The sequence below is a fragment of the Dioscorea cayenensis genome, chromosome 15 (assembly GCF_009730915.1).
Source record: "Dioscorea cayenensis subsp. rotundata cultivar TDr96_F1 chromosome 15, TDr96_F1_v2_PseudoChromosome.rev07_lg8_w22 25.fasta, whole genome shotgun sequence".
NCBI lineage: Eukaryota > Viridiplantae > Streptophyta > Magnoliopsida > Dioscoreales > Dioscoreaceae > Dioscorea > Dioscorea cayenensis.
The window spans coordinates 14,217,480-14,289,568 of record NC_052485.1 but is presented as its reverse complement, the minus strand read 5'-3'; the positions used below and the strand labels follow the sequence as shown (position 1 = coordinate 14,289,568).

The following is a 72,089-nucleotide window of genomic DNA, read 5'->3' as shown; positions in this document are numbered from 1 at the left end:
CTGGATTGGCTCGTTTAGAAGATACCCCATTTTCATATATATTAGCAGCATGTGGCAAAGGTCAATCTAATTTAGACTATTGCAATTTAACATTCAATTGGATTACCAATGATATATGCTCTGATAAGAAGATTATGTGATAATTGCAAACAGCCTAACTAGCCATAGCAAGAGGTATACTAATAAGTTTTATGATTATCATTGATTTACAAAAATGTTTCACTACCTTTTGAAACTCTAAATATCATCACTATTGATGGTATTTTCAGAGTTTAGTTTGATTTGGTCATCATTTATTCACTTAGAAATTAGAGAAGATAAACCTTATTTGTTCAAAATTGAAGCCATAGAAAAATATTTGATATTAATAATAGTTTATTTGATGTAATGTAGTTATATTTCTCAATAAGTTGGTCTTTGTTTTTTATTTTATTTTATTTTTTGACGAAAAAGATGTGATTATTAAAATTGGAAACTCTCGATGAAAATTAAATATTGACTCATCTAAATCCTTATATAGTTTGTAAAAATTTAATTATATTTAATTTGCAAATACATGAAGTTAATAGGATATGGATAAAATTAAAAAAAAATGAATATTGAATGTTAAGAAAAGTGGGAGAATAAGTCCAAACACCCTTTTTTTAAAAAAAAGAAAAATCTAAAAGCAAGCATAAGTAAGATGGTTGAAGTCTTATGGGCTAATGTACATCAAGGAAAGTGTAACAAAAACTCATAATCTTATCAATAATTACGATGTTGCTAATAATTGTGTTTTGTAGACTTGGATTGTGACCTTTCGTCTTCTTTTGATTCTCATAATGGTTGTGTAAGTTCTTCAGAAGTTTAATGCTCTTTTTAGGGCTAATTTTGTTATTTGGTAGATATTACTTCACGTGATCCTTGAATCCACACTTTATGCTTTTTGGGAGAAAAGTATTGTTCATATGGTTATAGGGCTTTTCAGTCAAGAGAATTCCTTCCCACTCATGATGTTATCCCCAACAGTTTGATGTGCCCACTAATGCATCTATTTCTTCTAGTCGTTCTTGGTTAAGTGATGATATAATAAATACCACTAATAATTCTTTTGTCTATGCATCTTTTATTTAGCTTCATATTCGGTCCATTTTGTGGAGCTTGTGCTCTTTTAAAATTTGGTCTGTAACTTATTGTTATTGTTATTTATTTATTTATTTTTTGGCTTCTTTGACCTTACCTAGTTGAGGATTTGTCTTTTTTTCATTTTTGGAGTTCCTTATGGTTTGGCAATTTTGATAAGTTTTATTTGTTACATGGATTTATTGTTTTTCACTTTTTGTGAATTTTATTTATAATTTCCTTGAGGCTATTTTTCATGATTTATCTTAGATTCTATGCCTATTTTGGATTAAGATTTTTTCGTTCAAAGATTTATTTGTAATTGTAGTGGCAATTAAAGTTGGCTAATTTTTATGAAACTTAATTGGTTGGGATTTAAGGGATTTTTTTAATATTGTTATGGTTGCAAAATTTTTTTATTTAAGTTGATCAAATTTTGATTTAATGAGATATTTTAAAGCAATAAGAATATGATGTATTATTTAAAAGAACATCATTAAATGAGATAATTATTAAAGCCTAGCCTTCTTTGGCTAATAATAAATAATATATCTTTTTAACTCATTTATGACATCACGGTTCTATGTACAATAAATGTAGTCTCTTAGGTTTTTTCTGTATTGTTTAGTTATAAACAATATATCTTTCTAACTTATTTGTGACCTCATCATAGTTTATTGGATAATAACTCATAGCTTTCTTTGGCTCTTTTTGTGTAATATAGGTTAGTCCATGTGACCTTTCTTTGTCTTGCTTTGTTTTTTTGGTTGCTTTTAAAGATTTTTTTTTTTCATTTTAACAAGTCAATAATTTTTGTTATATTACACCAAGCCCGAGTGTCTCTTTTAGAATGGTTGTGCTATGGATTAATCCTTGACTAATCTTACTTTCATGGTCAAATAAATATTTGTAGACCCGATGTTGTTCATTGCCCATCTCATAATGTGTATCAAGTATTGGCTAGCTTAAGGACTCATGACATTGAAGAATATTCGGTTATTTTAATTGACAACAAAGTACACCTTCTACGGGATTGACTCGATTAGAAGATACTCCATTTTCATCTGTGTTAGCAGCAAGTGGCAAAGGTCAAACTAATTTAGATTTTAGACTATCACAATTTAGAATTCAATTGATACATAATTGCAAACTATCAAAATAGTTATTGATTTTGATCAATTGGATAACCAATGATGCATGCTCTGAAATGAAGATCATGTGAACCCAAGATTACCTGTTATCATGATAAGACAGATAGATGTAAACAAAGTCAAAACAAATGTGATAGTTGCAAACAACCTAGCTAGCCATAACAAGAGCCATACTGATAAGTTTTATGATTATCATTGATTGAAGAAGATGTTTCACTAACTTCTAAAACTCTAAATACCATCACTATTGGTCATGTTTTGAGAGTTGGTTTGATTGGGTCATTATTTTTTTCACTTAGAAATTAGAGAATATTAAACTTAGTTGTTCAAAATTTAAGGCATATAAAAATTATTTTATGTTGATAACAGTTTACTCAATGTAATGAAGTTATATGCTCAATAAGTTGGTCTTTGTTTTTGTTTTATTTTACTTTTGTGGGAAAAAAGATGTGATGTTCAAAACTAGAAACTCTTAATGAAAATTAAACATTAACTCATATAAATCCTAATATAGTTTGTTAAAAAGAACTCTGTGTTATCAGGGTTACTATGTCTTAATATCCTTGCCTTTGAGAAAGGAGGTGATAGATCCATGTGGAGCTCTCACTGTATGATGGTATGATGAAGGGCATACTTTTATCCCCAGGATGTCTTGTTCAAGTAAAGATCTCAAAATCATGGGTTGCCGTTGTCGAGAGGCAACGGGTGTAAAAATAACTTTATGAGGGTATCCTTGGGTGTCTTGTGCATGGCAAAATCATTGCGAACTCTGACCCAAGTGCTATTAGAGAGTCATTGTCTTTGATAGTGAAACATTATTAAGGATGAACTTTATAGAAGAATGCCCCTAACTTTGTTTTGATCTATTTTTGATAAGTAAGATTGAAATTATCGATTTTTTGAAATTGTCTTTTACGTCGGGACTTTTGGCGTCTCTTACCTGTGGAAATCTTTATCTTTCAATGACAGCTCTGTGTACTTAGTGCTCGGTTTTCCTAAGATGGATTTCCTGTGGCCACACACAAAATGCTTTCATCTATTATGTTTGATTCTTTTTTTCTTTTATATGATATAGATATTTGTTTGTGTTTGTGGAGAATTTGCTAGTTGATGTTATTGTTTTTATTGGATTTCCTTTTTGAAAGTAGTATGGCCATTCAATTTACTTGCGAAATTGGAACTTCAGATATTTCTAGAGTTTCAAAGATGATATTTGATTAAAAATCTTTTAATGCAGTGTAAGTAACTGATGGAACTTGTTAGGTGTTGCACTGCATTGGGAAACATGCATCAGGTATCATGGATTCTATATGCTTTCAGTTGGTGTCCATCATTGAGAGTCTAATTTCCAATTTGATTTTTTTGTAACATGGATTCTAGATACTTTTAGTTGGTGTCCATTCTTTGAGAGTAATTTCTAAGATTGGAGCACTTCATATTTGAGGTAGATTTGATTCGTGTTTGATATATTAGCTTATTTGGACATGTCTGCATGGTAATTGGGTTTTATTAGGTTTTGTTTGATAAATTAACAACTCATTACATCATGGGAAATTGGAAATTCATCATATGCTTGGTGCTTGGTATTTGCAAAAGGGGATTTCTTGTCTATAAAATTAAAAAAATAACGGCATTGCTTGTTGTTTTTGTATGTTATATTTTGTTGTTTTTTTAAATCAGTTTGTATAATTTTTATTATTTTCAGAACTTTGGGCTTTTTCTCTGGTACTTAGTATCTTTATTAATATCTGTCAGAGGGTTTTTTCATTTTAGCAAATAAACTGTGATTTCTCTTCAATCTAATGTTGTTCTATGTCTGGATCTTAGAATTTCCTAGCTCTTAGCATTGATGAGAATTTTTTATCACCAATTCGAACTTGACCTGTAAGCTGTTTTGGCTGTTATGTGTTTGCCATTTGCTTTTTCCAACTTCAAGTTTGTAGTTACTGGGTTGTTTAGCATGTGGTGTTTAAAAATTTTGTTTCAAAAAGTATTTTTGACCTTGTTTAGCTGTATTTCTAAAGTTATTCTAGGTGTGGAAGTTGGTTTTTGTTTTTATTTTGGTTTTTTCCACCTATAAATAAGCATCTCATAGCATGCTATTAGATTTGATAATTCTTATGTGTTCAACTCTCTGTTGTTATCAACAAGGAAGATGGGTGTTTGTGTACTCTAACTGAGTTTTGAATTTCTTTATCTCCTACGTATGATTTGAGGCCATTAATTAAAAAATAATTTGACTGCAAGTATGTTTAGCTATATATTTATCAGTGCTAACTATTTACCATAATTATATAGTCCATTGAGCCAGAGGTTGCTTTGTAGAATTTGTGCTTATGTCACTTTCCTCGAAAATGGGTTTTGGTTATCTAAATAAATAGAACATTGTTTCATCTCAGATGGCTTTTTTTTCCTGTGTGGATGTATGTGTTGGCTTTTATTTGAGATGTCCAAGAACATTGGTTTGTGTTGTGGTTGGATTGATTTTTTTTAATTTTTTTTTTTATTATAATCAATTAGCTTTTATTACGGTTTACCTTCTTAATACCTTAGCTTATCTATCCCTAGTGCACCTTACTCTAAGGAACAAACCAGATTGGTGATTAACTATCGAGCTTAGTAGGATACTTGGCTTTGGCAATTGCCAAAGTGCAATATGTACGAGCTAATGGGTACAAGAAGACTGCCACACGCTATTTGTTGGGTGGTAGTTAGTTTGCTCAAATATAAGATTAGAGAAACTAATGTAAGTGTAAGGTGATGCACCAAAGGAAATCAGAGCGTATAACTTATTAGGTATAGTTGGAGATGCAATAATCTATAGAGGCAACTGAATTCCCAAAGCCTATAAGAAAATCACTAGGTTTAATTGCGGTTTTATTTACATTTTTCCACTAAAACCTAAAAAAAAAAACCTCCAAATGGTATCATGGCTACTATGTCTTAATTGCTTCACCTTTTAAAAAAAGAGGTTATAGATCTATGGAGAGTTCTCATTGACAGAATGACAAACTCTTATCCCCAAGATGTCCTGTCTGGGTAAGGTCCAGAAATCATGGGTTGTTGTTGTCGACAGGCAATGATTGTAAAAAGTAGCTTTTTAGGTATCTTTTAGCAACATGCGCATGGCAAAACTGTTGCGTACTCTGACTTAAGTGCTACCAGAGGGCCATCGTCTTTCAACTAGTGAATCTCTTAAATACTAATAATTTTTTGTTTGTTTGAACCTCAGGTTGGTTGTTACCAATAAAATAGGAAGCAAGTGGAACTTTAGCAGAAATTCTCATGAATATGCATCTCAAGATTTTCTCCTCTGTTACTTATTTTTTACTTTTTGGCTTCATTGACGTAACCTAGCCTAGGATTTTTTTTTATTGGGTTTGTCTCTTTTTGAAGTTTGTGGTTTGAGGTTTGACAATTTTGGGAAATCTATCTTATGGATTTAATGATGCCATTATGGATTTTATTTCCTTGACTCTTGACATGATTCTTTTACACTGTTTCCACTATGGCTTAGGTTTTTTTTTCTAAGGGTCGTCATTGTAGTGGCATTCAATATGTTGGTTGTCCTATTTTTATGAAGCCCAGTAATAATTGAGGTTTTCTTTATTAAACTTGCAGTTTATTATTGCTTCTTTGATTTCTAAAATCATTTTTGAATGGCTAATATGATCAACCATCACTCTTGCAATTGTTCTTTACAATTTTTCCTCTATGGCTTAGGGTTCTTTTTATTTTTAATGTTGTCATTGTAGTTGGCATTCGATATGTTGGTTTGCCTAATTATATGAAGCCCAGTAATAATGTTGGTTTTCTTTGTAAAACTATCAGTTTGTTAATGCTTTTTTAATTTCTAAAAACAATTTTGAGTGGTTAATATCCTGTTTTAGGTCAAGAGTATGCATTTAAAATATGGTGCTCTTAGAGGACCAATAACTTCGGTGATTCCTTTTGGACCTTTTGTCCATGAACAATGCAACGGGATTCTTATACCCACTTAATTTTTCAAACACGTGGCACCTTGGTGCTTTGAGATTCTCATTTGTTTATTAACCAACTTATATTAATGCAAACTTTTGCATTGATGTCTGTCGCTTGAGTAATCTATTCCTTGATGACTTGTGTTATTTGACTTTGATTCAAGAGTTGTTTACTCTTAAGTCTTGGTCTAGATATTCTCTGCAAACTTTATCAATTGTTGCTATGATCCTAATAATTGGGTTGGGAAACCTGTTATGATCTTGGGGGTAGAAACCTTCCCTCTGCTTTGATTCTCATTGTGTGCTATAATAATGTCTCGCCTTGGAATCGCTTTGCAAGTTCTTTGGAAGGTTAAGCTCTTTCTTGGACTTTTTTAATTGTATATATTTTGCAGGTGTTATCCTATTATTTTTAATATGCTTCCTCTTTATGCTATTTAGTTCTAGAATTCCCATGTCACATTTTTTGGAACTTCAGTACAGCTCAAGCTGTTGGGAAAGGTGTTTAATTTTAGTCATATTGTTTTAATATTAGTAGTTAAATAAAGGTCTTAATCCTGCCGGAGAATTTCCTCCCAACAACATTTTGATACTAACACCAACAACATTGATGTATAAATTGATGCATCAATCATATGTGATCAGTGTTAACTCAATGTGGCATATCTAGAGAAAATTTACATATCCATATAGGAATATGCATTTTTTTCTTTAAATATGGTGTATTACATAGTGGACATGTTTGAATCATTTGTTCCTCATGGGATGCTATTTCACATTTTTTTAATTTGTGTTAGAGTTATGTTATAGTTTATATTTGGTTAATGGGCCATACTGGGCTCATACCACAAAACCCTAGTATTTCTCTATATATATCCTTGTACTTATTTACTAATGAAATATACAAATTATTTCTCCTATTCTCACATGGTATCAGAGCTTCAGGGAAAAAAAAAATGATGATCCTGATAAAAAAAAAAAACAGTTATAGTGGAACCTAGTAAAAAGACGGTTCTAGAAGGAACACAAGTCAAGTTAAAATAGGACCTCTGAGACACAAGTAGTGTACAAGTCCATGTGTGTAGGACCTCTGAGACACAAAGTAGTGTACAAGTCCTGGTAAACAGACCTCTGGTGTACAAGTCTGAGCAAGTTCGACCGAGTTGAACTTGAGAGAGGGTGTTGGAAATATAGTACCACATCGGTTGTGTGATAGAAGTGTAATGGGTTTATATATAGGTATAGGGGTTGAGCCACTAAGTCTTGAGACTTTTTGGTGTAAGACCCCTAAGCCCATATAAAGCCCATATAGGGCCCACTAGTATCAAAAATATAAAATCTAACATGGTATCAAAGCCAGGTTAAACCCTAGCCGTCACCCAAAACCCTCGCCGCCGCCACCGCCACTCCAAACCCTAGTCTTCCACCCACCGCCGCCACCTCTACCACCAGCCGCTGTTCATCTCTTGCCGTTCTCGTTGGTCTATGGGCACCTGGTGTTGTTCCTCAGCCCTCACCAGTGATGCCCTTGTCTTGTTGCTGAAGGATTTGTCTTGTCGTCGTCATGTCTTCGTTTCATGATTCTTTAGTTAAGAATCTCCATTGTACCTCGCAAAAGTTGGATGGAAGGAACTATGTTTTTTGGGCGCAGAGTTTTGAGCAGTTCCTTATGGCTCATAAGAAATCATCGTACCTCACGGCAGATCCGCCGGACTCGAAAGATGCCAAGTATGCTGATTGGCTTGCTGAGGATGCTGCAGTGCGCTCATGGTTGACCGGTAGTATGGAGCCGGATATTGCCCGAAGTGTGGTGATGTTGACTACTGCAAAGGCAATTTGGGAGATGTGCAGATTGACATATGGAAATGAAAATAATATCTCTCGTGTTTTTGAGTTGTATGAGCAACTGTTTACAGCCCGTCAAGGCGATCGTACCGCCCCTCAGTTCTTCACTCACATCCGTAGCCTGTTGGATGAGCTGGATATTTACCAGCCATTAGTTCTTGATCTGGCCACCCTTCGTCGTTACCGGAATGAAGTTGCAGTCATCGCATATCTTTCCGGGCTCCCCGTTGAGATGCAAAACCAGGTGAAGGGCTCTATTCTGAGTTCTGAGAGAATGCCTGATCTTGCTGTTGTCTATGCTCGCGTGCTTCGCCTGTCTTCTACATCCACATCTCCGTCGCCCGTTGTGTCCTCTGATCAGTCCGCTTTGCTAGCTTCTCGTGGGCGTGGTGGTAAAGGCTCCTCTCGTGGTGGTCGAGGAGCTGGCCGTGGTGATTCTCGGAATAGGTTTGTGTGTACCTTCTGTCGACGGCCAGGCCACACTGAGGATCGTTGTTGGGATAAGCATGGTCGCCCGGCAATGGCCAATGCTAGTACCGAGGTGGTCGATCCGTCACCCACTTCTAGTGCTGAACAGTTTGTCACTATCTCTCAGGCTGACTTTGCACGGTTCCAGCAGCTACAGGGCACAGCGTCTCACACCACAGTCTCTTCTTCTGTTTCCTCAGGTAATGCCTTTCTTGCTTCCAGGGACAGTTCCTGGATTATTGACTCTGGGGCCTCTTCTCACATGACAGGTACAAAATCTTTTTTCCAAAATCTTTCTCCATCTATTTTTCATTCTGTGGCAATTGCCGATGGACGATCGTGCTTAGTGTCCGGAGAGGGAGTTGTGCAGGCTTCCTCTCAGCTTAGACTAAATGATGTTCTTTATGTACCTGAATTTCCTGTCAACTTGCTATCCGTTTCTGCGATCACCAAACATTTGAATTGTAGTGTAACATTTTTCCCTTTTCACTGTATTTTTCAGGATCTGCAGACAGGGAAGAGGATTGGTTTGGGGCGTAATCGTGGTGACGGCGTATATGCGTTGGTGCGTGATGATATTCCTCGTGGTTTAGCAAAGATCTGCTTTTCGACTCCGAGTCATCACTCATATGGCATCGTAGATTGGGTCACCCTTCTCTTAGTCGCTCTTCGAAAGAAACTTTGCCTTGGATTCGGGCTCTAGTCGTTTCAATGTGAGTCGTGTCAGTTGGGTAAACATCATCGTGCTACCTTTAAACGTTCTACTTTAGTGTCTAGTCGGTCATTATTTGATTTAGTTCATTGTGATGTTTGGGGACCTTCTAAGGTCGCGTCTATTTCTGGTCATCGTTACTATGTTGTGTTTGTTGATGATTTTTCCCGAGTGTCTTGGGTATATTTGTTAAAAGACCGTCGGTCTATTGCTGATGTCCTTCAAAAATTCATTTTGGAAATAAAAAATCAATTTTCCATTGTTCTCAAATGTCTTCGCACCGATAATGCTTTAGAATTTGTCTCTTCTGCTGTAAATTCTTTATGTGCGTCCTTTGGGATTATTCATCAAACCACCTGTCCACACACTTCTCAACAAAATGGAGTAGCTGAAAGAAAGCATCGTCACATCTTGGATGTTGCACGCACTCTCTTGGTAGAGCGTAATGTTCCTATGTATTTGTGGTCTGATGCTATCTTGACTGCAGTCTATCTTATTAATCGTATGCCTTCTGCACCCTTAGGGGGAGAGGTTCCTTTACGTCGTCTTCTACCTAATACCGAGTTGTTTCACTTATCCCCTCGTGTTTTCGGTTGTGTTGGTTTTGTTCAGGATTTAACTCCTAGTTTGGACAAGTTGCGCCCGCGTGCGCTTAAATGTGTTTTTGTTGGTTATTCCCGCACCCAACGTGGATACCGGTTGTTTCATCCGACTAGTCGGAAGTATTTTGTGTCTATGGATGTCACGTTTTTTGAGTCTCAATCATTTTTCTCTGATTCAGTTTCTCACGATATGTTAACTACGTCATCTGATATTGTTCTCCCCATCCCTGTCTCGGTCCCTCCGCCTGTGCCTATGCCTAGTATGACGCCTCCTCCATTGGATACAGATGTTGGTCATTTTGGACAGGTTTATCATCTACGCCAACGTGTACCAGCGCCAGCTCCGCCCCCTCCGATCCTCTCCCCGGACCATGCAGATCCGTCTCTTGATCTTCCCATTGCCTTTCGCAAAGGTATTCGTTCTTGTACTAAACATCCCATCTCCCTTTTTGTTTCTTATGATAATCTTCACCCGTCCTTCCGCACATTTGCTCTTTCCTTGTCTGCTGAGTCAATTCCCAGGAACTACCAGGATGCGCGTTTGCTTCCACAATGGCAAACGGCAATGGATGAGGAAATGGAAGCCTTGAGATCTCGTGGTACATGGGCGCTTGTGCCTCGCCCTGCTGATGCCAGCATCGTCACTTGCCGATGGGTCTTCTCTGTCAAGCACAAAGCGGATGGTACAGTTGATCGCTACAAAGCCCGGTTAGTGGCCCGTGGTTTTACTCAAACTTATGGTGTTGATTATGCTGAGACTTTTTCACCAGTTGCTCGTCTGAATTCCATTCGCATTCTACTGTCGGTAGCTATGAATCGATCATGGACACTCTGTCAACTTGATGTGAAGAATGCCTTTCTCTATGGAGACTTAGTTGAGACAGTGTTTATGGAGCAACCTCCGGGGTATGTTGCTCAGGGGGAGAATCTAGTCTGCCAGCTCAAGAAAGCGATCTATGGTCTGAAACAAAGTCCTCGTGCATGGTTTGACAAATTTAGTGTAATTGCAGTTGCAGATGGTTTTCGCAGGTGTAATGTGGATCATTCTGTGTTCTATAAGAACACTTCATCTGGTTGTGTTGTACTTGCGGTATATGTCGATGACATCTTGTTGACGGGTAGTGATCGCCAGGGAATTCAGAGAACTAAGGAGCATTTAATGAAGCATTTCGTTACACGAGACATGGGACGACCCAGATACTTCCTTGGTATTGAGTTTGCATATGCCAAAGGAAAGATGACGCTCTCACAGCGGAAGTATGTGTTGGACTTACTTGAGGAGACTGGTTTATTGGGTTGTAAACCAGAGAATACACCTATTGAGCAGTCACCACCCTTTTGGGAGACATCTTCCCCATTTCTCAAAGATCCTGGTCAATACAGATGTTTGATTGGCAAGCTCATTTATCTAACTGTTACTCGTCCTGATATATGTTACGCAGTTGGACTCCTGAGTCAGTTTATGCATGAGCCACGAGAAGTTCACTGGCAGGGTGCTCTGAGGGTTCTTGCATATGTTAAAGGAGCTCCCGGCAAAGGTCTTCTCTACAAAAATCATGGTCACCTAGACGTTGCAGCATATTCTGACTCGGGTTATGCTGGTGATAGAGGAGATAGAAAGTCTACGTCGGGCTTCTGTACGTATGTCGGTGGAAACTTGGTTACTTGGCGAATCAAGAAACAGAATGTGGTTTCGATATCAAGTGCAGAAGCAGAGTACAGATCGATGGCACAGACAGCTTGTGGATGGTTTGGGTGCAGTCTTTTCTATCTGAGTTGGGATTCCCTATCACAATACCTATGCAGATGTTGTGTGATAACCAGGCCGCCATCTTCATTGCAAATAATCCAACATTCCATGAGCGTACCAAGCATGTGGAGGTTGATTGTCACTATGTTCGTGATATGGTACTGAAGGGAGTCATCTCTACGCCGTATACCCAGTCGTCTGAGCAACTGGCGGATATCTTCACCAAAGGTTTAAATGTTAAAGTCTTTAGAAATCTATGTAACAAGCTGGGCATGCTTGATATATATGCTCCAGCTTGAGGGGGAGTGTTAGAGTTATGTTATAGTTTATATTTGGTTAATGGGCCATACTGGGCCCATACCACAAAGCCCAAGTATTTCTCTATATATATCCTTGTACTTATTTACTAATGAAATATACAAATTATTTCTCCTATTCTCACAATTTGAAAATGGGAGTTTTGTGTTGGCTTCATCTCTTTTTCATTTCATTCTCCATCATATATATTTTCTTTCTTTTTAATTTACAGTCTAAATCTTCTATATTTTTTTTGGATTGTCTTTATCTTTTTAAATTGCATGTGTTTTTAATATATGTTTTCTATTTCTTATAATATTTTTTAGATTGAAATAGCGATTTCATGATTTTATAAGTTCTATTTTACTATAATTTAAGTTCTAATATGATTTAAATCGAAGTTATATAAAACCAACATGATTCATAGTAATATAGTATTTATATACACATCTGAAAAGTGCATGTTTTATTAAAATATTTCCCATCTTTTGAAAATGCATGTAAATCATGTGATTCATTAGTCTATATTTACATACACGGATCTGATCTTTCATTAAATTGAAATGTCGAATTTCGCTGATAACACTCAATGAAATAGTTGATTTATAATCTTTAGATTAAGTTTGGACAGGCCAAGATTAACTGCAGCTTTTGATTGTTCGTTGGTTATATTTTGCATAATCTAGGTAGTTTGTTTGTTTCATGAAGGAACGTTTTGTTGATATTATGTCTTAATCAGATTTTCTATTCAAGGTTATTTGGTGGCTCAGTATATCTGGTTGAAGAAATTAGACATTGACGGAGGCCAATTGCTGGCCATTGGATGAGATTGGAGATCAGTTCTTCTGTTAATACTTTCTTCAATTATTTATTTTTTCTTCCCGATGGGTTTAGTTTGATAGCATTTACTTTATTTGATTTGATAAGTTGTCTTTTGATCTATGTGCTTAAGTAATTAATAGTATTTAGGAAACTTATACACGGTATAACTTGGATTCTAAGGTTGTGGTGGTTTGGTTTTTCATGATAAATTGAGTGGTGTCGATTTGGTTTTTTAGGGTAAATTGTCAACTAGTTTGATAATGTAAAATTGAAAATTATAACGCTCGGTACTTGGTTTGCTCAAAGGCAATCATGTCAGTATTCACTACAATCTGTCTGTGTTTGGGTCTATCATGTTAATATTTTTTAACCTTAAGTTTGTTTAGGTAATAATAATAGTTGACAGGTGATCTATCAAGCGTGTTGATGATTTGCATAATTGGACAGTTAATAGAGAATTGACGATAAATCATTGTTACTGATGTTTACTATATAATTCAGTGTTACTAATAAGAAATGGTTGTAGCTTTGAGGAGCGTTTAATGACTTTGTGATCATGCCCTGTTGGTTTGATTTAACAATGAGGATTACATGGGCAGTAACTCTTGAAGGATGTTTCCGTTGATGGTATTTCTCTTATTTGGTTTGATCAATGCTCATTTTTGACCAAGTGTGCTTAGCTGATTAATTGTTGTTAGGTAAGGTACATTTGGTTGCTTTGACTTTAGTGACTTTTGGACAAGGAGCATTTTGATGACTTTGGGATCATGCCCTGTTGGTTTGATTTAACAATGAGGAATACATTGGCGGTAACCATTGAAGTATGCTTACTTTGATAGTATCTTGTATTTGGTTTGATCAATGCTCATATTTGACCAAGTGTGCTGAACTGATTAGTTGTCTTTAGGCAAGGTACATCAGGTAGCTTGGATTCTAGTGAATTCCATTTGGTGCCTGGAAGATCTGATTGAGGACTTGATCTTTTCAAAAGTGGGTTTCTGAATCACTTCATATTTGAAAGCATTCTGATTGTTGTTTGATATATTGCTTTTGTTGATGTATGTGTGTGTTGTGCTTCAGTTTTGTAGGATAAAATTATCAACTGGTTGGATCAGGAAACTGGTATATTCATTATATGTCTGGCGCTTAGATTTTTCTTATATAAAGGTTTTCATGTCACCGGGCAGGGTGAGATTGAGCTTGGACTTCTGAGAGTAAGTGTTCATTTTCTGTGGTTTTGAACTGAATTCATTCATATTATTTGTCAAGAATGAAATTTTTGTCACACCTTAACCAAATATGTTGTTTGTACATTGCTTTTGTTATATATTTTGGTCAATCTCATGTGATTCTAGTAATGCAGCATTCTGACCGTTTCTCTATGAACAATTGTTTTTGGTAAAAATCAATTTTTTTTCCATGCTCAAGAGAATGTTAATATGTTGTTTATTCATAGTTTTTGTTTTATAGTTTGTTCAATCTCTTGTGATTTCAGTAATACAGCAGCCTGGCCATTTCTAGTTGAATAAGTTCTGTTTCCTGAGTTCTTTAATTTGGGAAAAACTTGTCATTTTCTTGATGCTCATAATAATGTACTCTCACAAATAGGTATTTTCTTCTAATAAGAGGATATCCAGAACCATTATTTGTTTTGAGAAATTAGTTATTAGTTCTTTCATAACATAATCTTGTGACGAGGCTATGAAAATAGCATTATTTAATTGATGCATCATTTTCTTGTGATGATGGTTTGTGGCTATCAGATTTTAATGCATCCATTTATTTCTGGTGAACAGGTTGTGTGTTCTGCTGCCAGAGTATATCTATACCTCTCCATCAATTGGATGATTAGTTTGCAAGGAAATCAAATTTAATGGATGTTAATCAGGTCCTGTGATTTTGTGAGAGCTTTGTTCACCAACCAGACTACAGAGACATCAACTGGAAACTTAATGCGACCATGTGGTAATCTGTTGGGTGGTAGAATGATATCGAACTTGAAGGATAGCAACTGTCAGACCAATTGAAGACACAAAGGATGCAAAAGGGACCAGCTGTATGGTTATCTAATTACCAATTATTTTACTAATTTGAGATATTTGTTACGTGGTTGAGATTGTCGTCAAGCTGTTTTCTGGCTGGTATACCGTTTAAGTTCATAATAAGATGATGATACTTCTTCTGATAAATCTATAGATGGATTGGATTGCATTGCATTGCATCGCATCAAGAGGTTGTGAGCTCTTTTGAACTGTTTATGAACACCAAGCCAAGGAAAGACAGGCAGTTCTTGAATTACTGGGAAACCAAGCAATGGCATCAGATTATTTTGTCTCTTCTCTGTATTTTCTATTATTTAGCTCCATATTGGTTCTGGTTTGTGGAGTTTATGCTATTTCAGAATTTAGCTACTGTTTGAAATAAGTAACTGTTGATTGGATTTCTTATTCTGATAACCTAGTATAATATTGGAACCAATTGTTTTTATTAATTTTAAGTACATGGTTTTCTTTTTTTCTATGAAATGAGAATTGTTTAGCTATGGTAGTTGCTTATATAATTAATTTGCTAATTGCAATCTTACTATACTTTAAATCTTTGTTCTTAGTCATTTGGATTCTAATGATCATCATTTGATATGTTCAATGTATTTTGTATTTTTAAAGTTCGAGCAGGTTGTCAGAAATAGAGAGTTATTTTATTAATACTATTGCAAAGGAGGTTTCTACAACAGTAAATAAAACATGTACTTCAGGTTGCTCTTGTATATTATGCAAAAGAGGTTCTTCATTAAATATGTTTAATATTTTTGTATTTTTTTAAAAATATTTTTTATACTATGTATACTAACTTGTGAAAAACTTGAAAAAAATAATTATAATTATTAAAAAATATTTTTATTTTGTGGGATAAAGTATATCAATAGTTTTTGTATTATTTGGAGTATAGTTATTAAAACTAGTTTAACATCAAACCCTCTCAAGCTCATTTAGATAAATGTTGGGTTAATCAAAAAATAAATATTATTTTAAAATTAAAGATTATTTTTTTAATCCACAAATGTAATAATAATTATTTATTAAAAAAATTTATTTCAAAAAATAAAATTTGATTCACCAGAGTCATAATTAAAAAAACTTGGATGTTCACCAACGTTGCCAATTTAAGAGGGGTTACACCGAGTTGATTGTATAAGTGATCCAATCAAAGATCTTGATTGGTTTAGATGCTGGGTTACCATGAAGGGCAGCCCGGGTTTAATAAATACATGGAGTTATTAAATAAATCATCTTTTGATATTTTAGGAACTAAATGATTTTCTAAACAAGGTCTATTAGAAAAATTAAAAGGATGAAACATATTATATTTATATTAATTAATGTAAAATAAAACTCATGTTATTAAGGTCTAAATACATTTATTTTTTAAATTATTTATAAAATGATTGTAGAATATGTATCTTATGCATAGTGTAAACACAATATTTATTTTATTAGTAAAATAGTACTGGTTGGAAAATAAGATTATCATGTTTCCTCAACATATAATCTTATATTATCAAATTTTTTTTTCTAAAATACCCTAACCAAATATATGCCAAATATATAAAAAATTCATACTATTTTGATGTAAATATTGAAATTATTTTGATATTATTTTTTAAAAAAAGTACATTTCAAATTTTAAAATATATGTTTTTTATTAATATTAATAATTCAAACTTAAATATTTAAATAAATATAAATTTTACTAAACTTATTATTTGGAAAAAAAAAATAATACATAATGTTTTTTTATTTCCAACCAAATATTTCAATGGAGAGAATTTTATATTTTATATTTTTTAAAATTTTTTATTTTGTGATTTTATTGCATTTAAAAGGTTTAATGGGAAAATATTAAAATATTTTCGTTTTAATTTAAAAAAAATTAATTTTTAAAATATTTGTCATGTTATTATATTTTAATTTTATCTTTCAAATATGCTGAGGTGGCACCGGGAGGATGGTATATATATATATATATATATATTCAAAACAATTTTTTAAATGTTTAAAAATATATTTTAAATTTTTTAAATATATATTATTAGATGCCCAATAGGCTCTTGATATGTCAACTTTCAAACATAATTTTTTTTAAAAATCGTGAAAGTTTTTTAAATAATTAAATATATATTATAAATTTTTAAAAATATATCACTAGATGGAAGATTTGCTTTTGATATGGCATCTTTTGAATTCAAATATTTTTTTGAAAAATAAAAATTTGAGAAAAAAAACGCGCAATTGGAAGATTGGCTTTCGAGTTTTGATATGGCATCTTTTAATTTCTATTTGGTTTTAAAATATAAGAATATGACCGTACTAAATATTATGTTTTATATTTTTGTATTTTTAAAAAATATTTTATATACTATGTATACTAACTTATGAAAAACTTGAAAAACCTAACTAATTATAATTATTAAAAAATATTTTTTATTTTGTGGGATAAGATATATCAATAGTTTGTGTATTGTTTGGAGTATAGTTATTAAAACTAGTTTAACATCAAACACTCCCAAGCTCATTTAGGTAAATGTTGGGTTAATAAAAAAATAAATATTATTTTAAAATTAAAGATTATTATTTAAATCCACAAATTGTTAGTCATGTAATGGTAATTATTTATTAACATTATTTCAAAAAATAAAATTCGACTCACCTAAGTCATAATTAAAAAAACCTGGATGTTCACCAGGTTTGTCAATTTAAGTTGGGTTACACCGAATTGATTGTATAAGTGATCCAATCAAAGATCTGGATTGGTTTATATGCTGGGTTACCAGGTAGGGGAGTCCGGGTTTAATAAATACATGGAGTTATTAAATAAATCATCTTTTGGAATTTTAGAAACTAAATGATTTTCTAAACAAGGTCTATTTGAAAAATTAAAAAATAAAACATAATATTATTTTATATTTATAATAACTAATGTAAAATAAAACTCATGTTATTGGGGTCTAAATACATTTATGTTTTTTAAAAAAATTATTTATAAAATGATTGTCGAATATGTATCTTAAATATAATTGCTTTAAGCATAGTGTAAATACAATTTTTATTTGATTGGCTATGTGGTTGGAAAATAAGATTATCATGTTTCCTTAGCAGATAATCTTTTATTATCATTTTTTTTTACTAAAATACCCTAACTAAATAGATGGAAAATATATAAAAAAAATCAAATGATTTTGATGTAAATATTAAAATTATTTAAAAAAAATATTCGCTATTATTTTAAAAAAATATACATTTTTAATTTTGAAATATTTGTTTTTTATTAATATTAATAATTCAAACTTAAATATTTAGATAAATATAAATTTTGTCTCCAAGTTAATATTTTTTTTAAAAATAATATATATATATATATTATTTCCAACCAAATATTTCAATGGATTTTTTTATTTTTAAATTTTTTAAAATTTGATATTTTGTGATTTTATTGGATTTAAAAGGTATAATGAGAAAAATATAATAAGGAAAATATTAAAATATTTTCGTTTTAATTTAAAAAAAAATTAATTTTTAATTTTTAAAATATTTGTCATGTTATTATATTTTAATTTTATCTTGAACACAGATATGAAGAGTTTAGAGGAGCAAAGCGGTTTTCATTGTTTCTCAAGTCTTTTGTAGAACATGTTGAAACTGATATTACGGTTTTCATTGCTGGTTGCATACAAGTGAGTTGTCTGTTTAGTGCATTGATCTGGTAACAGAATGGTTGGAAACAACAGTAAAACATATCTATTGACATTTTTATTGCTGAAAATTTGGTTTGCTTCATAAATTTGTTTGCCTCAATTAGTAAAAGTGGCAATCAATGGGAAATCATAACTCACAGATGGTGCTTGAGAGCTGTGAACTTATAGTCATTCAAAAATATGAATATTCATAACCTTATTTCATCCAATTCCAAGCCTCCATCCATTTAGAGCATTGAAAGTAGTTTGATGTTTGTATATTCCAACATCGGATATGTGTGTACTCTATACAAATTTTTTTTATGATCCAAGAATATGAAGTTTGATATTTGTAAAAAAAAAAAAAATTAATCTCCAACCAAATATTTCAATGGAAATAATTTCTTATTTTTAAAATTTTTAAAAGTTTGATGTTTTGTGATTTTATCGGATTTAATGGGAAAAAATTAAAAGAAATTATTTTAACTTTAAAAATTAATTTTTAATTTTTATTAATATTAATAATTTTTAGAAATATTTGTCATGTCGTATATATATATATATATATATATATATCAAAACAACAGTTTTTAAAATGTTTAAAAATATTTTTAAAATTTTCAAAAATATATCGTTATATGGTAGCTTGGTTTTTGATATGGCAACTTTTAAATATAACTTTCGAAAAAAAATCATGAAAATTAAAAAGTAACTTGAAAAAAAAAATCACGCCATGAGGGCATACATAATTTTTTTCTCTCAAAATAACAATTTTGTAAATGTCTAAATATATTTTTAAAATTTTTAAATTTATATCTCGAATTGGATAAATTAATCCAGATATATTCTTACAACGCAAGCAATTTTCCCTACAAAATTGTAATTTTGTTGGGAAAATTAAATATTTAAAAAAATATTATAAAAGATCATCAATCCCTCTTCTTCTTCACTTTCTTCTTTTGCTCAAGAACCATGAATCAAGAACTGGTACATTCTAATTTTAACTTTCGTCTTCCCCCTTTTTGCTTTTAACTTCTAATTTCTTATTCTAATCATGATGTAATAATATTATTAATGTTGTTGATTAAAATGGTTATACTAACCCTTTATTTGCAAAAGTTTTTTTCTTCTTTTTCTGAAATTATAGACAAGTTATGAGTTCGATTTTTTATTTAAAAAAAATGAAATACCATAAACATTATTATAGGTGTGATTAGTTAATTTTTAATTTCAGATTGATTCGGGACTATAATAACCTAGAGTCAAAATAACATGGATAAGACACTTGATTAAAGACAACAATGAATGATGATACATTGAAAGCTAGGAGCAATATTGTTTTACTTGGTGAAGAAAATAAATTGAAAAATAATGTTTGTGTTCCAATTAGACAATAGTATTAAACCTATTGATGAAAACCACCTTATTTGGGTTTCTTGTAATTTTAAGTTCCTAGTAGCTTGTTCTAAGGTTTAACAATGAATTTATTATACCTCTTTTGAGACCTTATGAACCTCAATTCAACTGCATATGACTATTTTGTTTACCGCATGGACATTTTGTGAAAATTATATGCACCGATCTTTATTGTTTAGATGTTAATACAATATGAACTTGCATGATTTAGAAATATTCTGAACCGCTTATTTAGAAAGTCACCAAAGTTTGGTACGCACAATTTTGTTATATTTATATTAATTAATGTAAAATAAAACTCATGATATTGATTAAGTTCTACATTTATTTTAAAAAAAACATTTATAAAATGATTGTAAAATATGTATGGTAAGTATGGATTGTTTATGGATAGTAAACAATCTTATATTATCAACTATTTTTACTAAAATACCTAACCAAATATATACCAAATGTTTCAAAAATTCATAAGATTTTGATGTAAATATTAAAATTATTTAATAATAAATATTTGTTATTATTTTTTTAAAAAAAGTACATTCTTAGTTTTAAAATGATTAATTTTTATTAATATTAATAATTCAAACTTAAATATTTAAATAAATATAAGTTTTGTGTCCAACTTAATATTTGAAAATAAAATTAATATAAAATATTTTTTGCTTACAACCAAATATTTAGGGTAAATTTTTTAGTAGGTAACTAAACTTTTGGCTCATTTTCATTTTGATCACCGAACTTTAATTTGCATCAATTTGATCACTCAATTTTAATTTGATTTCACTTAGTAATAAATCAAAGGGATTTCGGCCCTCTAAATGAATGATGTGGTTTTTTTTCAATGACATGGACATCTCCAATAGGCTTAATAGTGTGTTATGGGGAGGACTAATTCGGATTTTTAGATAGCCATATAATTAATTATGGGTTGAAATCCTTGAATTTTTGCCTGGTGAAATCAAATTAAAGTTGAATGACCAAATTGATACAAATCGAAGTTCGGTGATTAAAGTGAAAATAAACCAAAGTTTAATGACCTAGTAAAAAATTTACCCAAATATTTCAATGGAAAGATTTTTTTGTTATTTTAAAATTTTTTAAAATTTGATGTTTTGTGATTTTATTGGATTTAGTGGTAATTGCCAAAAACCCCTTGACAATTTTCTTTATGGACAATTACCCCTCCTAACTTTTAGTATCCTCAAAAAACCCCTCTTTTTTCCTCAACTGACTTTTCAACCCATTATGCATCTAACGGATAGAAACAGAATCAATTAAAATTTTCATGGACAATATTACCCTTGCATGGGAAGTTGTGGACAACCACTATATAGTGCGAAATGACCATCATGCTCATTATGTAACCACTTTGGCACTTGAAAAGATAAAACCAGAAGATAAACAGTATTCATCTTATTGGCGAAACTTTTTTCCTCTCTTTGGCCTTTCATCCACTTGCAAGAGAGGACCCGCACTTCTTTCCCTTGTTCTCCAAGCGTTTATCCCCAAAGATACTGTGTTATGGAGAAAATAGTTACTAGAAGCCAGCTTCCTTAGGACCTATGTTGTCATTCCTCGAACGCAATGAGGTGAACTTTGCTCTCCGCTCATTTCTCTTCTCCTTCTTACTGAGTCTTGGATGTATTCTTTGGCTTTCAATACTGACCTTGGACCTCCGCTGTCAACTTAACTTCCTTCTCATGTTGGTAAGCTTCTTTCTTTTTCTAGTTTCTGATCTTCCTTCTTGCTTTAGAAACTATGGATTCCTATTCAAGTCCAGGCTCCAACAATGCGAATGGAAGAAGGACCACCTTCGATGGATTCTGATTTCAAGTCCTTGTTCAATGTTGATGGGTCACTGGGCTTACAATAAGTCATTAAGAATTTGTGTTATAGTTTTACCTTATATGTTAATGCGTATCTGATTAAGTTTAGTAGTTTCTGTTTAATAGTTTTGGGTTTCTGTTTACGAATACGCTTTTTACGTTTAACAATAGTTGTTTTGTTTAAGTTATCTTGTTTCCGTTTATCAATCCTGGTTTATGTTTAAGTTAACACGTTTAATAGTCTTGGTTTCTGTTTAACGATAGTTGTTTTTTTGTTTAAATTACCTTGTTTCCATTTACCAATCCAGGTTTGTGTTTAAGCTAACGTGCTCATCCATTGCAACATAGATCACATAAAAACGATCACATGGGAAGCAACAACAACCATTCAAATCGATTCTAGCCAAAATTAAACAACCAAAATTATTAAAAAATCAATAAAATGATCCAATAAAGATTCGATCTTCAAAGTCAAATACCAAAGCCATCACCAAATCAATTAAACAAAATAGAAAAAAACAAGAACAAGAACTTTAGGGAATTTGAACGTAAAAGAGTTACCTTTTCATAGATATATGGATCAATCTCTCTGGCTTCGAGTTGAATGAGGCGGCTGAGAGAAATGATGCAGCTTTTCGCCTCCGAGCTCTGCAAAATGAAGGATTAAATGCTCATTTGCATATTACCCCCTCAAATCCTCTCTAATTTTTAATTAATTCTTGTTCACAACCTCTCTCTCTCTCTCTTCGTTTCTTTAGTATTAAATGATCATCTAATTTATCGGATTATTTGCATATTACCCCCTCAAATCCTCTCTAATTCTTAATTAATTCTTGTTCTATAAACTTTAGACTATTTTACCGTAATCCTTTAAATCATACAAATTTCTATCAATATTTCCCTTTGAATTTAAAAATTATTATCCCCTCAAATCCTCTCTAATTCTTAATTAATCCTTGTTCGGGTTTCAAAATTATCTTTATTTAAAATATGATTTAATGAAATGTGAATTTGAATATGAGTTGTTAGAAGTTGAAGAAGTAAATTAAATATAAAGATAAATTTTAACGTTTTACGTTTAACAATAGTTGTATTTTGTTTAAGTTATCTTGTTTCCGTTTATCAATCACGGTTTCCGTTTAATTTAACACGTTTCCGTGTAACAATCTCGGTTACTGTTTAAGTTTACTCGTTTATATTTATCTAATTACGTTAAAGCACATTGTCAAATGTTTTACTTTTAATTTATTGGGTTTCAATAGTTTTACAATATATGTTAATGCGTATCTGATTAAGTTTGCTAGTTTGTGTTTAATAGTTTTGGTTTCTATTTATGAATACATTTTTTACATTTAACAATAGGTTTTTTTGTTTAAGTTATTTTGTTTCCGTTTATCAATTTGGGTTTCTGTTTAAGTTAACACGTTTCCGTTTAATAATTTTGGTTTTTGTTTAATAGTAATTATTTTTGTTTAAATTACCTTGTTTCCGTTTAATTATCTGGCTTTGTGTTTAAGCTAATGTGCTCCCAACAATCAGCCCCATGGTAAACATTCCAACAATTTCAAATTTATCCATACAAAAAATGGACATAAATCGGATGAATAGGAATTAAAAAAAAGACACACACATGTACCAGTTCAAAATCTCCAAGGGGATCGACATAAACCCTAAATCGGTCCTCCATCTCAAGCCTCTTCTGTCCTCTCTTACAAAACACCTCATACCTTTCACCCTCCTCATCCTCCTTCCGCCCCCTCCTTCTGTCCCATCAAATTTCTTCGGTTCTCCAAAGCACAGCACATCACCCATTGGTATATCGATCATCACCGGTCTCTTCCTATTCAAGGCCGAGCCGAGGCCAAGCGAGCCTTTCCCACCCGACTCCGCCGCCAAACTAGAAGGTAAATCCAAAGAATCCATAACAACAGAAGGCGGCGATGAAAACAAACGAAGCCCACTAGAGATGCACGGTAAGGTCTTCCAAAAAATGTTTAAAAGGAAGGAAAAAAACTGGGTGATTTGATGGTGAAAAATCAATTTTCCAAAGGATGATGTGTTTTTTTCCACCATTGCCAAGGGTAAAGATGGAATTTAATTAAATGAGCTGGACATAATGAGCTGCAGGGGGGAAAATTGAAGTGAAACAAAAAAAAAGGGTTGTATGGCAAATTCAGAAGTCAGAGGGGATTGTCTGGGAAGTTTTGAAACTGTTAGGAGGTAAAAAATAATTTTCCCTTTTAATTATAATTGGAAAAATATAATGGGGAATATATTAAAATATTTTTAAAATTTAAAAATATTTAATTTTTAAAATTTTAAAATATTTAATTTTTAAAATTTTAAAATATTTGTCATGTTTATATTTCAAACTAACTATTTTTTAAATGTTTAAAAATATATTTTATATTTTTAAAAATATGAGATGGACTTTGGGATTTTTAAAGTATTGGTTTTTTTCATGATTTCTATAGTAACTGTTCTTGTAGTAATTTTTAAAAGAATGGTTTGTGATTTTTGAACTTCCTGCACCTCCTTGTTTACTTTCCTATGTTCTTTGAAAAAAAAAAAATCTCCAACCAAATAATTCAATGGAAATAATTTTTTATTTTTTAAATTTTTTAAAAGTTTGATGTTTTGTGATTTTATCGGATTTAGTGTGGAAATTTTTTTTAAAATTTTTATTTTAATTTTTTTAAAAATAATTTTTAATTTTTATTAATATTAATAGTTTTTAAAAATATTTTTCATGTCATATATATATATATTCAAAATAACGGTTTTTAAAATGTTTATAAATATTTTTAAAATTTTCAAAAATATATCGTGTAAATTTGATTAATGATAAATAATTTTTTCATCTAAAAAATATTTTGAATATTATTATTAAAAGATAATTATTATAATTAAATATTCACATTAAATATTTCATTTTAATTAATTATTATTAGTTTAATGGGCAAAAATGTCATTTTACTTTTATTATTGTAATTATTATATTAATTCCAACGTATTTAATAAATAATCTTGTTTTATTGTCCAAAAAATTCTAAAATTCGATATATAAAATTTAAATTTAAGCAGGTGACGTGGCACTTGGAATTAAGATTCGCTATTTTAAACTATGATTTATTTTTTTATTTGAATAAATTAATCTGGATATTGCTTATAATGAAAGCAATTTACCCGCCAAATTTTATTTTTTTGGAATATTTAAAATATTTTAAAAAATATTATAAAAAAGGCAAGTGATCACATACTAATTAATATCATATCCATTTGCCGATCGTCAGACCATCTTCACTTTCTTTTCCTGAATAACCGGTACTATTTTTTTCCTTTTCCTTTTTTTCTCTTTTGGCATTTCACTTATTATTATTATTATTATTATTATTATTATTATTATTATTATTATTATTATCTATTCACTCTATAATTTAATTTTATTGAGTAAAGTTTTTCTTAAAATTTTTATTTTTTATAAATATATATCGGTCACAAACAAAAAGAATCAGACCTTCAACTTGCTATTGAAAGAATAATTGATTACTCTTTTATTATAGAGTTAATTCTTATTAGTGTTTCTTTATGTGATTAATATTTATTTATTTTTAAAATATTATAGATAAATCATAAATAGAATTTGCACCCATAATTTTTGTATAAAAAACAGAATAAAATACTAACTATTTTATTGTATGGGTAATTAGTTAAATTTTTTTATTACCTATGATTTTACATTATAATTAACATTGTTATAAAATCTCGGATTGAATCAGAATACAATCACAGTTAGAGAATCAGAGAAAGAGATTTTTCTCCTCATCATCATTTTTGTCCTTGTTATTTTTAAATAAAAAAAAATATTATTTTTTTCTTCATGTTGAGTTGAAATCTTAGCATCATATTTCTTTGTTCAATAAGATTTTTTATTTTTATTTTATTTTTTAAGTTTTTCATGGTGTATTCATGAAGATGGCAAGTATATATGGCTGGCTAAGCTGCTGCCACGTTGCATGAAATGGTGTGGGGACTTAGGTTTAAAAAAAACATAGTTATATAAAAAAATATTATATTAATTATTACGTATTTTAAAATTAGATATATAAAATTTAAATTTAAGAAGGTGACGTGGCACGCGGAATTAAGATTCTGTATTTTAAACTATGATTTACTTTTTATCTGAATAAACTAATCTGGATATTGCTTCTAATGAAAGCAATGTACCCGCCAAAATTGTAATTTTTGTGGGAAATTTTTAAAAAAATAATAATAAAAAGGTAAGTGGTCACATACTTGGCAATCATCAAACCCTCTTCACTTTCTTGCTCAAGAACCGGTACTTTCTAATTTTTTTACTTTCCATTTTTCTCGTTTTTGGCTTTCAACTTCTAATTTCCATATTATTATTAGTATAGTTTTATTTAGCTATTCATTCTATAATTTAATTTTGTTGATTAAAGTTTTTCTTATAAAGATTCTTTTTTTCCTTAAAAGTACCAACAAGCCATGAATAGCCATGAATTATATGAAAGAAGTTAAACTTTTGATTTTGTACTTGAATTTCAGAAAATAAACTACAACTCTTTGATTATAGGAGTGATTTTATGGTGGTTTCTTTGTGTAGTAAATATTTATTTACTTTTATAAAATTATGATCAAATCACAAGTAGAATTTGAGTCCATAATCTATGAGTAAAGAGAGGAATAAAATATTAATTATTTTGTTGTAGGCATAGTTAATTAGTTAATTTTTGATTTGTTGTTGATTCGGCACTAAAAAATAATATTGCTATATAATCTCAGATTGAGTCAAAATACTAGCATTACAAACAGTAATTTTCTTTTTTTAATAATTAAATATTGTCTGTAATACATGATAATAAAGCCAATAGTTAAAACTGCCACATATGAAGGGAACTACACTTGCAAATTTAATAATATTAATGCATGCAGTTGTGTCATCAAATCGACTAATTAATTAACTTTTTACATGTATCTACAGAGACTGATTGCATTGAATTAACATTGATATAGCTAGATGTTTTAGTCTCAGTGTTGCTGCTGCAATGAAATCATCATCAGCATCATCAATAATGGATTTGGATGACATGAAAAAGTCACTTGATTACATGAAGGCTAATGAAATATTTGAGCTGATAGAAAGGGCCATTAACATTGCTGCATCTCAACATCCGAAAGAGTTACTGCAACAAAGAGACAGAATAGTTGACATGCTTCTCAACTCGGACACTCATGATGAGTATGTAGTTATATACATATGTTTTCTCATATTATATATATATATACACACTTATATATGCATGAGTTTTTAATTGCATTGAATTGGATTGCAAGCAGGAAAAGGATAATCAATGATGGAGATGATTTATGGGGTGATTTTCCGACAATTGATGAAGCAGAGAGCATGCTCACTGAAGTTGCATCGCTTGATCCTCTTAAGGTACTGATTCTAATGTTTCGATTTATTTATTTATCAACATTTAGTTAAATACTTAATTAATCTCTTATATAAAATTTTGACTTACAAAATTTATTTATGTGATGTAGCTTTTCAACAAAATCATTTCTCTTGATGATGTTATTGAAGACAATGATTACAAGCTTTTGAATCAAAATGAGCATGAGATTACCAGTTCACTCATTGATGACAATTCAGAAATATGCTCAAAACCTCAAAGTAATGGAACAAATGCAAAACTGAAAGTTTCACAATTATGCAAAGTTACTAGCTCCAGTTCAACAAAGCAAGATCAGAATCAACAAAAGGTAGTAATTCTATTACTTAAAATAGTTACAATTCATTGTAAAATAATTACTGTTTCATTCATGAACATTATAAACTAAACACTGAACAAATGAGTGCTTCTGATGGAAATTTGTTCAAAATGAATTAATACTAAAGTTCAATTAAAACCAATGTTTCACTGAAGATTAGCAATAGAACTAACACTTTGAATAACCTGGATTTTATAGGATTGCTTGGCTTCTCTTGATGATGCTTCTCTCCAAGCAAAGGTGGAGAATTCAGAGAGGAAGTTCATTGAGAGACAACAACAACAACAACAACAACAACAACAACAACAACAACAACGTAAGTTTGTGTGTATATCTACATCTATGTCTATAATTTTGGTACTCTAATAATATAAAGCTACATAAATCTTTGTAAATCTTTTAATCTTAATTTTTTTACCTGTAAATGCATACAGAAAAAAAGAGGAGAAAATTATTGATTGAAGACGATGATGCTGAAGACAATGATCACAAGTCTATGAACCAAAATGAGCAGAAGATTGAAACTCAAATGCAAGAGGACTCTATTTGTCCATGTACTAGTTCAGTCACTGAGAACAATTCAGAGAAATGCTCAAAACCTCAGAAATCACAATCATGTGAAGTCACTAGCTCTAATACAACAAAGCAGGATCAGAATCAACAAAAGGTAGTAATTCTATTACTTAAATAGTTACAATTCATAGTAAAATAATTACTGTTTCATTCATTGAACATTATAAATTAAACACTGAATAAATGAGCGCTTCTAATGGGACTTTGTTCAAAATGAATTAATATTAAAGTTCAATTAAAACCAATGTTTCACTGAAGATTAGCAATAGAACTAACACTTTGAATAACTTGGATTTTATAGGATTGTTTGGCTTCTCTTGATGATGTATCTCTCCAAGCAAAACTAGAGAATTCCAAGAGGAAGTTCATTGAAAGACAGCAAGAACAAGGTGTGTTTCTGAGTTTATGCATCCATATATATATAATTTAGTATTCTAATAATTCAAATCTATATAAATCTCTTTAAATCTTTTAATTTTAATATTCTTTTTTTAAATATCTGCAGAAAAGAAGAGGAGAAAAATACAGTTGATTAAACCACAAGCTCTTTCGAAACAAGAACAACAACAAATTAGAAAACAGAGTTTATTTAAACCAAAGAGAAGACTTGGAGTGATGATCAAATTCTAGTAAGTAGAAATTAAAGAAACATTGAAAGACACATGGTATTGTTATGTATTTTTTTACTTTGAGAAATTATTGTCCTTTTTTAAGTATACAAACACTAATGTTTGTTGAGCCTCGTTATAGAAAAATAATGAAAATTAAAATTTTTTCATTTATAAATATATATAGTTTTATGATCATAAAAAACAAAATTGTCAAATCATGCTGATTAGATTTAGATGAATTCTCTATTGCTATTTCCTTGATGATTGTTGCCTCTGTAATCACTAACACATTATATTTCTTCTTCTTCTTCTTCTTTTAAATCTTTATTTTTAACAATAATAAAGTAATTACTCAAATAATTACCCTGATTATATGCAGGTGAATGTGCTTTTGGGGGCCTAGCATTGTTTGGGAGTCTCTTAGTCTAGAAAAATGACATTTGTCGATTTAATTTCTTTCTTGAGTCTATCATTGGTTTTACTTTATTTTTTGGTTCCTTCACACATTTTAAGAGCGTCCAGTCTTTACTATATAGCGATCTAGATGCTTAGAGAAAGTTGTTGTGAATAGAAACTTAGTTTGACCATGTGTGTGAAAGCTAGTATTTAAAGGGAGGAAAGAGCTACCACCCTTATAGTGTGAAAGCCGCTCTAAGGTAAATGGACACTATGCTTGAGGAATGTGTGCTTGATGATTTACCTGGAGTGAGGGCTACCTCAAGGGATGTGTGAAAGCTATTGTTCTAAGGGCGGAAATAGCTACCACCCTTATTGTGTGAAAGCCACTCTTATAATCGGATACTATGCATTACAAGTGTGTTTTTGATGATAAAAGAGAGAAAGGGCTACCTCAGGGGATGAGTGAAAGCTACTGTTCTATGGGCAAAAAGAGCTACCTTTTTTGATGTGTGAAAGCTGCTCCTGAGTAATTTGATAGTATGCAGCATCAATGTGTAGTTGTTAATTTTCCCGAGAGAAAGGGCTACCTGAGGGGATGTGTGAAAGCTACCGACCTCATTGTGAAAGCTACCTCATTGTCTAATAAGTTTTTGGTTTGCATAACTTGATCCGAGTCGAAGGAAAGCGAAGTAGGAAGGACTGAATGCTTACACATGGGAGGAACCATAAATAGGAGTGAAACTTATTCTTTTATTGGGATTGAATGTTTTAGTCGACATTTTGGAATTTTTCTTTGACTATTGAGACTCCCTATTTTTTGAGGTCCATAAAAGAAATTCGCATGAACTCTGAAAGAAGTGTCATGGAGCCAAAGGTATGTATGTATGCATGTATTCTCCTTGTTACATTTCTCTGTTTTTTTTTCCTGCAGGCTTCCTGGTAGGAGAGGAATTTATTTTTTATTTGCTTTAGTTCTGTTAGTTTTCTTTGATGCAGGAATTTATTTCTGCTGTAACTTCATCGTTGTGCTATCTTTGATGCAGTGAACCAGGAAGAGTCAGATGTCGTTAAAGTTTGCTAGCATGTGCATCAATAATGAAGAGTTGTTGACTTACAAGGATTGCTGAAAGAGGATATGTTGATTGGCTGCATATTTTAAAAACTTCACTGATTTCTTTCTCAAACACATGTATATTCTTAGAGTACAACAAATATATGTTGATTGCTGGAAACTTTATTTGCAAAAGAGGCTTGTAATGATATTCATCTTGCTTTATCAACTATGAACTATGAATGCCATATATATATTCTTCATATCTTTATTCAAATTACAAATACCAGTCAAATTATTAGCAATACATCAGAAGTTTGTGATTTAATTTCAGTTTGATCATCAGTGTTAATCATTTGGTTTCCTTGACTGAGAGTTGAATATCCAATTTAGATCTTTTTGGTGTTGTGCTTTAATCTGAATGACTTGGAATTTCAGCTAAAATTTATTCATATGTCTGTGGTAATTTGTGTTATTTGCTAATTCATCTTATCTTTGTTTTATTGTAAACTGATCACACAAGCAATTGGGTGATTGCTTACCTCACACAAGTTCACATTTTCTTTTCTTCTTGTGAATTGATCACACAAATAATTGGGTAGTGATTTGATACTTTAAGAGAGTTAATGATACTCTTTCCATATATGTCTCATAAGTCATACCATATTGCTTATAATCCAAACTTATATTAAAAAGGAAAATTTTACTGTACTATTGTTCATCATACTGATGTTTTTTATCCCAACAGGTTTGATGTATCATTCAATTGATACATTGATTTCTTGTGTTGATAATGTAATCCCAATAGATGATAGTCTATATATCCCACTATTTTGATCTCTCTGTATGTTCAATTATTTAGCTTCATATTGATTTCAGTTTGTGGCACTTGTGCTATTCAGAATTTGGGGTGTTGTGTAAAATGAGTAACTTTTAATGGGTGTTGTGGAACTTTGAAATCAATGAACAATAGTTTGTATTAATTGAAAACAAACATTTAATTTATGGAGAGACTGGTTCTGTTTAACTGGTGTTGTTCCTACACTCAAACAATACAATGCTTTTAATTATGTGTCTATTGTTTGCCTGATAAACAATAAAAGAGAGGAGAGGAGAGGAGAGGAGAGGAGATGATAGAAAGGAAGGGGGAGGTGGCATGGAAAGAAGGATATTTTTCTAAGTAAAGCATGGGAGAGAAAGGTTGGATATGATGAGTGCTTAATGTGAAGAATAAAATATCCATCTTTTAGTCCTTTGGGTTCTGAAGTAATGTGGATTTGAGTTATTTTTATTTATTTATTTATTATTATTATTATTATTATTATTATTATTTGGGAATGGGGATTTATTTGGGGATTTATTTGGGTTAGAGACAAGTGATGTGTGAGGCTGGAGAGGATGGCAATGGGTGGGTGATGTCTGTGAGATGCTCGGAGTGGACCCGCAGAAGATGATTTCTAAGTATTTGGAGATGATGATGATGATGATCAGAGCTCTGGGTTGGAGCCTTTGAGTTTTCCATGGTTAGTAGATCTTTTTTGAGAGTTTTTATTTATTTTATTTGGCCATGAGATTTTTTTTTTTGGGACTTATTGAGTTAATGAATGTGTTAGTGATGGGGATGATGATGATGATGATGTGTTGTGAGGAGATTGAAGTGGAGGGGATGAGTATTGTTTAAGTGAACAGTGAAATTAAGGAAATGACTGTTGGTGTTGTTGGGCTGGAGACACGGGGTTAACAACATCAGACGGACATCGGAGGTGGAGGAGATGAAGTCTATTGTATTGATCGATCAACTTTTTTTCTTTTCATTAGCTGCTCCTTCTTTGTTTTTTGTGTTTTTTTAGTTTTTGCTATTTCCTTTTTGCCCTAGTTGGTGCTAGTATTCGTTATTCCTTTCAAACTAGTTTTTTATTTGGTTAATAATAAGCTCTTGGAGCTCTTTCTTCTTCAAAAACAAAAAAACAAAAAAACAAAAAAAAAAAAAACAAAAAAACTGAGTAATGGCTTCAATTACTCAGAGGACTAATGAATTGGAATAATGAAGTATTTACTGCTGTTATTTCAGTTGATGAGAAGGTTAAGAGTCCTGGTGCCTTTCATTAGTTGGGTTTCTTTTTGTTGTAAGTTGTTTGATGTTAGTTCATGTGCAAACATAACCTTTGTTGGTTCTTAATGTGATTGACCAATGTTCAGAAAAAATTCATTAGAAAAGCCATAATTACTTAAAAAAATTAGTCACGCTTACAAATAAAAATGCATTTGAAAGGCAGTGACCACTTTCGATCCGGGTCACGACTTGAACAACGAAGAGCTCGAGCTTGCTGGCTAAATGGAGGGAAGGGAACGAGCAAAGATTATTCAATCCATTACCTCGGTTGTCGTCGTCGTCATCTTGGCAGTGTTCGTTCTGGTTCTATCCATTGATAACAAGTGCGGGGCTTGCAATGCCGTCGTGGTGATCTATCTTACTCCTTTCCTTGCATCTTTTTTTTGTGTTTTTCTTGCTTTCTGGTTTTGATATTTGATTTAAATCTAGGAAATGTTGGCTCTGTGTTATGGATTAGAGCTTTTCATTGTGGAGTTTTATTGGAACTGATTGTTGTGTTGAATGATTTGCAGGGCGAGATTGAGCTTGGACTTTTGAGAGTAAGTGTTCATTATCGGTGGTTTTGAACTGATTTAACAATGAAAGGCTTGTTTTTTCTATCTGAATCCATTCATATTATTTGTCAAGAATGAAATTTTTGTCACGCCTTTTACCAAATATGTTGTTTGTACATTGCTTTTGTTATATATTTTAGTCAATCTCATGTGATTCTAGTTAACAACTGTTTTTGGTAAAAATCAATTTTTTTTTCCATGCTCAAGAGAATGTTAATATGTTGTTTATACATTGTTTTTGTTTTATATTTTGTTCAATCTCTTGTGATTCTTGTAATGCAGCAGTCTGGCCATTTCTAGTTGAACGAGTTCTGTTTCCTGAGTTCTTTAATTTAGGAAAAACATATCATTTTCTCAATGCTCATAAGATGTACTCTCACAAATAAGTGTTTGCTTCTAATAAGAGGATATCCAGCACCAATATTTGTTTTGAGAAATTAGTTATTAGTTCTTTCATAACATAATCTTGTGATGATGCTATGAAAATAGCATCATTTAATCGATACATCAATTTCTTGTGATGATGGTTTGTGGCTAGCAAATGTTGATGCATCCATTTATTTCTGCTGAACAGGCTTTGTGTTCTGCTGCCAGAGTATATCTATGCTTCTCCATCAATTGGATGATTAGCTTGCAAGGAAATCAAATTTAATGGATGCTAATCAAGTCCTGTGATTTTTGTGAGAGCTCTGTTCACCAACCAGACTACAGAGACATCAATTGGAAACTTAATGCAACCATGTGGCAATCTGTATGGTATTGGTGGAAGTGATTCTAAGTTTCTCATTTTTAAATATTGATGTTGGCTGGTTTACCTTGTGACACTTATGGCAGTATGCAGCATCTTTGACTAGTGGTTCCTTCGATGAAGCACGGATGCTTAAGAATGTTGAAGCATGTGAATGGTTAACAGGTGCAATTCCTAACCTTGAAGTGCCAAATCTGAATCCATGCTATGCTAACATGCAAGCTGTATGTGTGCTATCCCTTGTTTGAAATGCCAATTATTCCTGGTCAGGGATCTATCACTTTTCTTTTGGTTGCACAGAATGAAGAAGTAATCCATTTTTGCATGACAAATATCACTTACTTTTTCATGTCATACCAAATAACTCTTTGATGCATAGCCATATTACATATTCTGCTGGCAAACGAATATATTATATGCTGGAAATAAACTGCTATTGGAGATAAGTATTTGGAGCTACAATAGTTCCTGAAAAGTAATTGAAGAGTATTCTCCTATTCTTTTATCTTCCTTCAAATCCTACTATAAGGCTCAAAACAATGAAATAGGCATGGGCAATAATTGAAATTGAGCTTAAGTTAATAGATTCAATTTCCCCGAAATGCTACTCCAATTTATTTATTGCTACTCATTGTTCCTTTAACAAGTCAATCATTGATATTGACAAGTTATTTTTAAAATGATTGCATGGGTTAAGGAAAAACGTGCTGACTTAGAAAAGTTAAAGGGCACTTTTGTTCGTGGGGCTTTAGGGTTCTTAAGGAAATATTTTGCCAGTTTAGTAGATTTTATGATAAGTGACAAGAGTTATTTTTCACAGGTAAATTTGGAGCTTAATTTTGTTCTAGCAGTTTACACCAATAAATTTTGACATTTAAATCTGAGTTTTTTCAAACCATGCAGTGAGGACAGTTGAAGAGGCCTGATCATGCAGATTTGAGGTACAAATGTCGGACCTATGCACGGCTTCTGCAGCACTTGAAGGTTCTAAATTGTTAATAACAGCAAGTTAAATGGAAATTGTCAGGTGCTGGCTATAGTTTTTTTTTTAATCTGATTGTGTTATATTGTATAAAATTTTCAGAGTCTGGACAAGGACTGTTTGGGCCCTTTGAGAAAGGCTTACTGTCATTCCCTCAACTTGCTACTTCGTCATGAGGTTAGTAACAGGAATGTTTTTTATGTATTCATGTTCAGCTGTCATGTTTATATGCATAATGTAATTTGCCTGATAACAGAGCCTTTTCTGTCAGTGACACCTGGAAAGTGTGTGGATCTAAATTGTAAGAATATCTACTGTAATAATGAACCTCTTCTGGTCTTTTGTGGTTTATGCTCCATAGCTTCCATATGCTGTCTTATTGTGTGTAGTTCGAGTGATTATGATCATTAAAACATTTCTCCAAGTGCCCTACATTTTTTTTACATTGATTTTGTTGAGCTTTTTCTTATTTCCGGCCAAGGGGATTAGCAAATGTACTGTGCGCCAGTACAAAGGCATCAAAGATGCTAACAATTTTCATTCCCCTTATAGATGAGGTTTTCTTCGTGTTTGTTCAAGAATTGTATTTTATGTATGTATAGATGTATATTTATACTTATCATGTTCTATATGTAGACCCAAAGGGTCACTCATGTAATGGGTGTTCTAGAGATAGACTTGTTCCACTTTCTCATTCTCTCTACTTCTAACAGTAAGAAACTGATATGTTGTTAACATGCATGATGTAAAATAAAATAATTATTCCAAACATACCTGAAGGAAATCAGAACCGTAAATCCGCCAATCTGGAAATCAGAACCTGCAGACCCAACACTCATTCTTTCACTGTTCACCTGCTGCAGCCCCCAAATCTGGAATCTGGTCTTGAATGATTCAGAGCCGTTTTAACACTCGATCAGGTCATTCTGAGTTGATGTCTTCATCTGCTGCAAATACTGCATTGAAATTTCACCTTGGAACAGGAGATCTCCGCCTGAAATTTGAAGCTGGCCTGCAGTTTGGAGCAGGTTCTGGCGCATTAACTTCTTTGTTGATATTATTAGCATCAAAGAAGTTTGGAAATTGTTCATCCTCAAATGGATTGCTTCTGTCAAGCAGGTCAATATCATCATCTTCTTCAGAAGTCTTTCTGTCCTGATCAACTGAGTGCTTCCTCAATAACTTGAGAAGGGAATCTACAGTCCCTCTCTCACTTTGACCTTGCTGTGTAGCATCAATTCTCTTCTCTTCCTTGATGGCTGCTCCTTCACATAACAGCGCTTGGATTTTTCTGAAGAGCTCAAAAATCACCCTCTCCATTTTACGTGGAGTAGCGGTAGCTTGATACCTTTGGCTGCCAGAAAAAGAAATTAGTGGCCCGTTTTTGGAGGACAGTACATTACTATCTTCACCATTCTGACAATTGTCTTAACCCTTGAGAAATCCGGGTTCCTTCTATGGCTGTAGGAACTTGCTTGACATGGTAAAAAATGGCCTCCTCGCACCATAGGCAGGAAACTTTTCTACAATGACATTAGCGCTATGAAAGTCTGCCTAATCCAGGCGAAGAATAAAGAGGTAGATCTGCTTTTGCAGATGCCCCTGGGCAAGGAATATATTTGCCATCATAGATCACATAACCTGGCCACAAAATAAATAAATAACTAAATAAACAAAGAATGATCAATCTCTCTATTTCTTTGGGTGTGTGTTTGATGATTGCAGAAAAGTCTGTATTCCAAAAAAACTAATAACAGTAATTTCCACCACAATCTCTTTTTCAGTCCAACAGAAACTGATCACAGGCCAATGTAATAGAAAATTAAAATAGCTTAATTGGCCCACTTTTTCGCATTTTCCATGCTGAAAAAAAGCCAGAAGAGTAATATTGATCTCCTTGTGCTAGCATGTTTTTGTATCTTATAGATTTGAATATATTGAGATGGAAGTGTAATAAAACTTGTTGATTACAATGATAGACTTTATACAATATATGCTTCAAGAGAAAGCAGAAGTCTGATTAATTCAAGCTAATTAGCATGGTTCGTGTTCCTGCAAACGAAAAGGGATAATGGTACTTGCTCCAAAAGATTGTTTTTGAATTATTTACATTCATGAAAGTAAAAATTTCTCATCAAATCAGAAGAAGCCCTATGGTGGAGAAACAATATTGTGAAACCAAAAGGAACTTCAAAACACATGCTACAAGGTAAAGTGAAAAAAAAAAAAGACAATATAAATTTCTGACAAACAAATATTAAAAGAGCATTCAACCACCTGTATCACCCAATCACTTTTGCAGGTGAAATATGCTTGATGTTTTAATTTCTTCAAAGCCTCCTTAGTCCTTAGCATAAAACACATTGCTACATGTATAATAATCTAGTTAAAACAAAAGGAACTCTATAATATAGATACGTTCTTAAACCACAAATTGCAAGGATGACAGGGAATAGGTCAAACAAAAAATCAGACAGTTCAGAACTATATACTTGATCAGAATCAAGAGAGAAACATAAAAAGAGAGGAAGACACCAACATCAGATTCTAATTATGTATTTAGAGAAACTAGAAGCAAACCATATTAAGATAACAGAATCAGTTCCAAGATTTGATATAACATAGTCAAGAAAACAAACTGCTGAAATCATAACCAACTAAGCATACACCAAAAAAATGATATCTTGTAGGATGCAAACACGGGTCGGTATGAGCTTATGGAGCAACAGAATAGAGAAGTGGGCAATGGAAACTTGAAGATAAAGTCAGTTCGATCAAAAGGTATATATAATATATATTTTCAATAAAAAGTGAAACTCACATCAAGTATTTCTATATCATCTCATGAATTCAAAGGAAAAAAAACCAAACCAGCAAAACATCAATACATTTCTTAAACCTAAGAAGCAGTAGGGAAAAATATCCTATCCACTTGCAGCGAAAAGCACACACACTACGCACATATATAATTATAAATACAATTCACAGATTATATTACCTAAAATACAACATCAGTGGAGCAAAAATTGAAAGAAAATATCTAAAAGACATCAAAAAAGGGGAATAAATCAGAACCATCTGCAGACATCACCTGCAGTCCCTCCCTCACACATCATCCGCATCACTAACACATTAACTCAATAAATCCCCAAATAAATCCCCATGGCCAAATAAATAAAACTCAAATCTACAGAACTAATTGATCATCACCAATCCCGCATATAAAACCTCTGATTTTGGTTATTAGGTTTACAAGTAACTCCACAATACCATCTCCATCACTAGTTTGCCAATAAAAAATCTTTGTATACTCGCATGAAACAATCAATAGTACATCTCAATGCAAAATCAAATACATATATAGCTTCAAAAACAAGTGAAAATTAAGCAAGAAAAATTAACCCTTAAATCAAAACCCTTTCACTGTTCACCTCCTTAAAATTAACCCTCCTTAAATTAGAACACTTTCACGGTTCACCTCATTAAAATTAACCCTTAAACCGGTAACAATAGCAAAACTCACAATCACAAGAGTAGAAAATAACATAAGGGTGCAATGATTTAGAACACGTTACCTGTGCAAACCGACTAATTCCTCTCAAATCAATGGCTCCTGGTCTTGACTGGTGATCCAGTTCACTCTTTACTTTTGAGAAGCTGTTCCTAAACCAGTTTAATCTCATTGCTGATCCAACATTCCTTATGAAACCACGAAGACTAGACGGTCGACTACATGGCATAGGTTTTGCATCTACATCATCAGCAACTAAAATCTTCCAAGAATCCACATCAAGAGCACAAGTCATCTTTTGACCATTTGGCAACTCTACTCGAGCTCGTAACACCTCTTCCACATACTTCACATGTTTTCCAACCTTAGACTCACGCAACCAACTGATCATCCCTTTCTTCCTCTTCTAATTGCACAAGATCATCCCTTTCTTCCTCTTCTAATTGCACTAACCAAAATGGATGCTTCTCTCCTTTGATATGCAAATCACTCAACGCCTTCTCCGCATGAGAAATTTAGTTCTTTATAGTATCTATGAACTGTTAATGCCTACTAATAGCGGCATCCTCTGAAGATAAACTCTGATGACCTCAAACCAACTGCTCTCTCATACGCCACCAACTGCATAGACAAACCTGTTATGTTTTTCATCCAAACACACTAAGGTGCTGCTTTTCAGAGAATATCTTGATTTCAAACGGGTGATCAGAGAGAGTGGAAACAAACACACATGCCATTTATTGTGTGCATGGTAACAAACAGAAAGCATGGATCATACACGGATAATTAAAATCAGAGCATCAAGTTTTGCAAAAGTAGGAGGATCAAACTAACATTCCTAGTGAAGTAAAATAAAACAAAAATTAATTAAGGGAATGGAAACAGAGAACACGCCAATCATCACTAAGAATCAGAGCATCAATCTTCACATAAAAACTTGCCATGGAACACATTACGCAAACTTAAGGAGAACGGTTATTTAAATTTTTTCCTTTATACAAAACTCACATCATGGATTAAATTTACAAAACTAGATATCATAAAAAAAAGTACAACAACTAGAGAAAATAACATTGGAATAACAACAAAGATGATTAGTACTCGTCTTCCAAACCAAAAGTGCAATATTCTCCATTACGTACCTTGAGAAAGTACTAGACCAGGCCATGTCTCCCAAGATAGCGTGCAAGAACTGCTGACTTTCTCTCCGACTAAATACCTTTGAGATTTGTTCTTCCCCTTCAACTAGATTCACTCCTTCTATCCTTGACATGCAATTTATTGTGCACATGGCAACAAACAGATAGCATGGATCACACACAGATAATTTAAATCACAGCATCAAGTTTTGCATAAGTAGAAGGATCAAACTAACATTCCTAATGAAGTAAAATAAAACAAAATTTAGTTAAGGGAATGGAACCAGAGAACACGCCAACCATCAATCAGAATCAGAGCATCAATCTTCACATAAAAACTTGCCATGGAACACATTACGCAAACTTAAGGAGAACAGTTATATAAATTTTTTCCTTTATACAAAACTCACATCATGGATTAAATTTACAAAACTAAATATCATAAAAAAAAGAACAAAAACTAGAGAAAATAACTTTGGAATAACAACAAAGATGTTTTAAAATTAATTAGTAATCTCGGATACTTGTCTTCCAAGCCAAAAGTGCAATGTTCTCCCTTTCGTACCTTGAGAAAGTACTGGACCAGGCCAGGTCTCCCAAGATATCGTGTAAGAACTGCTGGCTTTCTCTCAAACTATATACCTTTGAGATTTGTTCTTCCTCTTCAACTAGATTCACTCCTTCACTCCTTATCCTATCCTTGACATGCAATTTATTGTGCGCATGGCAACAAACAAATAGCATGGATCACACACAGATAATTTAAATCAGAGCATCAAGTTTTGCACAACATTCCTAATGAAGTAAAATAAAACAAAAATTAATTAAGAGAATGGAAACAAAGAACACGCCAACCATCACCAAGAATCAAAGCATCAATCTTCACATAAAAACTTGCCATGGAACACATTACGCAAACTTAAGGAGAACGGTTATTTAAATTTTTTCCTTTATACAAAACTCACATCATGGATTTACAAAACTAGATATCATAAAAAAATGGCAACAACTAGAGAAAATAATATTGGAATAACAACAAAGATGCTTTAAAATTAATTATTAATCTTGGATACTTGTCTTCCAAGCCAAAAGTGCAATGTTCTCCCTTTCGTACCTTGAGAAAGTACTGGACCAGGCCAGGTCTCCCAAGATAGCGTGTAAGAACTGCTGGCTTTCTCTCAAACTATATACCTTTGAGATTTGTTCTTCCTCTTCAACTAGATTCACTCCTTCACTCCTTATCCTATCCTTGACATGCAATTTATTGTGCGCATGGCAACAAACAGATAGCATGGATCACACACAGATAATTTAAATCAGATCATCAAGTTTTGCATAAGTAGGAGGATCAAACTAACATTCCTAATGAAGTAAAATAAAACAAATATTAATCAAAAGAATGAAAATAGAAAACACGCCAACCATCACTAAGAATCAGAGCATCAATCTTCACATAAAAACTTGCCATGGAACACATTACATCTTTAGGGTTAGGGTTTCAAGAAACAATACAGTAATCCGGAGCTTCTTCCCCTACTAGTCGCCTCTCCCAGTTCACCAACATCGTCGTTGCCCATACTTCCTCCGACCACTCTCGTCGATGGATTACAGTCCCACCAACAGACACTCATTGCCATACATAAAAACCCACCAAATTTTGATGGAAGACAATTTCGACATAACACTAATTCCTGCTTTAGTTGCCATAATAGATCACATGACAAAAAAAGGTTACAGTGAGACTATATTTTGTGAAGTTAGAAGAAGCCCCCTCTTAAGTTCTATCAGTTCTGGACATTGGGTTAAAAGATATTTAATCAAACCTCATATGTGAAAATAGATATATATGCCAAGTTCCAATTTCCAGACTACTTTCAAAAACTAAATTAATAAAAACCACAACGTTCAACCAGCAAATTCGCAGAAACACAAACAAATATCTAGATCATATAATAGAAAAGGCAGAATCAAACATAATTGATAAATGCTTGTCAATAATTATATTGTCAGTGTCTATTCAAAATTATAAATCATTGATAACTACAGACCAGGAGTACAAACAATAAAGGAGTACAAATGAGACATGGAACTTTTGAAAACAATAGTGAAATCATGCTATTGCATTGACATGAAACCCTCTTTCTAAAGGTAAGAAACCCCCAATTTGGCAGCCAAAGATAATTGCAAGCTGATGTATGAAAATGGCGGCAATACATAGAATAAACCAGATTGGGAGGATATGCTCATCTGGTGCTCAAAAGAGTCCCCTTTAAAAGAATAACCTTTGGAAACAGCAACAATAAACAGATCAAAACATATTACAGAAAACTCATGCTTTGTCTTGTTTGGTTATGAATAACATCCCCTTTGAAAGATACTTGTTTCCACAGTAAAAACCATCAAATTCTGAAAGAACGCAATTTCCACAAAACAAAGCATTTTTTGTGTGGCCACATGGAAACCCCTCTTAGGAAAACCAAATACCAAGTACACACAACCCAACATTGAAAGATATCGATTTCCACAGTTAAGAGATTCCAAAGTCCGTCCAAAGGCAATTTCAAACAACCAATAATTTCAGTCTTACTTGTCAAACTAGATCAAACCAAAAATAAAAGCAGAGGGCACTTTATGTGGTGATATGAAACCCCTCTAGAGAAAACTAAGCATCAAACAATGAATTTCAATTTTCCATACTCTAGCCAATTGACAATTTATCATGCAAAGCACAAATATACATTAGCATGTTCAAAACTTTAAAGGCCAATATAGCAAATAGAAATCAGAACCCCTTTCCGAGAAACCCCATTCCAAGAAAATCAGATAAATCCATCAACAATGACAGTCTCTTGAATCCTTGCTATCCCATGTAAGACTCCTAACTGTGCAACTCCTTAAGTAGAAAATAGTTTGAAAACTTTCCACATAGTTCACGTAAAACCATCTCTCGGGAATTCTAGATTATCTCCATTTCATTGAGCCATAATAATCTTAAAAGAGCAGCAATTCCTCAAAACATCAAAAGCCTGGGATTTAAAACAGAGATCTCAAAAACACAATAGTATGAAACCGTTGAACAAACAAAAGAATACTGCATACTCGAGATAGAAACCAAAACCACCACCTTCTTACGACAATTATTCTGTGAGACATGTTGCTACGTAAATCAAGATCAAATCAAACACACTAAAGTAAAAGTAATGATCTACAGCAAACCAACAACATACCTTATATGGAGGCATAAAAACCAATAGGCACAAAAGAAATTCCTATCTCTCACTATCTGCACGGTCCTATGAGCGCGACAGAAAGCAACAGCGACCAAAAAAAAATGAAGAAAAAAAAAGCTCAAGCTATCCCACTCAATTCAAACTAGAAAGTAAATCATCTTGAAAAGAAAAGCAAATATCAGTGAACATAAATATAGCAATGCCCCAAACTATCACTCTCCAATTTCCATCAATAAAAACTATAGTGTCCCACATTCAAACCGATAAAATTTGTAATATTTTTTAAGAGAACTAAAGGGATTGAAATTAAGGATGGAGAAAACTCATGAAACTACGGGATCCTTCTCTGGCTCAAATGAATTTATTAACCTTTCTGCTGCTCTAGAATCCGAACAATTAAGTAAATACTTCATTTTTCTTTTAAAAATCCTTTCGGAAATTTCATTCTACACTCCTGATGTTTTTTTAATTCTTCTTTTGTGCATTCAACATACGGAGAAACTAACTTTCTAATTTTATTCTCATCTCCTAAAATTAATTTTTCATATAAGTGCATAATTCATTTATATCATTACTTTCTCTATTCTTTTCCGTATTATTTTTATTAAAATCTAAATTCATTAATATAGTTTCCACTCTAACTAAATAAGCTTTTGTCGTACTTAATTTTTTATGGATAAGATCTATTTTTTCAAATAATTTATAAGGATTCATAATAAACTTGAGATATAATTGTCAAAGTACTTGTTCTCATAGGAACAGTGCTAATGTCTCCCTTTCCGGAAATAGAGAAGTTACTGGACCAGGCCAGGCCTCCCTCTTCACAGTGTAAAGACTAATTTCTCTGTATGAACTATATACTTTTAAAAACTCATATGAAATTTAATAGATCTAATGGTAATTGCTGCAAAGAACTTTGATGATTAAATACATGCTATAATCAAATTTTTTATACGTGCTATAAAATACTTCGTTTTGTATAAATTTATCTATCTACTTAACATGTATACATCATTATCGATCGAGTAAAACATTATTTCTAATAATTCATAATAAAGAGGCCAACTATTGAAAAGACTATCTTTACCTACTACATTTAATTCTTCCCGATAGACATTGTATAAATTTAACTATATACTTGAAACTAAATTATACAATTCTATTGCAGAACTCATTAAAACATTCAAAATGATAAAATTTGTACTTTTCTTTTAAGAGAAAACTTAAGAGAAATACTGAAATTAAGGATCGTAGAAAACTCATATGAATCTACGAGATCCTTCTCTGGCTCAGACAAATTTTTTAACCTTTTTGATGTTCCAGAATCCTAACAATTAAGTGAATACTTCATTTTTTTCCTTTTCAAAATCCTTTAGGAAATTTAATTCCATACACCGGAGGTTTATTTAGTTATTTTGTGCATACAACATATGGACAAACTGACTTTCTAATTTTATTTTTCATTTCTAAAATAAATTTTTCATTTCTCTATCTTTTCCGTATTATTTTTATTGTAATCTAAATTCGCTAATATAGTTTCCACTTTCAAGAAATAAGCTTCTACCGTAGTTAATTTTATTTTACGGATAAGATATATTTTTGTCAAATAATTTTATATAGATCCATAATAAACTTCAGATATAATTTTTAAAGTACTTGTTCTCCAAGGAAAAGCGCAAATGTCCTCCCTTTCCAGAAGCAGAGAAGTAACTGGACCAGACCAGGCCTCCCTCTTCACAGTGTAAAGACTGGTTCCTCTAAATGAACTATATACTTTCAAAAACTCATCTGAAATTTAATAGATCTAATTGGAATTGCTGCAAAGTGCTTTGATGATTTAATACATACTATAATCAATTTTTTTATACATGCTACAAAATACTTCGTTTTTGTATAAACTTAACTATCTACTTGAAATTTATACGTCATTATCGATAAAGTAATTTATTGTTTCTAATAATTCATAATAAAGAGACAAGGTATTGAAAAGACTATCTTTACGTACTACATCTAATTCTTCTCGATAGGCATTGCATAAATTTAACTAACTGTTTGAAATTAAATTATACAATTCTATCGAAGAACTGCTTAAAACATTCAAAACGATAAAATTTGCACTTTTCTTTTAAAAGAAAACTAAAGAGAAATACTAAAATTAAGGATCGAAGAAAACTCACATGAAACTGCAGGATCCTTGTCCGGCTCAGATGAATTTTTTTAACCTTTTCTGCTGTTCTAGAATCCTAACAATTAAGTGAACTTCGTTTTTTTCCTTTCCAAAATCCTTTGTGAAATTTCATTCTATATTCCGAAGGTTTATTTAGTTCTTTTGTGCATACAACATATGGAGAAACTGGCCTTCTGATTTTATTTTTCTTTACCTAAAATTAATTTTTTTTTTCATGTAAGTGCATAATTCGTTTATATCATTACTTTCTCTATCTTTTCCGTATTACTTTTAATATAATCTAAATTCATTAATATAGTTTCCACTTTCACGAAATAAGCTTCTACCGTAGTTAATTTTATTTTACGGATAAGATATATTTTTTTCAAATAATTTTATATAGATCCATAATAAACTTCAGATATAATTTTCAAAGTACTTGTTCTCCGAGGAAAAGTGCAAATGTCCTCCCTTTCCGGAAGCAGAGAAGTAACTGGACCAGGCCCGGCCTCCCTCTTCACAGTGTAAAGACTGGTTCCTCTGTATGAACTATATACTTTCAAAAACTCATCTGAAATTTAATAGATCTAGTGGTAATTGCTCTAAAGTGCTTTGATGATTTAATACATGCTATAATCAATTTTTTTATACTTGCTACAAAATACTTTACAAATTTGATACATGCCACAATATACTTTATAAATTTGATACTTGCTACAATTATCCATCTGCAAGGAGCAATAACATTGAAAGATTTGACTGTATTAGAACAGCTAAATCTACACCCATAGTTGGGGTCTTAACATTTAGCCAGAAAAAAAATGGAAAATTTGCACCCAGCACACTATAACAACACAAACAAGTAGGACATCTATACAGCTGTCCATGTATGGAAAATTCAAACCATGTTATAAGTGCAAACTAGAAAAACAACAAGCAACACTCAGATACATAAGAAAAATAAACATCCTGCATAAGATCAATAACGAAGACCACAACAAAAGATGTTAATTTCTCAACACTATATCCAAGCGCACAAACAAGAGCAGCTAATTTATTTAATCAAGTACGAAGTTCATACCTTCATAAAATCCTCATGGATAACGTAATCACACTCGGCACAGATTACTGACATTCCAACTTTAGTGCAGACATTGAGAAGGTCTACTTCATTAAAACACTACAAGGAAGCATAAAATTTAAATTCAAGAAAAATCTTATTCATATTCATAGATAAGGTTATTCAAATTCATAAATAGAGAATAAACTTACTTCAGCACGCTTAACAACTGCTTCATTGTCGATCTCACAATGTTTAGCAATACCAACTGCGTGAATTTTTGAAATTTTCATTCTTGATTGTTCATTTGGCAGTGGAATCTATATTTTCCTTATCTAATCTGCCTGGGTGAAGAAGTGCAGGATCAGAACATCTGGTCGATTTGTTGCCATGATCTTGACCTGGTAGGAGAAAAAAATAATCCACACAATTATGATAGAAGGATTCAGAATGGTCAACAACACAAGTCCTGATGATCCATGAATAGGATGCATGGCTGAATAAGGTGGCATATTTTTAAAAAAGGTATTGGCAAAAAACCTCAACTAACAACCTCTACATAAAGCTAAAGTTACACAGCATATAACAGAGGGGTTCACATCAAATACACCACCATGTATGTAAAAATGAGACCAGCACATAAAGCTTCCAAAATAAAGAAATAATTACCTGATGATCCCGGGCATATCCGAACATCTCCCTTATGAGACGAGCACTTTCACCAATATATTTATCTATAATAGCACTTGACACAACCTGCACAAAGAAGTCAATAATTAGGTGCTGACCTTATGAACACTATGACCAAGAAAAAAAACGTTTTATTCAAAGTGTAAAAAAAGAAAATGGTACTACTGAGTCTTTATTCCAATGTAAATGACTCCATATTTATTTATTTGGAAGCTTTATCATGAGTTAGCAAACTTTCTAGTTTTAGAAAAATAAGAACAGATGAAAAATTAATGTCCTGGTAAAGTCTAAATCTTACAGCTGAACGCATTTCTAATACTTGACTTACAGTATCTCTAATGAGAAATATAATATCTTGATTTACATCAAAACTACAAACATAACAACACTCAAATTCCAACCAACCACAAGAAAGCCTTCATTAGAAGAAGTCTGGTCATTTTCACGGTTGGAAAAATACATATGAGTAGAGTAGACATGCACACACAACATTTTCAGTGGACCCGCAAGTTGAGAAAACAATGAAAAACATCACATGAATCATGACTTATGTGATGTTTAACATTTCAGTCTCCAACAGAGGAACCTTACAATTTACAGCAACATCACATGAGTTACAACATTCTCATCTTATCAACATCATACATAAATATCACAACTTTCCACACTTAATATCTTCTAAAAATAAGGCCAATCTAAGAAAAGCCCAATCTCAAGCTTCTAGAAATAAAACAATTAGTTCTTCAATTCCAAACTAGTACGAGCGACCCAAGACCTAATCAAATAGCACAACCACCACAAAAAAACACTAATTTTCATACATCTCCATCATTTACGAGTATCAAACAGACCAAGCTCATAAAAATTAAACCCTAGGCCATCTCAAAACCTAATAAAACAGAGCAAACCATAAAAAAAAACCCCAAATAACATCTTTGATCAGCCAAATCCATCCGTGACATCCAACAAAATCTTAGAAAAAGAAAGAAAAAAAAAGCACACGATCTAATCAAACAAAGATCTAGTTAAGAAGAGGAAAAAGAGGGAACAAACCGAAGGAGGAGAGAGAGAGATGATCGTCTTCGATGGGGGCTTTCTACTTGGATCCTCTTCGTTCTCCGCTATTGTTCTGATTTACAACCGAGGTCTGTCTCGGTGGGGGATGGATGAGGATCAAAGACAATGGAGTTGGTGGGATTAGGGCAGAATCAAAGGAAAGAGGCCAAATAAAAATAAATCAAATAAAAATAAAAATGTTTTCAAAATTTTACCATTAGACCCTTTAAATCAAATAAAATCAGAAAAACATCAGATTTTCAAAAATTTGAAATAAAAAATTCTTTCCATTCAAATATTTGGTTGTAGATAAAAAAAAACATTTGACATTAATTTTTTTTACAAATACTAAGTTGGGGACAAATTTTATATTTATTTAAATAATTAAGTTAGAGTTATTAATATTAATAAAAATTAAATATTTTTAAATTAACTATGTACCTTTTTTATTAAAAGAAAATAATAGCAAATATTTATTATTAAATAATTTTAATATTTAAATCAAAATCTTACCAAGTTTTTTGATATATTTGGCATATGTTAGTTTTGGTATTTTAGTAAAAAAAAAATTGATAGTATAAGATTAACATGATAATCTTACTTCCCAAAAACATTGTATAAAGTTGCCAATCAAATAAAAATTGTATCTATATTATGCATAAAGAATTCATACTTTTTTTCTGAAAAAATGGATAAACCATTTCCATTAAGAAACATAAGAATTCATACTTAAGATACATATTTTATAATCATTTTTTAAATAATTTTTTTAAAAGAAATAAATGTATTTAAACTTTAATACCATGAGTTTTTTTTACATTAATTAATATAAATATAAATAATATTATGTATTATCCTTTTAAATTTTTTTCATGTATCTATCATGCTTAAGATATATATGTATATTTCTCTCTCCTTTCTTAAATTAAAATTTGTTTTTTTCATAAAATTACTTTTTCTTCAATATATATATATATATATATATGTCCATAGAACTATCAAGATGTGTAATCCAAATCAACCTTTCGAATAGAATTATACTCATAATAAAACACAACTTTTATTAATAAATTGAATGAAATCATCATAATTAACAGAAGAAACAAAAGAAGAATTTGTCAGCAGATGGAGAGTTTACCTTTTGATAATCGCTCTTCGATCTTCTTGAATCCAAGAAAGTGTTAATAGGTTTCTTAAGTTGCATTGGACGCCAATGCACGGTTTTTATGTTAGAAATTTCAAGAAATGACAACCTTATATTTTAAAGTAATATTTACAATCACATCCTTAAGATTAAAAAAAAATAGAAATTAACAACTAGGCAATATGAGGCAAGATGGACACAATTGTGCGATGCTATTTTTACCGAATAGATTTATCGAATAGGTTTCCCACGTGGATGCCCAACTTGTCATTCACATCCTCATCCCTTACTATTTTTTTTAGGTAGAATACCCATGTTAGTCCTTGTACTTATTTCATTTTGCCCTTTTAGTCCTCCTACTTCAATTTAAGCTCTTTCAATCCCTCTACTCCTTGAATAAGTGCAATCAAATCCCCTAAGACTGTTCTAATCATAAAAATAATTAATGTACTACACAATTCATCCATAATAATCATTGTAATATACACAATTCAGGGAAATAATACAAATTCTTTATTTTTTATATGATTCATAGAATATATGAGTAATAAAAATTAGTAATTTGTATGTTCAAAGTATATATGGGGGACTTGATTGCACTCATTCAAAAGTAGAGGGATTAAAAAGGCTTAAATTGAAATAGGAGGACTAAAAGGGCAAAGTGAAAAGAGTATAGGGACTAATATGGGTATTCTACCTTTTTTTATATAAACTTCAAATTTAAACCTTAAAAATTCTTAAATACTTAAAAATTAAAAAAAAATTATAAAACTATATATAAAATCATAAACCCAAATACTACAAAATCTATACCCTAAAAATCTAAAAATTTAAACCCTATATAATAAATACTAAACCCTAAATCATAAGTCATAAACCCTAAACCCTATGCCCTAAACCTTAAACAAGAAATCACAAACCCCCGTAGAGTGTTTGTGATTTCCAGTTTAGGGTTTAGGGAGGGGTTTTCGGTTTATCATTTACATGTTTATCTTTTACGATTAAATGTTTAAATTTAGGATTTACATAATAAAAAAAGAAAAATAAAAATTTTTAAAAAAATAGAGAAAAAATGACGTGGATGTTGACATGGATGCCAACTTGACGTCCACCTCATTCGGGAAACCTAGGAAATCTATTTGGTAAAATATCATTGCTCTTTTTTTTCTTCTTGAAATTTTCTTGTTATTTTCGTGAATTTTTTATAAAATTAAATTTAAAAGTTGCTATATTAAAAGCTAGTCTGCCATAAAGTTATATATTTTTAAAAATTTAAAACCCTGTTATTTTGAAAAAAAAATTATTTATGCCCTCCTCAGGCGTTTTTTATTGCAAATTTTCTTTTCAATTTCATGATTTTTTAAAATTATATTTAAAAGTTAAAATAATTAAAAAACTATTATTTGAAAAAAAGAATTGATACCCTTCTCCTGGTGCCATTTCAGCCTATTTGAAAAATAAAATTAAAATATGATGACATGGAAAATATTTTATTGCTTTTTTCCTAGCAAATTTTCTTGTGACTTTCATGATTTTTTTAAAAAAATTATATGTAAAAGTTGCCATATCAAAAGCAAATCTATCAACTATTGATATAATTTTAAAATTTTAAAATATATCTTTAAACATTTTTAAAAAAACTATTATTTTGATAAATATATATATATGCCCTCCAGGGGCCACCTCAACGTATTTGAAAAGTAAAATTAAAATATAATGACATGATAAATATTTTAAAATCATTAATATTAATAAAAATTAAAAAAGTAATTTAAAAAAAATAAAATAAAAATATTTTAAATCGTTTTCCCATTATACAATTTAAATCCAATAAAATCACAAAGCATCAAATATTAAAAATTTTTTTAAAAAAACTTTCCATTGAAATATTTGGTGGGAGATAAAAAAATTAATTTGATATTAATTTTAAAAATTTAAAAAATATTTTTAAACATGTAAAAAACAATTGTTTTGATATATATATATATATATATATATGCCCTTGGTTTTGTTGCGTTGTTATTTCTGCAAATTTTCTTGTCATTTTCATGGATTTTTTTAATTTTTTTAAAATACAATTAAAAAAAGTTACCCTATGTAACGATATATTTTTTAAATTTTAAAATATATTTTGATTAATTAAAAAACTATTATTTTGAAAAAAAATCTATGCCCTCCACCGATGCCACCTCAGCATATTTGAAAAATAAAATTAAAATATGATGACATGGAAAGTATTTTATTGTGTGTTTTTGCCATTTTTTCTTGTCATTTTGATGATTTTAAAAAAAATATATATTTAAAAGTTAAAAAGCGGTCATCATGTATTTTTATACATTTAAAAAATCATATATACATACCCCTCCCTTGTGCCAGCTCATCATATTTGAAAAATAAAATTTAAATATGATCACATGACAAATGTTTTAAAAATTGTTAATCTTAATAAGAAAAATAAAAATATTTTTAATTTTTTCCCATTATACCCTTTAAATCCAATGAAATCGCAAAATATCAAATTAAAAAAATTTTAAAATAAAAAATTCTTTCTATTGAAATATTTAGTTGGAGATAAAAAAACTATTTGATAGTAATTTTTTTCCCAATATTAAGTTGGAGACAAAATTATATTTATTTAAATAATTAAGTTTTAATTATTAATATTAATATAAATTAAATATTTTAAAATTAAGAATGTGTCTTTCCAAAAAATAAAAGCAAATATTTATTATTAAATAATTTTAATATTTACATCAAAAGATTTTGAACTTTTTATATATTTGGCATATATTATGTTAGGGTATTTTAGAAAAAAAAATTGATAACACAAGATTATCAGCTAAACAAACATGATAATCTTCAATCTTCAATCTTCAATCTTGTGATACATTTTTTTAAATTTAAAATAAAATTTTATCATTTAAAAACCTGTTATTTTGAAAAGAAATATTATCTATGCCCTCCTTGGCAAGGTTTTTTTTAATTGCAATTTTACTGTTCAATTTCATGATTTAAAAAAATTATATTTAAAAGTTGACATATCAAAAAGAAAATCAGCCATCTAATGATATATTTTTAAAAACATAAATATATTTTAAACGTTTAAAAATTAATTATTTTGAAATATTTTAAAATTTTAAAATTAAATCTTTTTTAATTTAAAAAATATTTTAATTTATTCCCCATTATATTTTTCCCATTATACCTTTTAAATCCAATAAAATCATCAAATTTTAAAAAAACTTAATATAACAAAAAAATCTTTCCATTGAAATATTTGGTTGTAAATAAAAAAAATTTATATTAATTTTATTTTCAAATATTAAGTTGGACACAAAACTTATATTTATTTAAATATTTAAGTTTGAATTATTAATATTAATAAAAATTAATTATTTTAAAATTAAGAATGTACTTTAAAAAAACAAATATTTATTATTAAATAATTTTAATATTTACAACAAAATCTTATGAATTTTGAAATATTTGGTATATATTTGGTTAGGCATTTTAGTAAAAAAAAATTGATAATATAAGAGTATCGGCTAAGGAAACATGATAATATAAGTTTGTTTACTATGCATAAACAATCCATACTTACCATACATATTTTACAAGCATTTTATAAATGTTTTTTTAAAAATAAATGTAGAACTTAATTAGTATCATCAGTTTTATTCTAATTTCTATATGACCTGTTCTTGTAGTAATTTTTAAAGAATGGTTTCGTGATTTTTGAACTTCTTTGCACCTCCTTTTTTACTTTCCTATGTTCTCAAAATAAAAAAAATAAAAAAATTTAATATCCAACAAAATATTTCAATGGAAATAATTTTTTTAAAATTGTTTTAAAGTTTGATGTTTTGTGATTTTATCGGATTTAATGGGGAAAATTTTTTAAAATATTTTTATTTTAATTTTAAAAAAATTAATTTTAAATTTTTATTAATAAGAATAATTTTTAAAATTTTTTGTCATGTCATATATATATATATATATATATTCAAAATAACGGTTTTTAAAATGTTTAAAAAAATATTTTTAAAATTTTCAAGAATAAATCGTTATATGGTAGGTTTTTTATATGGCAACTTTTAAATATAACTTTCTAAAAAAATCCTGAAAAATTAAAAAAAAGTCACGCCAGGCATACATAATTTTTTTCTCAAAATAACAATTTTTTTTTAAATGTCTAAATATATCTTAAAATTTTTTAAATTTATATCTCAGATTGGATAAAACAATCTGGATATATTGTTACAATGCAACCAATTTTCCTTCCAAAATTGTAATTTTGGTGGGAAAATTAAATATTAAAAAAATATTATAAAAAGAAGATCATCAATCCCTCTTCTTCATCACTTTCTTCTTTTGCTCAAGAACCATGAACCAAGAACTGGTACATTTTATTTCTAACTTTCCTCTTCTCTTTTTTTTCTTTTAACTTCTAATTTCTTATTCTAATTATCATGTAATAATATTATTAATGTTGTTGATTAAAAAGGTTGTTCTAACCCTTTATTTGCAAAAGTTTTTTTTTTTTTTTCTGAAATTATAGACAAGTTATGAGTTGGATCCTTTATTCAACGGCTGAATAAAATAAAATAGTTGGTTTTCATATTACCCTTTTGGTTTGGTGATATTTTATACAATCTGATTCAATGGGCTAATTGAGTTGAATTTTTTCCTTCTTGAATTAATTTGATTAATATTATTACTTTTTTTTTCCTCACAACTTCTTATTCATTAATATGTTTATATGCGGAAAATATAATCTGATTGTTTCTCTGAAAAGAAAAATCTATATGCATTAATAGAGCATTGGATGGCTTTTTGGTTGTTTAATTTATGAAATAAATACATGAACTCCATGAATTATATGCTTTGCAAGGCATTTGAAACTCACAGCTCAACTTACTTTTGTTCACCAGCAGTAATTTGGTTTAAACGATCGGTAATTGCTCATTTTAGTGTTGATGTTACTGATTGTAGCCTCTATTGTTGTTGACAATCAGGAAAAGGGTACTATTGCCAAAGCTGGTATGGATGTTATGACACCGAGAGGCTTGAAAAATCCTGGAAAACTTAGCCTCGTCAATTCAACGTTGCAAGCTCTACTTTCCTGCACACCGTTTGTTCAGGTGGTGTGGGAGCTCGAAAAATGCCATATTAAGAGGGTACTTTGATTTGCTAATCGTTCTCTCAAATTAAGTTTGCATAGCTCTAACAATGTTATAGTTCTGACTTTAGTTTTTTCTGCCAATGATCAACTTATTATTTGATTGTGTTTGAAGGATGAGCATCCAACGTTACATGCATTTTCCAGCTTGATCGCAAAGTTTGACATCCCATTTTATCGGAGCAATGGGAGACAGGAACCAATCAGTGCGGCCATCATCTTTAAGGGTATCATCAGGAAATACGTTGCTGATTTGCCCCAACGTCCATCTGATGGAAGGAAAAACATAGATGCCCAGGAATTTTTGGCCTTTATGATCAATGAAATGCATGAAGAGTTGCTGAAGTTGAGAGGCTCTTCTTCTGTTCAAGACAATTGGGAAACGATTCAAAGAAACAATAAATCACCTGCTATATGGAAGAAGAAATCTGTGCCATCGGAGTTAAGTGATATATTCTGGGACATGCGAAGGACTATCGCCGAACCAAATGGTATGTTTTTTTACCGCTATTCATAAACTTTGTTTATGATTTGTTGTTTGTTTTAGTTTTCTTGTGTGATACTTTTCAATGCAAATATGATCATAAGCTTTCCCTTTCATGTTTGATTTATTGATTATAGGAGTTGGTTTGATTCATTGCCACATCATGTGATTGGTGTCTGTTGATATTAATTGATGTTGCTCGCAGCATTGTGAAGAAAACATTCAATTTGAAAAGAATGAATTTGTTATAATGCGATAATTGATTCATTGCTAATTTAGAGATTCCGATCATAGAGGGTTTCCTTGATAAGTAACTTTGAACATGCCACACGATTCTGAAAAATGCGATCCCTTTTTTTGGAGATTGTCCAGCCGTTCCTTGTGCTCCACCTTAACATCACTCCCAAAGCAGGTGCACACCATTGAGGACTCACCGAGATTACATTTTGGAACTAAAAAAACAATGAAGGATACGGATCGTCTCGAGGTAGCCGCCTCTTAAAAAAACTTTGCATATGAGTTCTGATTTAATGATGTTTTGTGCTTAAAAATTGATGCACGATATGCGGGACTATGCGGACAAAAAAACAGATACGCAAAATCAACGAAGATTGAAAAACTTCCCAGAATTTTAATATTGCATCTTATGCGTTTCAGCTTTTGAGAATTTCGGGTTCGGATTTGTTAAGTTTGATAAACCAGTTAAATTCCCGTCGGATTTGGAGATTGAAAATGATCTTCTCGCCAGCCCCACACAGCATCAAGTAAGCAAGCAGATATTTTTCTTTATCTAAATACAGATTACGATGACTTTAACAGGACACAATTAACTAAATCTATGATTTTTTATGCAGAGAATCTTGTATGAACTGGTGGGAAGTGTCACCCACCATGGAAGTAAATCCTCCACAGGACATTACACAGCCGACATCAAATACCCCGATGGCCCATGGATGTACTGCGATGATGAGAAGGTCGCACCCGTTAGCTCGAGCGATGTTTTCCACGATCAGGCTTATATTCTTCTGTACGAGCGATTATGTTGTTGTGATTGCACTTTTCAGGGCCAAATATAGCATTAATAGGGAGTCTCTTAGTCTAGGAAAATGACATTTGTCGATTTTTAATTTCTTTCTCGAGTTAATCATTGGTTTTTACTTTGTTTTTTTGGCTCCTTCAAACACTCTTAGAGCGTGCGGTCTTTACTATGTAGCGATTTGGATGCTTGGAGGAAGTTGTTGTGAATAGTGACTTAGTTTGACCATGTGTGTGAAAGCTAGTGTTTAAAGGGGGGAAAGAGCTACCACCCTTATAGTGTGAAAGCCGCTCTAAGGTAAATAGACACTATGCTTGAGGATTGTGTGCTTGATGATTTACCTGGAGTGAGGGCTACCTCAAGGGAGTGTGAAAGCTACTCGCTCTTAGAGCGGAAATAGCTACCACCCTTATTGTGTGAAAGCCGCTCTTGTGATCGAGATAGTGTTTATGATGATTAAGTTGAGAAAGGGCTACCCTCGGGGATGTGTGAAAAGCTACCGCTCGATGGGCGTAAAGAGCTACCTCTTTTGATGTGTGAAAAGCTACTCTTGAGTGATTCGATAGTATGCAGCGTCAATGTGTAGTTGTTAATTTTTCTGGGAGAAAGGGCTACCTTAGGGGATGTGTGAAAGCTACCGACCTCATTGTTAAAGCTACCTCATTGTCTAATAAGTTTTTTGTTTGCATAACTTAATCCGAGTCAAAGAAAAGTGAAGTGGGAAGGACTGAACGCGTATACATGGGAGGAACCATAAATAGGAGTGAAACTTATTCTTTTATTGGGATTGCATATTTTAGTTGACATTTTGGAAATTTTCTTGGACTATTGAGACTCCCAATTAATTTTTTGAGGCCCGTTAAAAAAATAAGCATGAACTCTGGAAGAAGTGTCGTGGAGGTGAAGGTATGTAAATATTCAATGTAATGAGACTCCCAATTAATTTTTTTTTTGGATTTATTGATTAATGTGTTAGTGATGCGGATGATGATGATGATGTGTTGGATGAGTGTTTGGATGAAAAGTGACATGTTGTGGAGGGGATGAGTGTTTGGATGAAAAGTGAAAAGACGGCCATGGAAAGTTTGGATGAAAAGTGAGGTTTGTGTTGTGTGGGAGGTGTTCAGGGAGTTGTAAAGTGTTTGTGGAGGATGAGGATGATGATGGTGGTGGTGGTGGTGGATATGGATATGGATATGGAGGTGGGTTTTGGTGTAGGTGTCCTGAGTGTAATGAGAATGGGCTTGTTAGGTGTTCTCTTTGTTGTTGAATTTTGTTTTTAGATCTCATCATTAATTTGAAACATAAATTAAGTAAGATATATATATATATAATGCTTCCTCTGCAGATGGACATTTGTAGAATTTCTGCAGAACAGATGAGAAGTATAAAAGAGAGAACAGACATTTGTAGAATTTTTTGTAGAAAAGATGAAAAGTGAAAAAAAAGAGAACAGGTGGGATTGGGATTTAGATGAGTGGTTAGATGTTGATCTAATGACCTCTAAGGAGGCTTATATATATATATATATAGTTTATTTGGATTCTAAAGAGTTTCTTTGGATCTGTTGTATGAAATGGCAATGGAGAAAGTCATGGTGTTGGGACTATTTTGTAAGGATTTATGAATTAGTTTACATCTCTTATTTGGTTTGATTAATAGTCATTTTTGCTCTAGTGTGCTTAATTGGTTAATAGTCTCTAGGTTGGTGCTGTATTTGGGTCAATATCTATGATTTGAACTATCGCCTTTGCTTCTTTGTAGGGTGTTTCTTTGGGGATGATCTAAAGATGGAAGGGATCTTCTTATAGGGAGTTCCTTATCTCTTGAAGTGGATTTCATATTGTCAGAAATATTTTTTTACTGCAAGCGACTGGTATGTTGTCTTTTTGGTGTTGTTTTTGAACTTCAGGTTTATAGTAAGCAATGTGGCAGAAAGTTGTCTTGTAGAACTTTTCTCTGTGAGTGACTGCAAAAGGGGTTTTCTATGACTACCCTAAATCTACTCTCACCACACTTGCTGTTGTTTTTTTGATACATTTGCTGTTGTTTTCTATGCTGTTGCTTCAGGAATGATTTAGATGGAATGATGGTCAAACTGCTGCAAAGTGCACCAATCGTTGGGTAATTGATCTGGATTTATTGGCAATATGGTATTTTTTCAGTTGATGACGATTTGAGCAGTATCTTTATTTTTTATTTTTTGTTTTTTAATTTTTTTTATCATAGCCTTTAGTTTATCCTTCAAATTTTTTCATTCCTAAATTCTAATGGAGATGGTATAAAGTAGGTGTTCCCTTTTGGTCAATATGGGAGCCTTGTTCATATGTGATGGAATTTGAGCGTGAGGGTCAGTCGCATGACAGTAGTTGTGTCTTCTAATCTATGCTTGTTGTCTTTTCTAGTTGATTTCTACTCTGAATTGAGTGAGATAACTTGGGCTTCTTTTTTTTTTCTTCTTCTTTTTTGCTGCTGTGTGCTTTCTGTGGGACTTACAGAATCATGCAGATACAAAGAGATGGACTTTCTTTTATGCCCGTAGAAGGTCAAAGTTCAGTAGTGTTTTTTTATTGAACTAATAGCCTGTAGGTCTGTTGTTGTCTTTTTAGTTATTGTGTTTTGTTTGATCCTTATTTATGTAACCACAGGTCTAACTGAATAATTGTTGTAACAAGGTGGTGTTTCTGGTTCATAACACAAGGCTGCAGTATTTCTAGTTGACAAAGTAACCCATCACATCTCAAACCAGTTTTTCTAGTTGATATTTATGTTGTTTGTTCTATCTAAAATGTGATTCTATTGATATTTAGGCATTGAATCTGGGACTCTGCCTCCTCTGAATGTCAAGGTAGTGATAATCAATTTAGTCTTAAAAAAGTCTAACTATATCCTTCATCCGTTTATGTACACCTTCAAAACATCATTCACCTCTTCTAGTGTGATAATGATGTTATTATTTCAGGGATATTTGATTGGCAACCCAGGAACCGGAGAAGCAATCTATCTGAATTTTCTCATCCCATATGCTCTCATAATATGGGGATAATTTCTGATGAGTTATATGAGGTGATGCATTTCTCTTCTTACATTAAAATCTAGTTCTAGTGTTAAGGTCATGAAGTTCTATGCTAATTAGCTTTGCTCTGGTATATATGTCAATTGTCAACTGTATATATAAATAAATTGATGAAGGGAAGAACATTATATCTTGCATCAAACTATTTTTACTTTTGTAGTCCACCATTATTTCTTGTGAAGGAGAGGATTATGAAAGTCCTATCAATATTCTGTGTGCTGAGAAGCTTCGAATTGTGAATAAGGTTCTGTTATTCATACTTCACTAAATACGCTATACATAATTCCACATGAAAGCTTGAAGTTGTCACCTCTTGACCTTGCAGTTCATTAATGAAATTCATGGCCGCATATTTTGGAGCCAAAATTTCCACGAACATCTCGGAACCCAAGGAACTTGGCCGGAGAAAGGAGATTTCTCAAGGATGACCATGAAGAGCTTATCGCCCCACCATCTGCTCCCCCTCTTAAATGCAGAGTGAGTTTCCATGCTCTTGAGATCTTTCATGCTTTAACAAGTACTTAATCATTGAAATTTTAGTGTTTTAGAGAATTCTGTGTGTTGTGTGAGAACAGATATTCTCTTGTAAAGAAACTAACTGATCATAATTCTGATTTCAGTCTTTATGCTTACTATTTGTCCTATATTTGGGCAAACACCGATGCCTTGAGAGATGCTCTTCACATCGGGAAGGTACATCAAAGGAAATCTGATATGTGTATCATTTCTGATATATGTTGCTCACTTGTCATTTATATTAAGCAGGGGACTGTGCCAGAATAGATCAGATGCAACGATTAGTTTGCAGTATACCTATGATCTTCCAAGCAGCGTAAAATACCAGCAAAAGCTCACAAGCCAAGGTTATCGAGCTCTTGTTTACAGGTGAAGCTAGAGCTTGTAGTGAACCCGTTACGTGTTTCTTTTTGATGAATCTTCATACTGCAGTTACTAACACCATGTTTTCTGATTAATAAAAGTGGCGACCATGATCTGTTGGTACCGCATATTGGAACCCAGACATGGATAAGATCTTTGAACTACTCCATTATCAATGACTGGAGATCTTGGTTCTCCTGCGGACAAATAGCAAGGTGAGTTTGATCGGAATTAATAAGACTAGTAATAGTTTTATTGATCATGCACGTATCTGCATTTGTAGACTGATGTTGTTTGGATTAAAATTCTTCAGATACAAGAGAACATATGCCCACAATCTTACATTTGCTTCTATAAAGGTATGACATACAATAAAATTTTGACAATAAGAACTTTGTAGTAGTAAAAAAAGAAAAACAAAATAGATGCTAATGCAGAGGTGGTTGTTTGTATTTTATTTATGCAGGTTGCTGGTCATGCAGGTCCAGAGTACAAACCAAGGGAGAGCCTGGATATGATTAAAAGATGGCTTTCATATCAACAATGCTAAGCACTTACTTGCCATCTCCAAGGATCAAACTTCTGAGGATTCTCATAAACAGTAGGATCCAAATGCGCGGCAGCAAAGATCGGGATCACACTCTAGCCCTTCGGTATGTTGTATCATTCACAATTTATTTGAAATTAACTAAGCATAAAAAGAGTTGCAATTGATAATTGGTATTGTTCATACTGACAATTGTTTTTACCTTTAGATTGAACATCAGTGACAGCCTTCCTGTGCACAAACTTGATGATTTTCCCCAGGCTTAGAGTCTCACTCACAACCTTCATTCATTCAGTCAAATGTTCTACATGTTATCACTCTTTATTAGTTAAGAAAAGAAAAACTATTCTTCATCAAAATATTCAACACAGTCTCTATGGTTTACTTCATCAATATTCTCTTCTTAAAATTTCCATATTCTATACAATCAATGGATTGATTTTGGATAGCTTGTGTGCAAACTAAAAAAAAAAGAGGTACTTGGTCTCTTTAATTTACAAATTTTCAATGACCTTTTGCTTGTCATTTTTTAGGTGGACATAAATAACCCCAACTTTGGCACTTTGGTGTGCCAGCCATTAATACCACCTAAGAACAACATAAAAACTGGGCTGCTTCTCATTGAAGTTTTTCATATATTGACATTGGGCATTTTTGGGAACTGTAAGTGATTATGTTGCACACCACGTAAAATGACCCATTCTCATTGTGAAGCCACCTAAAGAAGGTCATTAATTAAAGATGAGAATGTGTAGCCTGTGTTGTAAATTAATGAAGTCGTGATCATTATTTTATTTATTTATTTATTTATTTTTGTAAATCACAATATGACATGCAGTTCTTCTTGTCAAATTAAAAATATATAATAAAATTTCTAAGCTAAAATGATATTGAATTTGGGGTAGTTATTACTTTGATCCTAAGAATTTTATTTTATTTTTATTCTTTTCTTGTAAGCAACTTAAATGTTTGCTATTTATTTTTTTTTAAAAAAAAGGCACATTTTTAATTTTCAAATATTTAAAAAATTAATATTTTTTTAATTCTTTCATGTAAACACAAGTTTTATTTTGATTAGCAACAAAGTACTATATGTGGTTGGAAAGTAAGATTATCATGTTTGTTTAGCTAATAATCTTATGTTATCAATTTTTTTTTTAAAATACCCTAACGTAATATATGCCAAATATATAAAAAGTTAAAAAGCTTTTGATGTAAATATTAAAATTATTTAATAATAATATTTGCTATTATTTTTTGAAAAGACACATTTTAATTTTAAAATATTTAATTTTATTAATATTAATAATTAAAACTTAATTATTTAAATAAATATAATATTTTCTCCAATTTAATATTGGAAAAAAATTACTATCAAATAGCTTTTTTTTTTTATCTCCAACTAAATATTTCAAGAGAAAGAATTTTTTATTTTAAATTTTTTTTAATTTTATGTTTTGTGATTTTATTGGATTTAAAGGGTATAGTGGGAAAAAAAACTTAAAATATTTTTATTTTTATTTTAAAATTTTTAATTTTTAATTTTTATTAAGATTAACAATTTTTAAAACATTTGTCATGTGATCATATTTAAATTTTATTTTTCAAATATGATGAGTTGGCACACGAGAGGGGGTATGTATATATGTTTTGTTTTTATTTTTTCATAATAACAGTTTTTAAATGTTCAAAAATATATAATTTAAATGTATAAAAATACATGATGGCAGCTTTTTAACTTTTAAATATAATTTTTTTAAAACTCATGAAAATGACAAGAAAAAATGGCGAAAAACACGCAATAAAATACTTTTCATGTCATATTTTAATTTTATTTTTCAAACATGCTGAGGTGGCATCGGTGGAGGCATAGATTTTTTTCTTCAAAATAACAGTTTTTTAAATATTTAAAAATATATTTTAAAATTTAAAAAGTATATCGTTATATAGGGCAACTTTTAATTGTATTTTTTTAAAAAAATTTAAAAAAATCATGAAAATGACAAGAAAATTTGCGGAAATAATTACACAACAAAACCAAGGGCTATATATATATATATATCAAAACAATTGTTTTTTAAATGTTTAAAAATATATTTTAAATTTTTAAAATTAATATCATGTGTTTTTTTTTATCTCCCACCAGCGACGAGGTTGGGGGTGCGACCCAGACTGCTGAGGAGGTTCACGACGCGGTCGTAGGATAGGTGTTTAGTTGCTGATGGCCTTGAGGAGGGCCGTTGTTCCTCTCCCTTTTTTGTTTTGTTGTTGATCTCTTGTTGTTTCTTTTGGTCTGGTACCTTGTATCCTTACCACATCTAGTGGTTGGTTATTTTCTTTTTTTAATATAGTGGTTTATCCATCTTTTCAAAAAAAAAGATTTTTTTAAAAAAAATTTAAAATTTGATGCTTTGTGATTTTATTGGATTTAAATGGTATAATGGAAAACAATTTAAAATATTTTTATTAATATTAATGATTTTAAAATATTTATCATGTCATTATATTTTAATTTTACTTTCAAATATGCTGAGGTGGCACCAGGGAGAGTATATACATATATATTTATCAAAATAATAGTTTTTTTAAATGTTTAAAGATATATTTTAAAATTATATCAATAGTTGATAGATTGGCTTTTGATATGGCAACTTTTAAATATAATTTTTTTTAAAAAAGTCATGAAAATCACAAGAAAATTTGCTAGGAAAAAAGCAATAAAATATTTTCCATGTCATCATATTTTAATTTTATTTTTCAAATAGGCTGAAATGGCACCAGGAGGAGAGTATCGATATTTTTTTCTTCAAATAATAGTTTTTTAATTATTTTAACTTTTAAATATAATTTTGAAAAAATCATGAAATTGAAAAAGAAAATTTACAATAAAAAAACACGCCTGAGAAGGACATAGATAATTTTTTATCAAAATAACAATTTTTTAAATGTTTAAATATATATATTTTAAATTTTAAAAAATATATAACTCTATGGCAGTCTGACAGATTAGCTTTTGATATAGAAACTTTTAAATTTAATTTTATAAAAAATCACGAAAATAACAAGAAAATTAGAAGAAGAAAAAAAACGCACAATTGTGTCCCATCTTGTGTCCATCTTGCCTCATATATTCCTTGTTAATTTCTATTTTTTTTTAAAAAAAATTAAGGATGTGATTGTAAATATTATTCTAAAATATTAGATTGTCATTTCTTGAAAATTTTAACATAAAAACCGTGCATCGGCATCCCATGCAACTTAAGACAACTTAAGAAACCTCTTAACACTTTCTTGGATTCAAGAAGATCAAAGAACACTATGGATCATCAAAAGGTAAACTCTCCATCCGTGGGGAAAATCTTATTATTATTATTATTTTTTGTTCTTTTGTTAATTATGATGGTTTCATTCAATTTATTAAGAAAAGTTGTGTTTTATTATGAGTATAATTATATTTGAAAGGTTGATTTGGATTATTGTTTAATTGGCAATTCTTACCGCATCTTGATAGTCCTATGGACATAGATATTGAAGAAAAAATAATTTTATGAAAAATTACAAAATGTTTTTTTTTAATTTCATAATTTTTTTAGACAATAACCAAACGGCCCAAACCCTATTTACCATTTCAAACTAAGTCTGCACTTAATGACAACAACTAGGGATATCAATTGGCCCCGGCCCCAACAGGGAATCCGATTCCCCGCCCTGTCAAGGCCGGGGTCGGGAAATTTTTTCAGGGATTGGGGCCTGGGCCGGGTCCGGAGAAAATTCTCCGTCGGGGCCGGGGTCGGGGAATATCCTCCATGCCCCGCCCCGGCCACAAAATAGTAAATATTTAATTTAAATATTATATATATATATATATGATATATATGTTATATGTTATAAATATGAAATATCTAAATAAAAATTGAACAAAAGGCAAAATCCCACATATTTATTTAATTAACAAATTATTAATAATTATGCTATATGAGGTTGTAACCCTAGCATCGGGGTTACAACCCCAGCATCGGGGTTATTTTAAAAATAAATAATTAGTTTTTTATAAATATTAGAAATTTGAAAATTATAAGTTTGAATTTTAATTTTGTAAATATTATATATATGCCCTCCAGGGGCCACCTCAGCGTATTTGAAAAGTAAAATTAAAATATAATGACATGATAAATATTTTAAAATCATTAATATTAATGAAAATTAAAAAAGTAATTTAAAAAAATAAAATAAAAATATTTTAAATCGTTTTCCCATTATACCATTTAAATCCAACAAAATCACAAAGCATCAAATATTAAAAAAAAATTTTTAAAAAAATCTTTCCATTGAAATATTTGGTGGGAGATAAAAAAATTAATTTGATATTAATTTTAAAAATTTTAAAAATATTTTTCAATATGTAAAAAACAATTGTTTTGTATATATATATATGCCCTTGGTTTTGTTGCGGTGTTATTTCTGCAAATTTTCTTGTTATTTTCATGGATTTTTTAATTTTTTTTTAAAATACAATTAAAAAAAGTTACCCTATGTAACGATATATTTTTAAAATTTTAGAATATATTTTGATTAATTAAAAAACTATTATTTTGAAAAAAAAATCTATGCCCTCCACCGATGCCACCTCAGCATATTTGAAAAATAAAATTAAAATATGATGACATGGAAAGTATTTTATTGTGTGTTTTTGCCATTTTTTCTTGTCATTGATGATTTTTTTTAAAAAAAAATATATTTAAAAGTTAAAAAACCGTCATCATGTATTTTTATACATTTAAATTATATATTTTTAAACATTTAAAACTGTTATTTTGAAAAAAAAAAATATATACATACCCCCCTCCCTTGTGCCAGCTCATCATATTTGAAAAATAAAATTTAAATATGATCACATGACAAATGTTTTAAAAATTGTTAATCTCAATAAGAAAAATTAAAAATAAAATAAATAAAATAAAAATAAAAATATTTTAAATTTTTTCCCATTATACCCTTTAAATCCAATGAAATCGCAAAATATCAAATTAAAAAAATTTTAAAATAAAAAATTCTTTCTACTGAAATAATTAGTTGGAGATAAAAAAAAACTATTTGATAGTAATTTTTTTCCCAATATTAAGTTGGAGACAAAATTATATTTATTTAAATAATTATGTTTTAATTATTAATATTAATATAAATTAAATATTTTAAAATTAAAAATGTGTCATTTCAAAACATAAAAGAAAATATTTATTATTAAATAATTTTGATTTTGAACTTTTTATATATTTGGCATATATTATGTTGTGGTATTTTAGAAAAAAAATTGATAACACAAGATTATCAGCTAAACAAACATGATAATCTTCAATCTTGTGATCCATTTTTTAAAATTTAAAATAAAATTTTATCATTTAAAAACCTGTTATTTTGAAAAGAAAAATTATCTATGCCCTCCTTGGCGAGGTTTTTTTTTAATTCCAATTTTACCTTTCAATTTCATGATTTAAAAAAAATTATATTTAAAAGTTGACATATCAAAAAGAAAATCATCCATCTAATGATATATTTTTAAAACCATAAATATATTTTAAACGTTTAAAAATTAATTATTTTGAAATATTTTAAAAATTAAAAATTAAATCTTTTTTAAATTTAAAAAATATTTTAATATATTCCCCATTATATTTTTCCCATTATACCTTTCAAATCCAATAAAATCATCAAATTTTAAAAAAATTTAATATAACAAAAAATCTTTCCATTGAAATATTTGGTTGTAAATAAAAAATATTTTATATTAATTTTATTTTCAAATATTAAGTTGGACACAAAACTTATATTTATTTAAATATTTAAGTTTGAATTATTAATATTAATAAAATTAATTATTTTAAAATTAAGAATGCACTTTTAAAAAAACAAATATTTATTATTAAATAATTTTAATATTTACAACAAAATCTTATGAATTTTGAAATATTAGGTATATATTTGGTTATGTATTTTAGTAAAAAAAAATTGATAATATAAGAGTATCCGCTAAGGAAACATGATAATATAAGTTTGTTTAGTATGCATAAACAATCCATACTTACCATACATATTTTACAATCATTTTATAAATGTTTTTTTAAAAATAAATGTAGAACCTAATTAGTATCATCAGTTTTATTCTAATTTCTATATGACCTGTTCTTGTAGTAATTTTTAAAGAATGGTTTTGTGATTTTTGAACTTCTTTGCGCCTCCTTTTTTACTCTCCTATGTTCTTAAAATAAAAAAAAATAAAAAATTTAATCTCTAATAAAATATTTCAATGGAAATAAATTTTATTTTTTTAAATTTTTTTTAAAGTTTGATGTTTTGTGATTTTATCGGATTAATGGGGAAATTTTTTAAAATATTTTTATTTTAATTTTAAAAAAAATTAATTTTGAATTTTTATTAATAAGAATAATTTTTAAAAATATTTGTCATGTCATATATATTTAATTATTTATATATATATATATTCAAAATAACGGTTTTTAAAATGTATAAAAATATTTTAAAATTTTCAAGAATATATCGTTATATGGTAGGTTTTTTATATGACAACTTTAAAATATAACTTTCTAAAAAAATCCTGAAAATTAAAAAGTAATTTGCAATAAAAAAAATTACGCCGGGCATACATAATTTTTCTCTCAAAATAACAATTTTGTAAATGTCTAAATATATTTTAAAAATTTTTAAATTTATATCTCGGATTGGATAAATTAATCTGGATATATTGTTACAATGCAACCAATTTTCCCTCCAAAATTGTAATTTTGGTGGGAAAATTAAATATATAAAAAATATTATATAAAAAAAAAATCATCAATCCCTCTTCTTCACTTTCTTCTTTTGCTCAAGAACCATGAACCAAGAACCGGTACATTCTATTTTTAACTTTCCTCTTTTCTCTTTTTTTTTTTCTTTTAACTTCTGATTTCTTATTCTAATTATCATGTAATAATATTATTAATGTTGTTGATTAAAAAGGTCATTCTAACCCTTTACATGCAAAAGTTTTTTTTTTCTTTTTCTAGAAATTATAGACAAGTTATGAGGTGGATCCTTTATTCAAGGGTTGAATAAAACTAAATTAGTTGGTTTTCATATTACCCTTTTGGTTTGATGATATTTTATACAATTAGATTCCAAGGGCTAATTGAGTTTAATTTTTTCCTTCTTGAATTAATTTGATTATTATTATTACTTTTTTTTTCCTCAAAACTTCATATTCATTAATATGTTTATATGCGGAAAATATAATGTTATGTGGTAGGTTTTTTATATGGCAACTTTAAATATAACTTTCTAAAAAAATCCTGAAAATTAAAAAGTAATTTGCAATAATAAAAAAATCACGCCAGGGCATACATAATTTTTTCTCTCAAAATAACAATTTTCTAAATGTCTAAATATATCTTAAAATTTTTAAATTTATATCTCAGATTGGATAAATCAATCTGGATATATTGTTACAATGCAACCAATTTTCCCTCCAAAATTATAATTTTGGGGGGAAAATTTAATATTAAAATAATATTATAAAAAGAAGATCATCAATCCCTCTTCTTCTTCACTTTCTTCTTTTGCTCAAGAACCATGAATCAAGAACTGGTACATTCTTATTTTTAACTTTCCTCTTCCCTTTTTTTCTTTTAACTTCTAATTTCTTATTCTAAGTATCATGTAATAATATTGTTAATGTTGTTGATTTAAAAAGTTGTTCTAACCCTTTATTTGTGAAAGTTATTTTTTTCTCTTTTTTTCTGAAATTATAGACAAGTTATGAGTTGGATCCTTTATTCAACGGCTGAATAAAATAAAATAGTTGGTTTTCATATTACCCTTTTGGTTTGATGATATTTTATACAATATGATTCCAAGGGCTAACTGAGTGAATTTTTCTTTCTAGAATCAATTTGATTAATATTATTACTTTTTTTCCTTACAACTTCATATTCATTAATATGTTTATATGTGGAAAATATAATCTGATTGTTTCTCCGAAAAAGAAAAAAATCTATATGCATTAATAGAGCATTGGATAGCTTTTTTTGGTTGTTTAATTTATGAAATAAATACATGAACTACATGAATTATATGCTTTGCAAGGCATTTGAAACTCACGACTCGACTTACATTTTGTTCACCGAAGTAATTTGGTTTCAAACGATCGGTAATTGCTCATTTTAGTGTTGATGTTTCTGATTGTAGCCTATATTGTTGTTGACAATCAGGAAAAGGGTACTATTGCCAAAGCTGGTATGGATGTTATGACACCGAGAGGCTTGAAAAAGCCTGGAAAGCTTAGCCTCGTCAATTCAACGTTGCAAGCTCTACTTTCCTGCACACCGTTTGTTCAGGTGGTGTGTGAGCTCGATAAATGCCACATTAAGAAGGTACTTTGATTTGCTAATCGTTATCTCAAATTAAGTTTGCATAGCTCTAACAATGTTATAGTTCTGACTTTAGTTTTTTCTGCCAATGATCAACTAATTATTTGATTGTGTTTGAAGGATGAGCATCCAACGTTACATGCATTTTCCAGCTTGATCGCAAAGTTTGACATCCCATTTTATCGGAGCAATGGGAGACAGGAACCAATCAGTGCGGCCATCATCTTTAAGGGTATCATCAGGAAATACGTTGCTGATTTGCCCCAACGTCCATCTGATGGAAGGAAAAACATAGATGCCCAGGAATTTTTGGCTTTTATGATCAATGAAATGCATGAAGAGTTGCTGAAGTTGAGAGGCTCTTCTTCTGTTCAAGACAATTGGGAAACGATTCAAAGAAACAATAAATCACCTGCTATATGGAAGAAGAAATCTGTGCCATCGGAGTTAAGTGATATATTCTGGGGACTGCGAAGGACTATCGTCGAACCAAATGGTATGTTTTTTTACTGCTATTCATAAACTTTGTTTATGATTTGTTGTTTGTTTTAGTTTTCTTGTGTGATACTTTTCAATGCAAATATGATCATAAGCTTTCCCTTTCATGTTTGATTTATTGATTATAGGAGTTGGTTTGATTCATTGCCACATCATGTGATTGGTGTCTGTTGATATTAATTGATGCTGCTCGCAGCATTGTGAAGAAAACATTCAATTTGAAAAGAATGAATTTGTTATAATGCGATAATTGATTTAATTTAGAGATTCCGATCATAGAGGGTTTCCTTGATAAGTAACTTTGAACATGCCACACGATTCTGAAAATGCAGATCCCTTTTTGGAGATTGTCCAGCCGTTCCTTGTGCTCCACCTTAACATCAGTCCCAGCAGTGTGCACACCATTGAGGACTCGCTGAGATTACATTTTGGAACTAAAAACAATGAAGGATACAGATCGTCTGAGGTAGCCGTCTCTTAAAAACTTTGCATATGAGTTCTGATTTAATGATTTTTGTGCTTAAAATTGATGCACGATATGCAGGACTATGCGGACAAAAACAGCGCCGGCAAATCAACGAAGATTGAAAAACTTCCTAGAATTTTAATATTGCATCTTATGCGTTTCAGCTTTGAGAATTCTGGTTCTGGATTTGTTAAGTTTGATAAACCGCTTAAATTCTCGCCGGATTTGGAGATTGAAAAATGATCTTCTCGCCACTCCCACACAAAGATCAAGTAAGCAAGCAGATATTTTTTTCTTTATCTAAATACAGATTACGATGACTTTTAACGAGACACAATTAAATGAATCTATGATTTTTTTATGCAGAGAATCTTGTATGAACTGGTGGGAAGTGTCACCCACCATGGAAGTAAATCCTCCACAGGACATTACACAGCCGACATCGAATACCCCGATGGCCCATGGATGCGCTGCGATGATGAGAAGGTCGCACCTGTTAGCTCGACCGATGTTTTCCACGATCAGGCTTATATTCTTCTGTACGAGCGAATATGTTGTTGTGATTGCGCTTTTCAGGGCCAAATATAGCATTGATAGGGAGTCTCTTAGTCTAGGAAAATGACATTTGTTGATTTTAATTTCTTTCTCGAGTTAATCATTGGCTTTACTTTGTTTTTGGCTCCTTCAAACATTCTTAGAGTGTGCGGTCTTTACTATGTAGCGATTTGGATGCTTGGAGGAAGTTGTTGTGAATAGTGACTTAGTTTGATCATGTGTGTGAAAGCTAGTGTTTAAAGGGAGGAAAGAGCTACCACCCTTATAGTGTGAAAGCCGCTCTAAGGTAAATAGACACTATGCTTGAGTATTGTGTGCTTGATGATTTACCTGGAGTGAGGGCTACCTCAAGAGATGTGTGAAAGCTACTGTTCTTAGGGCGGAAATAGCTACCACCCTTATTGTGTGAAAGCCGCTCTTGTGATCAGATAGTGTTTATGATGATTAAGTTGAGAAAGGGTTACCTCAGGGGATGTGTGAAAGCTACCGTTCGATGGGCAGAAAGAGCTACCTTTTTTGATGTGTGAAAGCTACTCTTGAGTGATTCGATATTATGCAGCGTCAATGTGTAGTTGTTAATTTTCCTAGGAGAAAGGGCTACCATAGGGGATGTGTGAAAGCTACCGACCTCATTGTGAAAGCTATCTCATTGTCTAATAAGTTTTTTGTTTGCATAACTTAATCCGAGTCGAAGAAAAGTGAAGTGGGAAGGACTGAACGCGTATACATGGGAGGAACCATAAATAGGAGTGAAACTTATTCTTTTATTGGGATTGAATGTTTTAGTCGACATTTTGGAATTTTTCTTTGACTATTGAGACTCCCAATTAATGTTTTGAGGCCCGTTAAAAAAATAAGCATGAACTATGAAAGAAAAGTCATGGAGGTGAAGGTATGTAAATATTCTCCTTGTTGCAATTCTCTATTTTTTTTTCTGCATATTATTTAGAGGCAGAGGAATTAATTTTGGTTTGCTTTTAATTCTGTCAGTTTTCTTTGATGCAGGAATTTATTTCTGCTGTAACTTTAATGTTTTGCCATCTCTGATGTAGTGAACCAGGAAGAATAGGATGTCATTGAAGAGCTGCTGACTTACAAGGATTGCTGGAAGAGGAAATGTTGATTGGCTGCATATTTTGAAAACTTCACTGATTTATTTCTCAAACACTTGTAAATTCTGAGAATACAAGAAACATATGCTGGAAAATTTAATTGTAAAAAAGGCTTGTAATGATATTCATCTTGCTTTATGGACTATGAATGCTATATATATATATATAAATATATTCTTCAAATTGTTTTTAATGGATGTGGAGGGAGATGAGAGTCCTTTTATGTGTTTAAATTTTGGTGTTGTTCCTGCACTGCACTCAAACAATGCTTCTTTTACTGTTTATGCCCAATGTGAAGAATAAAAATTTTTTTATCTTTTATTAGTCCTTTGGATTTGTAAATTGTAATGAAATGATTGTGATCAATTATTATTAATCTCCACCGTTCATTTAGCACCCACAATCCCAAGTTCCCAACCAATCTCTCTATAAAAAAGGCAGGCAGAGAGCAAGAGAACACACATTCATGGGTTCTGAAGTTGTTCCGTGGTGGAGACTGGAGAATCGGAGATGATGACGAGGGCATGGGTTGGAAGCCTTGTGTGTGTGTTGAGTTTCCATGGTGTTAGTAGGGTTCTTTTCCATTATTAGTGGCTGGATGTGTTTTTTATTTGGCATGATGGGATTTATTTGGGGATTTATTGATCATGTGTTGTTGTGAGGAGATGAGTGGGTTTGAGTTGTGGGTTATGAAGTTCTGTGGATTTGACTTGTTTTTATTATTATTATTTGGGGATGGGGATTTAATTTGAGGATTTATTCGGAGTGGGTTTGAGTTGTTCAGAAGCTCATTTTATTATTATTATTATTATTATTATTATTATTATTATTATAATTATAATTTGGGGATGGGGATTTATTTGGGGATTTATTTGGGTTAGAGACAAGTGATGTGTGAGGGACCTGGAGAGGACCATCGATGTCTCAGTGGAGGTGCTCGGTGAGGATCGCGAATGGGTGGTGAAGATCAAGACCGGAGACTTGAGATGATGATCATCGTGTGGGCAGGTGGTTTGTGTGAGCGTTGGTGATGATCAATTAGTTCCTTTGTGAAAGGTCGATCAAAGTCTTTGGGTTTCCATTATTTGTTCCTTGGATTTTTGAGTTGTTTTTTTTTATGTGGGCGTGGGATTTTGGGATTTATTGATTTATGTGTTAGTGATGCGGATGATGATGATGTGTTGGATGAGTGTTTGGATGAAAAGTGACATGTTGTGGAGGGGATGAGTGTTTGGATGAAAAGTGAAAAGACGGCCATGGAAAGTTTGGATGAAAAGTGAGGTTTGTGTTGTGTGGGAGGTGTTCAGGG

General features: G+C 31.0%; 3 protein-coding genes and 3 long non-coding RNA genes across 13 annotated transcripts; 5 read left to right on the top strand and 1 right to left on the bottom strand.

Annotated features, from left to right (window-relative positions):
• Positions 1-7,616: 7,616 nt before the first annotated feature.
• LOC120277136 lies at positions 7,617-9,101 on the top strand. Its single transcript, XM_039283893.1, has 2 exons — positions 7,617-8,814; positions 9,048-9,101. The coding sequence occupies exons 1-2, from the start codon at positions 7,797-7,799 to the stop codon at positions 9,083-9,085; spliced, it is 1,056 nt and encodes a 351-aa protein (XP_039139827.1). The 5' UTR covers positions 7,617-7,796; the 3' UTR covers positions 9,086-9,101.
• Positions 9,102-12,286: 3,185 nt separating this feature from the next.
• On the top strand, positions 12,287-15,224 carry LOC120277138. 2 transcript variants are annotated; one of them, XR_005541471.1, is made up of 4 exons: positions 12,287-13,355; positions 13,427-13,718; positions 13,809-13,942; positions 14,525-15,224. It is a non-coding gene; the product is annotated as an uncharacterized LOC120277138 (long non-coding RNA). The 2 variants fall into 2 exon arrangements; XR_005541470.1 differs by having other exon boundaries at positions 12,292-13,718.
• Positions 15,225-26,018: 10,794 nt separating this feature from the next.
• On the top strand, positions 26,019-27,333 carry LOC120277714. Its single transcript, XM_039284567.1, has 4 exons — positions 26,019-26,040; positions 26,758-26,964; positions 27,063-27,165; positions 27,313-27,333. Exons 2-4 carry the CDS (start codon positions 26,771-26,773, stop codon positions 27,331-27,333), a joined length of 318 nt encoding a protein of 105 aa, XP_039140501.1. The 5' UTR covers positions 26,019-26,040; positions 26,758-26,770.
• A 4,308-nt stretch (positions 27,334-31,641) lies between these two features.
• Positions 31,642-34,703, top strand: LOC120278079. 2 transcript variants are annotated; one of them, XR_005541556.1, is made up of 5 exons: positions 31,642-31,657; positions 32,760-32,786; positions 33,376-33,714; positions 34,453-34,533; positions 34,634-34,703. It is a non-coding gene; the product is annotated as an uncharacterized LOC120278079 (long non-coding RNA). The 2 variants fall into 2 exon arrangements; XR_005541555.1 differs by lacking the exon at positions 31,642-31,657 and adding an exon at positions 32,460-32,595.
• A 465-nt stretch (positions 34,704-35,168) lies between these two features.
• Positions 35,169-47,552, bottom strand: LOC120277339. Of its 3 annotated transcripts, XR_005541489.1 has the most exons (8): positions 47,382-47,552; positions 46,308-46,394; positions 45,851-46,039; positions 45,660-45,758; positions 39,747-42,207; positions 39,185-39,302; positions 38,107-38,663; positions 35,169-36,172 (listed from the first exon to the last, which is right to left on the bottom strand). It is a non-coding gene; the product is annotated as an uncharacterized LOC120277339 (long non-coding RNA). The 3 variants fall into 3 exon arrangements; XR_005541490.1 differs by lacking the exon at positions 39,747-42,207 and having other exon boundaries at positions 35,176-36,172; XR_005541491.1 differs by lacking the exons at positions 35,169-36,172; positions 38,107-38,663; positions 39,185-39,302; positions 39,747-42,207 and adding an exon at positions 45,399-45,547.
• Positions 47,553-56,959: 9,407 nt separating this feature from the next.
• On the top strand, positions 56,960-60,097 carry LOC120277934 (serine carboxypeptidase-like 17). Of its 4 annotated transcripts, XR_005541524.1 has the most exons (12): positions 56,960-57,103; positions 57,298-57,351; positions 57,876-57,952; positions 58,038-58,075; positions 58,190-58,293; positions 58,464-58,547; positions 58,629-58,780; positions 58,924-58,996; positions 59,069-59,188; positions 59,284-59,397; positions 59,496-59,541; positions 59,649-60,097. XR_005541524.1 is itself a non-coding variant. In XM_039284808.1 (11 exons), the coding sequence occupies exons 7-11, from the start codon at positions 58,977-58,979 to the stop codon at positions 59,730-59,732; spliced, it is 384 nt and encodes a 127-aa protein (XP_039140742.1). In that variant the 5' UTR covers positions 56,962-57,103; positions 57,298-57,351; positions 57,876-57,952; positions 58,038-58,075; positions 58,190-58,293; positions 58,464-58,780; positions 58,924-58,976; the 3' UTR covers positions 59,733-60,097. The 4 variants fall into 4 exon arrangements, 3 of the variants coding, with proteins under 3 accessions (XP_039140742.1, XP_039140743.1, XP_039140744.1); XM_039284808.1 differs by having other exon boundaries at positions 56,962-57,103; positions 58,464-58,780; XM_039284809.1 differs by having other exon boundaries at positions 56,962-57,188; positions 58,464-58,780.
• Positions 60,098-72,089: the final 11,992 nt, after the last annotated feature.

Coding starts and splice junctions, on each gene's coding strand:
- LOC120277136 (XM_039283893.1), top strand. CDS start 7,797: ATGTCTTCGTTTCATGATTCTTTAGTTAAGAATCTCCATTGTACCTCG. Junction 8,815..9,047: donor GGCCTCTTCTCACATGACAG/GTACAAAATCTT, acceptor TGTATTTTTCAG/GATCTGCAGACAGGGAAGAG.
- LOC120277714 (XM_039284567.1), top strand. CDS start 26,771: ATGAAATCATCATCAGCATCATCAATAATGGATTTGGATGACATGAAA. Junction 26,965..27,062: donor AACTCGGACACTCATGATGA/GTATGTAGTTAT, acceptor GATTGCAAGCAG/GAAAAGGATAATCAATGATG. Junction 27,166..27,312: donor CATCGCTTGATCCTCTTAAG/GTACTGATTCTA, acceptor ATGTTATTGAAG/ACAATGATTACAAGCTTTTG.
- LOC120277934 (XM_039284808.1), top strand. CDS start 58,977: ATGCTCTTCACATCGGGAAG. Junction 58,997..59,068: donor ATGCTCTTCACATCGGGAAG/GTACATCAAAGG, acceptor TATATTAAGCAG/GGGACTGTGCCAGAATAGAT. Junction 59,542..59,648: donor TTACATTTGCTTCTATAAAG/GTATGACATACA, acceptor TTATTTATGCAG/GTTGCTGGTCATGCAGGTCC.